The 72,089-nt window shown below is 40.3% G+C and overlaps 1 long non-coding RNA gene across 1 annotated transcript; it reads right to left on the bottom strand.

The window, feature by feature from the left end:
- Positions 1-49,341: 49,341 nt before the first annotated feature.
- On the bottom strand, positions 49,342-51,622 carry LOC137282783 (uncharacterized). Its single transcript, XR_010956846.1, has 4 exons — positions 51,265-51,622; positions 50,366-50,441; positions 50,097-50,198; positions 49,342-49,507 (listed from the first exon to the last, which is right to left on the bottom strand). It is a non-coding gene; the product is annotated as an uncharacterized lncRNA (long non-coding RNA).
- Positions 51,623-72,089: the final 20,467 nt, after the last annotated feature.

Here is a 72,089-nt window from a genome sequence, read left to right as displayed (position 1 = left end):
CTACGTTTTTATCTTGTGAATTCGTGCAATCGGCAGACCCTACTACACGCATGTTCAGACTATTGGTTTCCTATTAACATGTCTAGACGCTCTGCTCATAGAACAAGTCTGGTTAGGAGATTTGCCAAATCAATCTACTCTCATGTCTTATGAGGTAAATAAAGTCGCGCCTAACAGAAATCACAAACTCGCAACTATATTTTTCAAACACGCCCGTAGGGGATGAGAAGAGAATGAGAATGTTCAAAGCTTTTACGCTGGTTTGTGGAATATTCCAGAACTACTTGGACACGGCACACGGGCATTGGCTTCACACATTGTAACCATTTTGTCACTTGAACGAGGACTTCTGCAGTACCGTTGTTATGAAACTGTCTCGTTTCAACCAAGTACATATTCCCTTTGATTAAGAATCTATCACGTGTGTGCTGCTTTGTAGGATATAGTTTAAAACAAATCTAGCGTCGATTGCAAGATCTGTCTCATATATAAAAGACATTGAATGAATATGTGTTTGTGTGCGCGTTGTGTTTTGTTTTTTTGTGAATAATGGCATCTGACATTCTGCATTTAAAAACGAAGTTCTAAAATAAAATAAAAACAACAGCCTTATTTCATTTTCTACACACAATGGTACTAGGGTAGTCTTTCATTCGTTTCTTGACACCAAGGTATTTACCTGAGCAATTATTCTACTTAAATCAGGAACAGGGGTATTTCTCCGTACCAAGGTATTGGGTTCAGCACCTCTTGGATTTACACTTAGGAATAGGTTTTGTGTCTCTACACCAAAGTTTTGGGCTGGGTAATTCTTGGAACCCAATACTATTTTTTGCCCTACTCAAAAAGTAAAACGGTAGTTCACATTCTCATTAGTGTTACATTGGTGATCGGAGATGGCTTTATACAAGCCGATGCTCTGTATGTAACAAATTCGAAGATTTATTTAAAATATTGCATGCCTAACACTACAGAATGATTACCATACGTGCGTTGGTAATGCGGCATTTTCGTCCAGCCAGTGACCTATATGACGAATGGTTGACCGGTTGATTATTAGCACTGTCACAATCACTGATGTCGACGTGGCAACAATAATGGCTACCAGGTAAATTCTTGACAACAGTTTCACTTCAGACTTTACGTCAGATGTGAGCTGTATGATCCACAGGAAGATGAAAAGGTAGCGAGTAATACAATGATATGTATGACATGGGGATAATATTGTAAGTTGCGCCGCGAGAACGCAGTGTGCCAGGAGACGAACGCCGTAGAAGCAGACTGAAGTTGCTATTACCATTAATATTACTACATAGAGCTGAATTCTTGAATTATATAACGTTTTACGGATTCTTACGGAATTAAATTTGTATGTCTTCGGTTTTTTGTTTTTGTTTTTTATTCTGTTTTTTTTTCTTAATTTGTTACGTTTGTTATTTTTATTATCATTGTCGTACCATATCAGTAACAAAGCTGAAACAATACCTGCTCGGTACGCAAAAACGTCGTGTCTAATAAGCGAATCTATTCACGTCGATGGACTATAAAACCCCAACTGTCATTTTAATGAGATGTGGGTGAACGTGATATGGATTTCACGTTCGTGAGACATGTGATCCTATATGGTGTTATCAAGGTATTTACCCTGATATATACAGTTACGACAACCAACTTTGTCAGGTCGATACAAAAAGGTATATTTGTAGCTATTAGGGCCTTTGGGGTGTTCGACATAATCGGGAATTCGACACATCTAGTTCGGGACATCAGGGTAAAATAAATGATAAATATAAGGAAATCAGCAAGGGACGTGAGATGAGTTCGACACAATCGAGTTCGACACAATCGAGTTCGACACAATGGCCATCAGAGCTCGTGATATTGGGGTTTGACTAGACTAGTGTAATCAGTGAAAATCGAATACTAGTTAATCGAGTCTCATTAAATTATCTTATCAACAATCCTGTAATTCGACACACAGAAAACTGCATTTTGTTCAAACATCCCATATCTGATTCTCTAAATTTTGACTGTTTTTGAACGATTTTTAACTAAATGCTACTTGCACTCAGCCTTTTTATGAATGCAGATAAATCCTGTTCTCGATCTCGCAAGACATGTATCTTCTGCTAACTTCTCACTATTCATTACAACTAAACCTGACATATTTTAAAATAGATATGTCGTATTGTCAACAGTTTTCCAACCACAAACAAGCCTCAAACATTCCGCCCAGACCCAGGGACACAAGTACCCATTAAGATCACGTTCTCATAACACTATACTCATATATAACAGCATCGTATTTGTCTTGTGTTAGTATTTTCGGCCAGTCGTAAAATGACCTTGACCGTTACCATGTCGGGTGTGTCAGGTAAGACATCAACGTCAGTTGATGTGGTGTCACAGATGTAATTTTGTAAGCATCTTCTTCACTGCTTTTATGTCTTCTCGAAACTGAAGCCTTAATAATGTCATCAAGACCCGTCAATCTTCTTTGGACATCTGCCCTAATTCCAGAAACCCCGGCTTCCATAAGCTTATCATTTCGATGACATAAGACGGTTATCCTATGGACTCGGGACACAGCTTTTACGCGAAGCAAAGTCCTTATATTTAAACCAGTAGGCACAAGGGGAATGACATTTTTAGGCGACGATGTATCTAACCTCCTATCTTGATAACCACAAATGTATATAAATAGAAAGAACAAAATCTGTCTTTTTGTCAGATCATCAGTCTCATAATACCGCTCACCTATACACATATACACATCACCTATCTGTACATGTTGAATGCGTCAGTGTGTGCATGTTAAGAACATCAATGTGCGGCCCTCTAATATTAGCCGAATAAATGATAGATATGCTGGGGTATTAATCCATGCTTCGTTATTCAACCTTTTCTCTAAGATTACAACCTTAGATCTTTACTAAGGTTAGCCTCCCTTTGCACCAAACAACCTTAACTAACCTTAAGTTAAGGTTTAGAACTAAGGTTGTTCCAATGCAGCCTTAGCGTCTCTACGGTTGGGAAGGGAATACGGCGGCTGCTTTTATTTTATAGAGACTGAGAAAATGTTTTGGGAAGCAGAGAGTGTACTGACACAGAACGAGTCAACTGGACATGCTGAATTCACGTGGTAACTAGGGACGCTGTCATTACTCCTGCGCTGAAGAGTGCAGCCTTAGTTAAGGTTAAGGCTAAGGCTGAAATACGAGTGAAGGTTTCCCTAAGGTTGTTTTCTGCAACGGGCGTATGTTTTTCTTAAGGTGATCGTAACTCTAACCTTTGTGTTTAAGGCTTATCTTAGGTAAGGCCGTTTTGAACAACGCAACACTGGACAGGTTACGACAATAATCGTAGATAAACACGATTGTGAGATCCCGGAATCTCCACTAGTCATTGGAATCACGCCGACGATTGTGCCTCTCTGTAAGATGAAAACATCAATGAAACTGGCAGACGTGAGGCAGTCCACCACCATCAAAGCGTTGACGACCAGGCAAGAAGTGTTTTAGTGGCATTTTGTTATAAACACTGAAACCTGCAATTAAGAAAACATTCAGGTGAAAGGGATGAGTTAGATGTGTTTTACCTCGTATGTGTTTTATGAGTGTTCCAGTGACATGAAGACAAGTTAGGCTGTTCCACAGGAGATATCCCATCTGAGATATCAGATGATATCTCCTAGGAGATATCGTGTTGGCAGTAGATTTGGCACAATGACCTGACAATGCTATGACGTCATGAACTTGATGACGTCACAATGCTATTACATTGTTGTACTACAAATCTAATGCCAGTGCTGTGTCAATGAAGAATGCTTTAGGATGATAAATATAGAATCTCTAAATATAGAATCTCTTAACATTCGTTGATAAAGGCAAAAATATGTGTTACTTTATCATCTTATGTTGATATATTTGATATCAGTAGATATTTGGGTGAGATTCTCTCTGCATGCATCCACTATTCATGCATCATAATTCCTGTGTTGAACACGCTATATACCGCGTCGGTCGAAATATTGACTGACACCAATACACGCACATGAAGTCTTACACATACAATAATGAAATACGTTCTGTTCATGCATGCATGGCGCATGTAATATATCCTTTAGACACAACAGATATTTATATGCAAATTCATGAGCGTTGGAATGGATCTGCATGTAGCACTGTATGCATGATCCACGGTAGTAGAACATCTGTGATATTGATGTACCGACCAGCTGTGGGACATGCTAGCCGTGCACTGTTTCAATGTCACATCGCCCTACCACGATTTATATGTCTGGTATATCTGCATGGTTGCTTTTCAAGATGACCATCAATTGGTATTCCAAGCCATCTAGTACCATTTCCAAGCCATCTTTTGCTTCGTCCAAACTATCTATTGTTACCTTAAAGCCATTTAGTATTCTCAGTGTACTTCCAAGTTATTGTGTTTAGATCCCCAGACATCTAATATTCATTTTAATGTATCTAGCGTTAAGTCTAAGCCATCCAGTACAACCTCCATACCATCTAGTGCTACTTCATTTAGTGTTCTTAGTGTACTTCCAAGTTATTGTGTTTAGATCCCCAGACATCTAATATTCATTTTAATGTATCTAGCGTTAAGTCTAAGCCATCCAGTAAAACCACCATACCATCTAGTGCTACTTCATTTAGTGTTCTTAGTGTACTTCCAATTTATTGTGTTTAGATCCCCAGACATCCAATATTCATTTTAATGTATCTAGCGTTAAGTCTAAGCCATCCAGTACAACCTCCATACCATCTAGTGCTACTTCATTTAGTGTTCTTAGTGTACTTCCAATTTATTGTGTTTAGATCCCCAGACATCCAATATTCATTTTAATGTATCTAGCGTTAAGTCTAAGCCATCCAGTACAACCTCCATACCATCTAGTGCTACTTCATTTAGTGTTCTTAGTGTACTTCCAAGTTATTGTGTTTAGATCCCCAGACATCTAATATTCATTTTAATGTATCTAGCGTTAAGTCTAAGCCATCCAGTACAACCTCCATACCATCTAGTGCTACTTCATTTAGTGTTCTTAGTGTACTTCCAATTTATTGTGTTTAGATCCCCAGACATCTAATATTCATTTTAATGTATCTAGCGTTAAGTCTAAGCCATCCAGTACAACCTCCATACCATCTAGTGCTACTTCATTTAGTGTTCTTAGTGTACTTCCAAGTTATTGTGTTTAGATCCCCAGACATCCAATATTCATTTTAATGTATCTAGCGTTAAGTCTAAGCCATCCAGTACAACCTCCATACCATCTAGTGCTACTTCATTTAGTGTTCTTAGTGTACTTCCAAGTTATTGTGTTTAGATCCCCAGACATCCAATATTCATTTTAATGTATCTAGCGTTAAGTCTAAACCATCCAGTACAACCTCCATACCATCTAGTGCTACTTCATTTAGTATTCTCAGTGTACTTCCAATTTATTGTGTTTAGATCCCCAGACATCTAATATTCATTTTAATGTATCTAGCGTTAAGTCTAAGCCATCCAGTACAACCACCATACCATCTAGTGCTACTTCATTTAGTGTTCTTAGTGTACTTCCAAGTTATTGTGTTTAGATCCCCAGACATCCAATATTCATTTTAATGTATCTAGCGTTAAGTCTAAGCCATCCAGTACAACCTCCATACCATCTAGTGCTACTTCATTTAGTGTTCTTAGTGTACTTCCAAGTTATTGTGTTTAGATCCCCAGACATCTAATATTCATTTTAATGTATCTAGCGTTAAGTCTAAGCCATCCAGTAAAACCACCATACCATCTAGTGCTACTTCATTTAGTGTTCTTAGTGTACTTCCAATTTATTGTGTTTAGATCCCCAGACATCTAATATTCATTTTAATGTATCTAGCGTTAAGTCTAAACCATCCAGTAAAACCTCCATACCATCTAGTGCTACTTCATTTAGTGTTCTTAGTGTACTTCCAATTTATTGTGTTTAGATCCCCAGACATCTAATATTCATTTTAATGTATCTAGCGTTAAGTCTAAGCCATCCAGTACAACCTCCATACCATCTAGTGCTACTTCATTTAGTGTTCTTAGTGTACTTCCAATTTATTGTGTTTAGATCCCCAGACATCTAATATTCATTTTAATGTATCTAGCGTTAAGTCTAAGCCATCCAGTAAAACCACCATACCATCTAGTGCTACTTCATTTAGTGTTCTTAGTGTACTTCCAATTTATTGTGTTTAGATCCCCAGACATCTAATATTCATTTTAATGTATCTAGCGTTAAGTCTAAACCATCCAGTAAAACCTCCATACCATCTAGTGCTACTTCATTTAGTGTTCTTTGTGTACTTCCAAGTTATTGTGTTTTAATTTCAAGGCATCTAATATTAATGTCAACCGATGAAACGTTAAGTCCAAGCCATCTGATGTTGATTCCAAGCCATATTACTGCTACTTCCAAACCATGTAGTGTTAATCTCAAGCCATCTAGTGCTACCTCCAAGCCACCCAACCTTACTACCAAACCATTTAGTGTTACTTCAAAGGCATCTAGTGTTAACTCCGAGAATTTAGTGTTAATTTCAGTCTATCTAGTGTGAAGTCCAAGACATCTAGTATTGATTCCAATCTATCTGGCATTACGTCCAAGTTATATGGTGTTAATTACAATTTATCTAGCCTATACTCAAGTCAATAGTGTTAACTCCTAACGCACCCTAATCCCATAACGAGGCTTACGTTAGTGTATGAGTATCACCACCGTTACTCATAAATCATTGCTTTGATTGATGCATTAACGTAGTTTTAATGGCGGCAGAAATAACACTGGTGTCATGTGGAAAATGAAGTGGTGATGAATGCAGCCCATGTGTTACGTCATGTCTTCCAGTCTTTTTTTCATTGTTCGATGACTACCTTCAAAGGGAACTGAATAAGGTACAATCCAATATCACCATTATCCGACGGCACGGCCCTCGTCCCAGGAATAAATAAGTTGTTATTTGATCACCAACTGTTGTGAGGTGGGGATGAAGACAGCACCTCAATATGATTCGACATTATACGACTGTGTTATTTGGTAAGTAAAGGTTGAAACGTGTATAAAGGCAGTGAATGAGCAATTACTATTGTATCGCATGTAAATCGAATTGTATCGGTCTGATAAAGTTTGACATTTGTAAATTGTCTGAGCCAGACATACTGATATTGACCTTTACTCAGCAAGCAATGATGAATTATACGTGTCTGGAATGGATTTGATGGGTCAGTCAGCGCCATGCATCATTTTTGGGCACGGACCAGACTGTGGCCATTGGTAAGGCATCTATAAAAAAAACTTGACAGTTGACCGCTTACTTACAGTCAGGATATAAGTTAGGACGTGGCACGTCCTTGTAGATGCTAAGATGGTTTAGAGATTTGAATTACAAGTATACAACTAGATTCTAACCAAGATAATTGGAGCATAAATGATCGAAGAACATTTCGAAGTTGATGTTTTACTAGGAATGGGCACCCATGAAGAGCCACCTCCTCGTGGTGGGTGCTGGGCAACGCTAAATGCTCTTCTCCCGTGTGGACCCGGGACAGAATGTGTCCACAGCACCCCATTGCTTGTCGTAAGAGGCGACTAAATTGGGCAACCTGTTTGCCGTGGGTTGCGTCCCGTGTCGGTGGAGGACGGGAACCTGGTGGTTGAGGGCATTTGGGCTTTTAACTGCGTTCCATTTGCCCAACACACCACTTTGGCCCTTACTTCACCTACACGGGTGGTTGAATTGGCCCGATTCAACCAATCGGCTGGTCATGCCAAGCCCTGTGCATGGACTGTCTATCTGCCATTGCACAAATTTGATTTGGAATTGTTTTAAATTTCGGCCTTGTCAATACTGATGATTTGTAACTTGTTTGATTGTAAATTATGATAATATGAAATTTGCCTAGAGTCTTATGCCAGAAGGCGATGGCTCATGGGCCAATCTGGTAGATTAATTTCTTATAATTCTTCTACTGGAGTATATCATCCGGGTATCCTTGGTGCTGCAAGGTGGAGGCCCGCTTGCGTTAGCACTGTCCTTGTGATACTCCGTGGTGGGTGGGGAGCTCGGATGATGAACCATACTACACCAATCATGGCTTATGAAATACCAACCAAACAAAACAAAACGTCCACTTGAAATTGATCCTGTTGATGCTGATCATAGACCCTCTCTATCGATTGAGTATTGGCCACGTTTCCTCGTTATTGAGACTCCGGAAAAGACACCATTGAAGTTGAACCCTTTCGCAGTGTCAAAGGGTATTCAAGGTATTGCAGGAGATGTTAAGAACATTAGACGCGTCTAACGCTTACGTTCGGGTGCCTTACTAATTGAGTGCAGCAAGAAACAACAAGCGACCAACTTGATGAGTATTGAATCTTTTGTGGGTATTCCGGTCACGGTCTCTGCTCACAAGACCTTGAACACGAGTAAAGGTATCATCAGAGATCGGGATCCATTGTTTGCTGACATGACCGAACTTGATATAGCATGTGAAACGAAAGATCAAGGTGTGCTGTATGTGAAGCGCTTTACAACCCGAAAAAACAATGAAACATTCCAAACGAATGCCCATCTGTTTTCTTTTTCATCGCCAAATGCTCCAAAATCAGTGAAGGCAGGTTACTGCAATATCCAAGTTGAAACGTACATCCCCAACCCACTCAGATGTTTTAAATGCCAGAAATATGGACACGGTGTAAATACCTGCACATTGTCTGTTGTGTGTGCTCACTGTGGTGAGAAGACACACACAACGGAAGATTGTGACAGTGGTTTTAAAAAATGCACCAACTGCTCAGGCGACCATTCTTCTTCTTCGAAACAGTGTCCAATCTGGAAAGAGCAAATGGCAATCAATAGACTAAAGTTTACCCAAAACATCTCTTTTTCTGAGGCAAAAAAACTGGTGAAGCGATCTGACCTTACAGAAAGTTATGCTACAGTAGCAAACACATCATCTCTGCGCAGCAATAAAATAACAAAATCATCTACAAGCTGCCAAACTACCTTGACTTGGGTCAATTGTGACTCTCCACAACCTTTATACCCAGCTTTGTCATCACAGACTGAGGAATCACTTCCTGGAACATCAAAGTCTTCTTCTGATCATAAATTATCTTCACAGTCACGCATTGAGTCTCAATTGACAGCTGATAGACAACAAACTGCTAAAGGCAAACCTAAGCCTAAGCCTGATGCCTCAAAACAACAAAGTGGCAGAGCTCCTAAAGGGTCACAAAATAAAATTCAGTTGTACAATAAATATGGGTCTCTTGAAGATATGGATGTTTCTGAAAACGTCCATTCTAGGGCACATAGCTTGTCGCCCTCCAAAAGAGTGCGGGGTAGATCCCCAATAAATCCCCCTAAAAGATAGTTTATTCAAATAATATTGTACAGTGGAACTGCAGAGGATTGAGGACTAATTTACATGAATTACAGCTATTAGTCCAAGATTTTACACCTTCAGCAATATGTCTCCAAGAGACATATTTAAAACAAACAGATACATTTGACCTTCGTCATTTTAATGCATATCATTGTTTTTCACCTTCGGGTGATAGAGCCACTGGCGGGTCATCCATTCTAGTCAGACAAAACGTTATTCAAAGCCCTGTTTCACTTAATACTAATATGCAGGCTCTTGCTGTGAGAATTACGTTACATGTAGCGTTTACGCTATGCTCACTTTATATTTCACCATCTTCGACGTTTGCCAAAACTGATCTTCAAGCCCTGTATGACCAACTCCCGAAGCCATGTATTATAATGGGAGATTTAAATGGGCACAGCCCACTCTGGGGTAGTGTAACTACAAACACTAAAGGCAAATTGTTGTAGGACTTTTGTTCTGACAATGATTTATGTATTTATAATGATGGTTCCAACACATATTTACACCCTGGTACAGGGACCTATTCTGCTCTTGACTTGTCATTGACAAATTCAGAACTACTAAACGAATTTGAATGGTCAGTCCACGATGACCTCTGTGGAAGTGACCATTTCCTACTGTATTAAAATGTGTAACTCCATCCGATGTTCCTCCATCATCAAGACGAAATTTTAAAAAGGCTAACTGGGCTTTATATGAAACACTGTGTGCTGAAAAGCTTAAACCTGAACGTTTTATTGACGTTCCTGATGCTATCAAACGTTTTTCTGATGAACTGAATTCCATAGCGGATGAGTGTATACCAACATCCTCTGTCGTTCCACATATTCGAAAACCATGGTTCAACGATGAGTGCAAACAAGCTAGGAAGGCAAGGAAAAAAGCAGAACATTTTTTCCGTCGCCATCCTATGGTGCATAATTTAAATAAATTTAAAATTTTAAATGCTAAAGCGAGGCGTACATTTAAACAGAACAAACGCCAATCTTGGCAAAATTATGTATCCAAAATAAATTCTCGGACACCTATGTCCAAGGTATGGAACATGGTCCAGAAAATCAAAGGTAAAGGTACTAAATCTACTGTCCATCATCTTAAACATGGAGATCAATTACTTACTGATAAGTCAGATATTGCGAATAAACTGGTCGAAACTCTCGCTAAACATTCTTCCTCTTCGAATTATACACCTAAATTTCAGCAGTATCAAAAACAACAAGAAAAGAAAACTATTAATTTCAATTCTGATAATGGGGAAGATTATAATGAAACGTTTTCTATTCATGAACTCCATACTGCTCTTGATCAAACTCATGACACTGCTACAGGAGCTGATAACATCCATTATCAACTCCTGAAACATTTACCAGAATCCTGTCTGGATACTCTCCTAAGTATTTTTGATGATATTTGGACATCGGGTAACTTTCCTCCTTCATGGCGTGATGCCATAGTGGTACCAATACATAAACCTGGACGTGATCATACAGATGCTTCCAATTATCGTCCGATTTCATTAACAAGCTGTGTTTGCAAGACCATGGAACGCATGATAAATAATCGACTTGTTTGGTACTTGGAAACAAATAATCTCATAACAGATATACAGAGTGGTTTCCGTAAAAACAGAAGTACTGTCGACCACTTAGTGCGTTTAGAATCATTTGTGAAAAACGCACTAATTAATAAACAACATGCTGTGTCTATCTTTTTTGATCTTGAAAAGCATATGACACAACCTGGAAATATGGCATTTTGAGAGATTTATATGACTTTGGCTTGCGAGGTCGTTTGCCTGAATTTATAGCCAACTTTTTAAATAACAGACAATTCCAGGTCCGTGTGGGTTCTACCCTGTCTGATCATTACAATCAGGATCAGGGTGTTCCACAAGGCAGTATTCTGTCTGTCACTCTTTTTAACATCAAGATCAACAGTTTATCAAAAGTTATGAACGATTCAATTGATGGATCGTTATTTGTGGATGATTTTAATATTTCTTGTCGTGGTAAAAATATGCATACCATTGAACGGCAATTGCAGTTGTGTTTAAACAAGATTAATAAATGGTGTCTTGAAAACGGCTTTAAATTTTCTAAATCGAAAACTAACTGCATACATTTTTGTCGAAAATACAAACCACATAAAGACCCTGAACTATCTCTAGATGGGACGGCCATTAAAGTTGTGAAGGAAGCCAAGTTCTTGGGTCTAATCTTTGATTCACATTTAACGTTTTTACCACATATTAAATCACTTAAAACTAAATGCCTGAACGCACTTGACTTGTTGAAAGTGGTTTCAAATTCAAAATGGGGAGGGGATCAAGCTACCCTTCTCCATCTATATCGATCACTCGTTCGTTCTAAACTTGATTATGGCTCCATCGTATATGGTGGAGCCTGCAAAAGCAATCTTAAATTTCTTGATCCTATCCATCACATAGGTGTAAGACTTTGTCTTGGGTCCTTCGGAACCTCACCTATGGACAGTCTTTACGTTGAGGCCGATGAACCATCTCTTGCACAACGCCGTATCAAACTATCTCTACAATATATCACAAAACTATATTCTAACGAATCTAACCCTGCATATAACTGTGTCTTTAATCCTTTTTATGAGGATTTGTATAGCAAAAAGTCTTCTCTTGCTCCACCTCTTGGGCTCAGAATAAAGCCCTTTATTGCTGCTGCTGGTATTGAGCTGGACAATATAGCTCCCTCCCGTCTTCTTTCCTCTCCCCCTTGATTAAAAAATCAGAAACGAATGAATTACAGTATAAACAAGAATATAATCAATTGAAACATAAATATAACAATTATAAATCCTTATTTACAGATGGGTCCAAGGACGGTGGCGCAGTTGCTTGTGCTACTGTCATTGGATCCAGAACAATATCTTCTAGATTACCAGATAATAGTTCTATTTTTACAGCAGAAGCTAACGCCATATTAACAGCTCTTAAATATATTCAAAGACACCCGAAACGTAAACAGTATATAATATATTCCGACTCTCTTTCCTGCCTTCAGGCTATTAAAAATATTTCTTGTAAACATCCACTTTTAATTGAAATTATTGAACTGTATAATACTCTTACTACTGGCCAATACGACATCGTGTTTTGTTGGTTACCCAGTCACGTAGGTATTTCTGGGAATGTGATGGCTGATCTTGCTGCCAAGGCAGCACTCAACAAATTTGTGACACCACTTCTTCTTCCATATTCAGATTACAAAGCTTGCATTAGAACGTATATCCGTGATCTGATGCAGAAGAAGTGGGACACTCAAGTAGGTATCAATGAATTACATGAAATAAAACCGTATATTGGCTACACCTACTTGGGTTGTCACTCCAGATTTGAGGAGGTCATCATGCGACGATGTCGTATTGGCCACACAAGATATACACATAAATATTTGCTTAAAGGTGAGGATCCTCCGTTTTGTATCCCTTGTGATGGAAGGATCACAGTCACGCATATCCTGCTTGACTGTGTTGAGTATTCCATTACAAGGGATCAGTATCTTAATTCACGAACTCTGAAGCATCTTTTTAATAACACAAGCTCTCATTTAATCATTGCATTTTTAAAAGAATTAGATTTATTGACAGAATTGTAAATAGATAAATATTTTATTATTGGAAGTTTAAATTCGTAACTGTGCTTATTAGTGGCTGTATCCTCAAAGGGGGTTGAAGTACTGTAAAACTATTGTCCCCCTGAGAGGGTACGTAAGTCCACAAACATTCAAAGTAAATTAAAACTTTCCACGTTTTTAATCGTAGCATAAGTGTCGTTTTATTTGCATGGTTAGATTTCCCAAATTGCTGATGGCTGAGGGGATGATGTAAATCCAGCTAGGGTCCATGCAGGTAGCAAAGGTACTGTAAGTCCCCATGGTCCCTAGTATGGTGATCTACTTTCAGTTGTTAGCAATCTATAGCCCATTTTTATCTTGTATTGTCCTCTATAGATAAATTGTTTTAGACATAGTTACTAGTTTTATATTCTCGTCTGTGATATTCTAGTTGTTTTACTGTCCTTCGTTGACCGGTTTTATAATAGATATGTATATATTGCATTTCAGTATAAAATGTTCTCGTCACGATATGGCTGAGATATTGCCGATGTGACGTTAAATATTAACTCACTCACTCACTCACTAGGAATGTATGTATTATTTTAACTGTCTCGTATTTTGCCATTGTGGATTAGAATTGTTTGCTTAATCACTGTAATTGGTACACCAGCATTGTGCCCTGTATTATTTTCAACATAATCCAGTAATCCAGTTGGGAATTTACCCCCATCTCCAATCGCCGATGATAATACAGTCTGCGTGATATGGATCATTGTTTTGTGATATGACTGATTGTTCGTTGTGAATGCCTATTCAGCAATTCTCCTAGTAGTCGGTACTTCACCCAGGCTTACATTCGACAGAAGTCATATAGTAATATAGTCATATGTCTGGTAACCTAACCTAGTCTTACCCTTATCACGAGCCGTATCAATAGCAGTGCTTCTGGTAGTTGGTATGTATCCTGGTCATTCATCATTGGTCTTGAAAATTTAGCAATGCCTCTAGAGGTCGGTACATATCTTAGCCTCACCATCATCAAGAGCTTTACAAAATTTATCAATGTCTCTGGTAGTTAGTTTTAAGATTGATTTAAATCCGAGACAGTCCTTATGTATTTAAACGGTTACGCCTCACTGTACCCGCTTCTTTGCCCAGGTTACTAGTGCTGTCAGCCAATGTTTAACAGGCACAAGAGGGGTCAGTAATAGATTTAGAAAATTACACACAACCTCAAGATACCCAAACAGTGTCTTTCTGCCTGCATGTAGACCTTCCTTCTGCTGATGCAGTTTCTCCTCAAAGTGTTGATACTTCCTTTTCTTGAGTGGCAATCTTCCTCCTGAACTGATGTGCAGTGGACCATTCTGTGCTTGTTTCTCCTCCTTCAACATTTCAATCTATACATAAAACCTTGGTGTTATTCGGTATCATTACTTACACCGAAGTTCTTCTTGGTAACTGGCAGGCACAGCTGTGTGAACTGCCCTAGCCTTGGATTTCAGAGAAGCAAGTACTTCCTGAATCTTGATGTCCTGTTCATCACATGGATGAAAGTGGATATGTCAGTAAGTTGTAGTAAGGGTGTTGTGGATGCTAATGGTTGCTGCTAGAAAACCTTCTTGTCGCAGAGTGAATGAATTTTGTAATCTCCCTTGGCATCAAGTCGAACATTAACTAAACATCTTCCATTTCAATCGGTGTTGAATCTATGGGCTGCTTTTTCACCCTTGTGTGTATGTATATACGTGAACATCGTGACAGATCTCAATCATGGTTATATTCAGTTATAAACATTGATGAGAAAAGGGTTCATTGATCATTTATGATTCACAGCAGAGCTTGGTCCGTTTCTCATCTTTATTTTGGATAGACTATGACTGTCAACTACCTCATGGGCGACCGTTACTCCCTGGTTAACTCTTTACGACAACATCCAGGGAGCGGGCACAGTGAAGTTAAGCCATTGGTAAGTAACCTGGATTTACCTTCATCAAAGCTTGACCTAATTACAGTGGAAGCTGGTATCTGTTCAATCCGGTAAGTTGTCGGCACTGGCATAAATCAATCCATTTTGCACGTTTATGATCAGTTGTACGTCTCGGCACATTGCCTAAACCGGATTGATTCTTTAGTCCCAACGAGTGCCGGTTTAGATAGCTTCCACTGTAGCATCGTTCCGTGCTCAGGGGCGCCCACAATAAATTGCACTATTTGTGCATCCCTTTATGTTTGAGAGCATCCGTGGCATTGCGATGTTGTCGAAATCTATGTGGCGGAAAACTGAACATACATCGAGAAAACATAGGTGGTGTTTCATTCCGCAGCCATCAATAACGCAGACAATCGGAGTAACAGATGGTGTCGTGTGTGTATCTAGGTCTGGCACCATGAGCCATAAACTACTCTTTACTGCATTATTAATCTTTATCAACATCAACACCTGTTTGCCTCTACTCTTAAGACAAGAGTTGCGTGATGGGGGCTTTTTGGAACCATGATTCAGGAGAATGTTTATCGTTTTATCAACGTTGATGATTCCCACAGACATCTTAACGGCTTTTAAAGGCTTTGGTTAATTTCACCATAAATGCCACTTCGAAACATAAAATGACATGTAAGAGAAGCATAAAATAACATGGAAGCGAGATAACTACTCCATTCCCCATGCAGATGTGCCCATTAATGTTTTAATGTGCATGCCAACTGAACATCGCTAGCATGAATATATGGATCGATACCAATAAAAACGTATGTATATAACATGAATGTTATTGAACCGTAAATCCCTGACTAAACTTACACATGGCTATTCCATCTGAGTGCACACTACGTTTATCTTATTAGCTCCCTTTGGAATCGTAAGTTAACAGTCACAATCTCATCCTATCGGGTACCCGTTCACGGCAGTGTGAATACCTCTTGAGTGACGAGACAATTTATGTTTGCCGATCTTCCACTTTTCCAACTCTTTTTAACATCACCGGATATAATTATTGTCATTTAGGCTCGCGTAACCTGATAACGGGCATGCGGTGGAATTGATATTTTAAATGCATGATTTCACTGTAATCGTTCATGCAGCAAATTGAAAATACCAAATATTCCACTCGTGAATGAAGCGTTTGTTTACGGAAGCTATTGGAGTCATCACCCATTCCTGTGCCGACAAAATGTGACGTCACCTTGTTTCGTGGATTACGTAGCTGGTTATTTTATTTCACTATGCACGAAAGCCCACTGCAGGAAGCAAGGAAAGCAGACGACGAGAATCTCTTTTACTTGACATGTTGTCAAAATAATATTGGGCAGTGGTAGTATTGGTGATCTGGGCCTATCAACCTCGGTGTTGGAATATTATATTCAGTGTTCTTTAGAGCAATGCAAAGATTCGGAACGTGGCATTGTATGTACATGTATATCAAAAGTACGTCAATGACGTCAGTCGTGACGTCAGTCAAAACTTAATTTACGAGTTGGCATAATAATTTCCGCGATCCACAAATCAAAGTTATCCATGAATTTTGGTCGAATATATGGTCGTTGATGCTGCTGTCGGAATGTCTGCCCTATGTGTTATGTACGTGACATTTCAGCAATATACCCATCAAATCTGCTATACATTTGTCATTTCCACTATTCATCATCCATATTTCTAAACGTATCACGTCTCCTACACAAGTCACAGTTGCTGATTCAGTATTTCGGTCATGTATCTGCCATAGTTGACATACATATTCCATATTTCTTGAACTTTAGGAGAAACAAATACATGCCATACACAATCCTCTATTACGACAAGAAAACCACATTTAACGCAAACAAACACAGATGCATGACAGAAAACGTGCCAACTAAGATATGCGTTGTGTCTGATTTATCGCTTCATTCCTGTTTCAGGGAACTTGTACCAAGGTTGTCCCGAGTTGAACATAATCCATCAACATCACAGTATGCGTGTAGAGGCCATAGTAGCATGCACTAGGCCATTCTACTGAAAAAAGCCCAAGCTGCTTGACCTACATATTGTCACTTTGTTAAGAAACAAGCACATCCTGCTGTGTGTCCGGGGAACTATGCATGTTTTGCCAAATTATAAAGTCTGATACCCTATAACCCTCATTTGAAGTCAAACGGAATTTTTCAAATTACCATTTTCATTAAATGCATATTTTATTGCAAATGTTTTGAGGTGATCAATGCCAAATCAGTAATCAGAAACAAAACAAAAGGCTGATCAACAGACAACAAAATGCTTCACCAGAAAAAGTAGAAACCCGTTGATCCGAAATCTTCCAAAGTGATATATATTCAATAAACGAACAATGGCAGATTTGCCCCAGGGTTGTACAGACTGCTAAGACCACAGATATATAGTCAAGTCCAGGGAGGACCACGGTCTGTGACCTCAGTCTGTTATGTAAACTATTATTTTTTTAGAGATTATCATTTAACTATCCATTTTTTTACCTCAGAGGTATGAGCAGGAATAGATTCATTTTCTGTCACATTATGCACATATTATTACTCGAATGAGTGGTCTCTATCATTCATTTACGAGAGGAAAAAACTTAAAGTGTGAGAGCGGTGTTTTACGGCTTAATCATAAATGGAACAACCGACATGTCAATCGTAGAAAACAAACGGTTACCACCACGCCAGATCTTTACGGATGCTGTTCCACAATCAGTTATACCACGAAAAGCCACCCGATCCCCAGTTAAGTCGTCTCAAGAAGACTTGACCTGTTTTGTTCATGGCAAAGCCATCAGTGATTGTATCACAGATAAAAGTAAAAAACTCGTTTTGCAGGTGTGATTAACTTATGCTATTGTATCTATACACGGCACAAATATCTTGCCTCAGCGACAAACAAATAAACCAGGGGTCAGGATTCGGTCAAAGGTGTTATGGGGCATGTCCTGCAGGTCCATAGCTTAACCTCCATAAACTAGATGTGTCTAGGCGGGAACCGCAACGGTCGTCGCATTGTCTCAACAACCGTCCCTTGCATATCTGTTATACAGTTCTAGAGTTGTAGCAAAAGTCATTCAACACCACCATCCATCTTCCCGTACCTTCCAGCATCCGACCAAAGACGCAGAAAGCAACAGGGAGGTAACTCCCTAACTTACTATTAGCAGGCGAAACTATTTTGCCTAAGTGCAAGGTGGGAGTTCAAATCAGCATGACCTGCACCTTTGCCTCATTGAGGCCGTTAACATCGATCAAACCCTTGGGAAAGATCATAATCAAGGAAATTCTTCTTTATATTATTAAAATGTCATTCTAGGGCCGATCTTTTGCAAGAACAATTACCATCTCGCCTCCATACCTCACAGGACCCGGGAAGGTCCCGGGGTAGAATAGGCCTTCAAAGCAACCCATTCTTGCCTACTTGAGGCGACTAACGGGATGGAGTGGTCAGGCTCGCTGACTTGGTTGACACATGTCATCGGTTCCCAATTGTGCAGATCGATGCTTATGTTGTTGATCACTGGATTGTCTGGTCCAGACTCGATTATTTACAGATCGCCGACATATATCTGGAACATTGCTGAGTGCGGCGTAAAACTTAACTCACTCACGCCCATACTCACAGCAATATTGTTCTCCTCAGTCATAATCATTTGTGTTGTTTCTGCGACTGTTATCCCACCTCAGATCATACCGGCACCCTATCACAACACGTGGCTCGGTCTAACAAGTGTAGGCAAGAATCGCACCGTCATCAAGGTGAAGAAAGAAACATGATTCATCTTCTACTGAAGTTCTCGTTATCGAATGTTTCGCTGTAGACGTCTATGTCGACATCACATGCACGATTGTCGTAGACGTGGCATAATACAAGCTGTAAATGGTTCTGGCTGTGCGGGGTAGAATCCGTGACATGGGCGGGTGAAACATGTTCGGTCCATAAATGTCAAACCGTGTTTCCATGAACGATGAATGAACGAGAAGCGACATCTGATGAGTTACCAGACGGTAGCATGTGCCTACAGCTATACGTCGTCTTCAAGTACGGTTCTTATGATGTCATGCTAAATAATGTCATAACTCCTACATTATTCGCTTTAGTTCTTCATGAACTGTAAATATTTTCATATTTTCAAAGTTCAAACTGCGCCAGAGCGTTATTAGTGATTCAACGCATTGACATCCATGGTTCCAAGCAAGTCTCAGAGGAGTGTCCGGTAAAGCCTCTTGGCATGTTGTCAGTTTCTTTTCTCATGATGCCAAACAACAATTGCAAATATTATCACGTAACTGACATCATGTCAGTTTCATCATGTGTCACAATAAATTCATCGACTCACGTTTGTTTTCAACCAACACCGTGACGATGCATCAACTTGTGCATGACATGTAGAACAGCGTAAGTTCACCTGCACAGATAAATGAAGCACCACGAAGACCTAACTTACACTGCGGGATTTTAAAAAAAAATCATTCTGCACAATACCAGGGTCACAGTTTCACAAATATCTATCGCAACACAGTTTTGTCAAAACAATGCCTTCAAAAACATTATGTTATATATAGTGTATGTCCATTTTCATGTAATGTTGGAAAAATGAGAAACTCTTGTGTTGTGTTTTTCTTTAACACGTATATAAGTTCATGCAAAATATGTATTTACGATACTTTGAGCCAGTGCGCTTTTATTGAATAGACATGTAGACGGAATCGCTGAAAAACACATCATACACAAATCATTCTTTCGAGGACATTCTTAACTTCCCTTTGCTCCTGATGTCAATTCCGTATGTCTACAGAAACTGTTACATTGATATATATATATATATCAACTTATTCCTATCAGAGGTTGCAATGACGTTGTTGGTGGCAAGAGAGTATAGGGTTACTGTCTCTGTAGATACTAACAGGGCAGACTTGATCAGTAGAAAAATATTCGGATGGTTGGATCCGCTTCGTGTGTTTTCTGCTTTCCGAGTGAGTGAGTGAGTTCACATGCACTAGTGAGTTTTACGCCGCATTCAGCAATATTCCAGCTATGAGGTGGCTGTCTGTAAACAATCGAGTCTGGGCCAGACAATCCAGTGGTCAACAACATGATCATCGAACTGCGCAATTGGGAACCGATGACGTGTCAAGATGTCAGCGAGTCTGACCACCCGATTCCGTTAGTCGCCTCTTACGGCGAGCACTGTCGTCCTTCTGTTTGGAATTCTTATCGATCTACAAGCGACAGTGAAAATGTGCATATGGACATAGCTTTGTGTGTGCATGCTCGTGAGTGATATACTTCGGTGGAAAGTAGGGTACTGAAGGTTGAATTAGTAAACAGAAATACACATTAATACACACTAACCAACCCACAAACGGGTAAATGTGACAGCCCAGTATACACTGGTTATGCTGCCACGCTTTGTGTCCAGGCGAAAATATGGCATTATATCCAGGGTGGCATCTATTGTTTGGAGTCGAGGTCCACCAGGCCATGACAAATTACTTAGCAGAGGGGGGTTACGGTATAGTCTGTTGCAGGAAACAAGGTAACGATTGGTTAGACATTTAATAATATAAATATGTATGTACAGTTCGGTAGTAATAAAAGTTGGCGCAGATGACATTCGTAGTACACAACATACGGTAAGACAAATCAAAGTCCAACAAAATGTATACGGTGTAGATGTATCGGGTGGGTGTCTGGGCAGCAGAGAGCAACAATTTCTTCCCTTCTATGAGTTTCTCATCAAGGTGACACTACTTTCTCCTCTTGAGAGCAAGTCTGCTCCACAGATTCGAGTTGTCTGATGGTGAGTTCAATGTCTTTGTGTTCGATCTTGATCAAGTCGAGGAACGTGTGTATGTTTGGATGGCAGGGGCCAGACTTTTTCACTTGGCAGTGCCAGCCTTCCAGATAATTCCTTGTTCTTGGTCCCACAGTTGCAAAATGGTTCCTGATCACCAATGATCTATTGCTCTGTCACACAGACTGCACACTGGTTGATTCTGACTCTGTTCTATGGCACAAAAACAGTTAACATCTGTGTCACATAGTCTAACCAGGGCAAGGACACGGGATAAGCTATGATTGAATATCGGTAGTCTATTGATGTTATTTCAAATTAATTATTGGTTCAAGACCCATCCATACAGATCACAATGAACAGATTTCACCAACAGGCCTTTGCTCCGGTCCCTTCTGTTGAAAAGTGTTCACTCGTGATACTAATTAGAACAGACCAAAGTCCCACATATACAGTCAAGTCACCTCCTAATCCCTTACCCAAACATTCAGATGTGGGAAAAGTGAGGTCAAACCGGCACTATAACCAGGTCGGACATTTAGAGGAACAGTGCAAACAATGAAATGATTGAGCTGATGTCTCCTGTAATGAACGTTGAATGATTGGATAATACCAGCGTCTGGGGGCTGCAGACAACTTGTTGTCTGTGACAGACAACTTGTTGTATGCAGCAGGAAGTGTAATTTCACATCTGTTATCTCATCACGGATTGCAAGGCTACTTAAAGCATTAATGAGTTTGGTCAGTTTATTCCAGTCATGTGAAGTAAGGTGTGTATACTACATGCAGCCAGTGAATATAACATTATAACAAGGGAAAATGAACTTAGAATTTAGAACGTGGTCAAATGCAACATATGTCATATTTGGGTTTTCACTTTCTTAGTAAAGTACAAATTCTAGTATTTGTTTGGTCGAGCCCCATTCGAGCCCCAGCACTAGACTACCAGTTTTTGGTGTGCTGGCTCTGACGGTGCGGGTTCGAATCCCGAATGGGACTCAACCAAAAAAATACTCGAATTTGCACTTTACTAACAATGTGAATTCCCAAATATGACACATGTTGCATTTGACCACGTTCTAAATGACATTGTGTAATCAACCTCATTTTCCCCATGACGTATGTTGAAAATGGCGTTTGGTCCCAAACCTTAGGCAAATGGCATTATCCAGGGTCTCATTTTATCCGGGGTGGCATTATAGCCAAGGGCATTATAACCTGGTTGTACAACACACTCTGTCCTCTGGTACGTTGCCATCATTCATGCCGGTCATGATGACACAAAAGCAGTTCATGGTCTAAATGTTGAATGTCACAAAAATCAATAGCGACAAATTACCAGCCTTCGGTCCAATCATTTATGTTAGGTAGCTTTTTATGTAAAGAACAGTCAGTGTGATGTCGATTTCAGGTGCCAAGTGCAGGTGTGAGAGCAGGTATGACGGATCGTGCCCCTAAGGCATTCTGTCACTTAACGCAGTCACATCTGTCAAAGCAGATCGCTCCGTGATTGTACCTGTTGTGGAACAGCAATCACTGATCGGGCATGTCAGACAAGTTGTGTTTCTCGTGTGTCAGCTTGTCTCCAGACCATCTTATGCATGACATTTGGAACCATGTGATACTGCACTTCTTTATATCCGTCTATATTCTAACACGCCCGAGAAGGTCCCGGGGTAAAATAGGCCTTCAGCAACCCATGCTTGCCATAAAAGGCGACAGTGCTTGTCGTAAGAAGCGACTAACGGGATCGGGTGGTCAGGCTTGCTGACTTGGTTGACACATGTCATCTGTTCCTAATTGCGCACATCGATGCTCTGCATTGTCTGGTCCAGACTCGATTATTTACAGACCGCCGCCATATAGCTGTATTATTGCTGAGTGCAGCGTAAAACTAAACTCACTCACTCAGTCACTATGTACTAAAAGATACTTGTTGTGGGTGCTATCCATGACGATCAGGTCTAGAATTGATGTTCCGTAACCCATGCTTGTCGTAAGAGGCGACTAACGGGATCAGGTGGCCTGGATCCCGGACTTATTGGCACATGTCATCGTATCCCAATTGCGCAGATCGATGCTCATGCTATCGATCGCTGGATTGTCTGGTCATGACGCGATTATTTACAGACCGCGGCCATATAGTGTGAGTTTTGTTCTTCGGCGTAGAACATAAGTCACTCACTTACGTGTTTCAGCGGCATTAAGTGCCCTCGTGTATTTTTACCAGTACAATCCACAGTACAATCCACTTTGCGAGAACTGCGGTATTTCCGCTCTACCCTACCTGCATACTACCATCCGCAGAACCCATAACATATTAATACGGGCTTGTGTCTTTGAAGTCACTTGAAAGGACTTGGATATATATCAGACACACTCAAGCATCAACTCAAGGCAAGAACGTTTAGATAATCTGGGAAATTTGAAAGACACCAATCGATTGCATTGCTTCAAAGCGACACTGTCCTTAGATATGTCTTTGAACGTAGCGTCTGTGATGTTCAATTTAAGTCATTCAACAATTAGTTTCTGCATGGGAACATAACATTGTGATTTGCTCGCAGTACTTGAGTCACTGTGACAATGCAGCTGACTTCAGTCATGTCCTTCACTATACGATAATGTGGGGTTTTCTAGACTACTCGCCATCCATAGCCAAAGAAAGATGTGTTTAATGAGAAAGAGAGAAATGTGAGAGAGAGAGACAGACAGAGATAGAGATAGACAGAGAGATAGAGAGAGATAGAGAGAGAGACAGAGAGAGATAGACAGAGGGAGATAGACACCGAGATAGAGAGACAGAGAGAGATGGAGAGAGACAGAGAGATAGAGAGAGAGACAGAGAGATAGAGAGAGATATAGATAGATAGCGAAAAAGAGGGGCGGGGAGAGAGAGAGAGAGACTGAATGAATACCCCTGAAAGTTTAGTGTTTCTAATCAAGACAATTTATGAGCAATCATAGTTTTATGTCTCTCGCTGTCAACTTGCAATTGAGAGCTCGCGGTTAGGTTCATGGTACATAAAGAAGAAAATGGAATAGAACCAAGCTATTGTACACCGGTACACTAGCTACAAGATCACGTGCAAGCTATCTGTTACTACACTAGCCACAAGGTTACGCGCATGGTAACTGTTACCTACACTAGCTACAAGGTTACGTGCATGCTAAATGTTACCTACACTAGCTACAAAGTTACGTGCATGCTAACTGTTACCTACACTAGCTACAAAGTTACGTGCATGCTAAATGTTACCTACAGTAGCTACAAAGTTACGTGCATCCTAAATGTTACCTACACTAGCTACAAGGTTACGTGCATGCTAACTATTACCTACACTAGCTACAAGGTCACGTGCATGCTAAATGTTACCTACAGTAGCTACAAAGTTACGTGCAAGCTAAATGTTACCTACACTAGCTACAAGGTTACGTGCATGCTAACTGTTACCTACACTAGCTACAAGGTTACGTGCAAGCTAAATGTTACCTACACTAGCTACAAGGTCACGTGCATGCTAGCTGTTACCTACACTAGCTACAAGGTTACGTGCAAGCTAAATGTTACCTACACTAGCTACAAGGTTACGTGCATGCTAACTATTACCTACACTAGCTACAAGGTCACGTGCAAGCTAAATGTTACCTACACTAGCTACAAGGTTACGTGCATGCTAAATGTTACCTACAGTAGCTACAAAGTTACGTGCAAGCTAAATGTTACCTACACTAGCTACAAGGTTACGTGCATGCTAACTGTTACCTACACTAGCTACAAAGTTACGTGCATGCTAACTGTTACCTACACTAGCTACAAGGTTACGTGCAAGCTAAATGTTACCTTCACTAGCTACAAGGTTACGTGCATGCTAACTGTTACCTACAGTAGCTACAATGTCACGTGCAAGCTAAATGCTACCTACACTAGCTACAAGGTTACGTGCATGCTAAATGTTACCTACAGTAGCTACAAAGTTACGTGCAAGCTAAATGTTACCTACACTAGCTACAAGGTTACGTGCATGCTAATTGTTACCTACACTAGCTACAAGGTCACGTGCAAGCTAAATGTTACCTACACTAGCTACAAGGTTACGTGCATGCTAAATGTTACCTACAGTAGCTACAAGGCTACGTGCAAGCTAAATGTTACCTACACTAGCTACAAGGTCACGTGCATGCTAACTGTTACCTACACTAGCTACAATGTCACGTGCAAGCTAATGTTACCTACACTAGCTACAAGGTTACGTGCATGCTAAATGTTACCTACAGTAGCTACAAAGTTGCGTGCAAGCTAAATGTTACCTACACTAGCTACAAGGTTACGTGCATGCTAACTGTTACCTACACTAGCTACAAAGTTACGTGCATGCTACCTGTTACCTACAGTAGCTACAAAGTTACGTGCAAGCTAAATGTTACCTACACTAGCTACACGATTGCGTACATTAATTACAAGGTTACGTACTGGAAAGCCACAAGGTTACATACCCAAATTTGCATGGACAAACTACAAAGGTTACATGCACAAACTGTATGGCTACGTACTCTGACTACAATAATTGTACGAACAACGCGTACAAATCTACGTAATCTGGCTGCAAAGTTACGCACGGCAAACTAAATAGGCACATGGAAGCCTCAAAGGAACAAGGCCAGGTACACTAGTACAAGATTCTGTACAATACAAACTACTTTAGGAACTCTAAGTTATGTACACTTCATGGTACAGAGGAAGAGGACTCAGGACTGACGCAGAATAGGTTTTCTCAGGGGTAACAATTCGCAATATCAACATATGACTGGCAATATTTCCCTTCAGCCCCATTTCACGAAATGTCATTCACTGTGAACGATCGTCTTTTATGATCCACAACCGTGTTCCACAGGAGATATCGCTTGTGTGAGATCAGACGATATCTCCTAGGAGATATCGTTTTGACAGTAGATTTTGTACAATGCCCTGACAATGCTGTGACGTCATGAACTTCATAACGTAACAATGCTATGACATCGGTGCATTGCAAATCTAATAACAGTTATGTTTTCAGAGATGTACGTTTTCACTGAAAACTAATGAGTAAAAAAAGAAACGTCACAAAATGTAATTTAAAAAAAACATCTATGCATCCGAAATGGGATCTTTCGACTCTTTCGTCGTGCTAATGACGTTAGTGCCAAATCAGGTTTTGCACGTGCAGTCGATCACGTGATCTTCGCATCGAAGTTTTCTTCATTTGCACGTGTTTGCATTGGCCTCAAGAATTGAAAAAATGGTTTTAAATCACAGTTGTCAAATGTGAAAAGTGAACATGTTGTTGGCATGTTGCAAGCCGGAAGATCAGTTATTGACGTCGCAAGAGCAATGGGATGCAGCCGCCTTGCTGTGTATGACTTGCGAGGTCGTCTACAACAAAATGGCACCGCTTCTGATCGCTCCAAGGTCGGGTCTTCCACGTGCGACGTCAGGAGCAGAAGACCGTCAAATCGTCCTACGTCACCTTCGTGACAGATTTCTGCCGGCTACACGAACTAGGGCAGAGATATTTAGATCATTCGAAATCGGTTGCAGGCTGCCAGTCTCCATTCTCGACGTCAACGTTTGCCGTGGGCCTAAAGTCACCTCCGATGGACCCAGAGAGACTGGAATAGAGTCGTCTTTAGCAACGAATCTAGGTTTACCCTCAGATTCACGGACGGCATAGAGGCACAGAGGCTGGAGACGACGTCGTGAACGGTATGTCTAATGTTGTGTACAGGAAGTCGCAAGATTCGGGGGAGGAAGTTGCATGGTGTAGGGAAATTTTTAAGGGAACAACCGTCCCCGACTTCTGGTCATCCGTGGAAACCCCACAGCTGCTACTTACCGCGAATTCACCCCTGAATTCGTTCCTTTCATGGCGGCTCATGGCCCAGGTCTACAGTTCTAGCATGATAATGCTCGGCCGCATACCGCGATGTTGACACGAAATTTCCTATAAAACGCTTGAATCCACCTCATGGACTGGCCATCGAGGTCCCCTGACCTTAACCCAATTGAGCACGTTTGGGATGCACTTGGGAGAAGGCTTCGTGGTCTTAGGGACCAACCTCAGAATTCGCAGGAACTTGGCGCTGCCTTGCAAGAGCAATGGCGCAGAATCCCACACCACGTGTTCACAAGCATCAGGCAGTCGATGAGGAGACCGTGTTCGCGGTGAATGGTGAATTCGCGGGGAGGCAATATTGAACTGAGAAATTCCTAATTTATATTCTTGTGACTTGACATTCTGTATACCCATGTTTGGAATGGCGGTGTAGCCTAATGGAACTGATTGTGGCACTGTCAGTGTATCGAGTACATCACACAGATCTAAGCAATGATATAGTAACAATTTAACTATCTTACCATCTGTTGCTCTTTTATAGAGCCCTGAGGAAAGAGTATGAAGTTTCATTTTGACTTTGATATATTTGATATCAGTAGACACTTGGGTGAGATTCTCTATATCCCAAATCAGAAGATTCAAGGCCCAAACCAGTGTGAATTGTTTCAGATGACCGGAAGAGGGGTGCCCTCAACTTACCGCTCAAGTAAATACCTTCATTTGCTTCAAGGTCAAGGAACTTAGGACATCCTTTCCATGACATTAACATATTAACATAGACTTGTATAAGTTCAGGGTAAAAAGAAGAGAACTACCTAGATATGATGGAGATGTGAAAAAAACTACTTTTTACATTTATGAGTGAGTGAGTTTAGTTTTGAGTGCACTCAGCAATATTCCCGCTATGTGGTGGCGGTCTGTAAATAATCGAGTCTGGACCAGACAGTCCAGTGATTAACAACATGTACATCGATCTGCGCAATTGGGAACCGAAGACATGTGTCAACTAAGTAAGAGAGCTTGACTACCCGATCCCGACAGTCGCCTCTTACAAGCGTCGCGTTTTATGGCAAACATGTTGAAGGACTATTCTACACTGGACCTTCACGAGTGTTTTACATTTATGAACTTACCCAATTTCTGTTATGAGTGATTCGTAGTGAGTCGTCATAACTAAACGCATAGTCTAAATAACCGTTCTTTTCTGATTAGCACCAGTCTTAAATCTAATTACGTGCTCTTGTTCCCGACCTCATGAAAAATGCAAGCCTAATAAATAATGAAAGGAGTATTCACAGGATGACCTCATATCTGTATTCCGTATGAATCAAAACGTAAGGACGGTAGGGTAGCCAAGAGGTGAACGTGTTTGCTCGTTAAAGCCGGAGACCGTGTTCGACTCTCCACCTTGGTTGAATGCATGAAGATGAGTTTTGGTGTCCCCCGCCGTGATATTGTTAATAACTAAACACACCCACTCATTAACCACACCAGTATCTGAAAAATAATTAAAAAATAAGCACAATGATAAGGTACAACACGCTGCTGTTTCAGTGTGTATGCCTGGAGCAAAGTCACAAGTTTACCATTTCAGGAATAATTGTTAGATGACATTACAATCGATGGAAGAAGACAACACGTTTGGAAACTATTCAAAGGGGTCCATAATAAACCAAACAGACATGGACTGCATCATTTAGTGAACCAACCGTTGCCAAAATATATTGTCAGCCATTGTTCATAATGGTTAGTACAGAATACTTTTAATAATGTCTCAGTATAATTGACCATCTTCTGATACATGCTAAAAGGTGTTCCTTTTAATCCTATACATCTAAATGTCGCTAAGGTCAAGAAAGCTTTTATATTTCTTTCTTAAATCAGAAAAGTAAAGTCAGAGCCTACGATGAAATGGGTTTGTTTTATAAGATAAATCTGCAAAGCAGTTGGATTTGACGACACAATTGGATATCTTACGTATGGCCGTCTGTGTTACTGACACCTTCTTGGAGGGCATTGTCAGTCACGACATTTGCCGCGTGAGCAGCCAGCATGTGATGAAATTACCCTGGACCACGATCCATTAATCATCGTCTAAGGACGTCCAGATTTTATGACAATGGTGCACGTGGACTTATAACTAATGTTATGTTCGCAGAAAATCGCCAAGGAAGATCAATAGGTGTATCAGTCTGCAGACATGTCATTTGTCGTTCTCTGAGTATACCTGTATTTGTCATTGCAGTAATCGTGATGGTTTGATTTAGATAGATTTTGTCACCTTTTTCGGTCGCTGTTTGCCAGAAATTGATATACTGTTCAGTCGATATTCTTGTTTCACTATATGCCCTAAATATTCTGTATAGAAGGCAGTGTACGTGGTGCCAGTGAAGAATTTTGTGAGTGAGGTGGTGATTGTGGTTTTACAGTATTGAAGCTGAGGCAACAGAACTGGTGTTTAAGGGAGTCGAAGCGGTGATTTTGACGTTAAAAGCGTCGAGTGAGTGAGTTTAGGTTTTTGTCCCCACCCAGCAACATTCCAGCTTTCCAGTGGCAGTCTGTAAATAATCGAGTCTTGACCAGACAATTCAGTGATCAACATGATCATCGATGGCCGCAGTTGGGAACCGATGACATGTGAACCATGTCAGCGAGCTTGACCACTCGATCCCGTTTGTCCCCTCTTACGAAAGGCATGGGTACTGAAGGCCAATCTTCTAAAAAGGACTTTCAAGGGTCTTCATGGACACATCTGCACCACGGTAGAGTGTGTCCTCGAACACACGGACTAAATCTAAAACATGTTATCGTTATCGATGCGTATCTCTGGCTGGATAATCGTAATTAACAAACCCATTCATGTTGGTGACATGAGAGAATGCGTGTCCACTACAGTCATATTTTGGGGCACGTATAACGATTTCGACCATCCTGTTCCTCACACTATAGGTCTTCATATATCCACACTTCAGATTAACGGCGAGAGTCAGGGTTAGAATAAAAAACGGGTGGGCAGGCCTCCTTACACATATCATCTTATTTCCATCGTCCATCAGCATTTTATCAACTGTTTCCAAAGTGATGTCCTATCTTTACGAAGGTCTTCATCATCTTGTGTCTTCGTCAAATCTCTCTGTTTCCGTGATGATCAGGGTTAGAATTGATCTTCAGTAAACCATGCTTGCCGTAAGAGCCGACTGACGGAATCGAGTGGTCAGGCTCCCTTGGTTGCCAGATGTCGTTTGCGCAGGTTATGTTGTTGATCTCTGTTGTCTGATTCCGACTCAGTTATTTACAGAAAGACACCATATAGGTGGTACATTGAACAATAAACAAACAAACAAAACGCACTACATATCTATTAGCTTACGAAACAAATTTATTTCACAAATAACACTGCTAAAGTCCTTTCCGTTCCCATCGTTCAGAAGCAAGAAAAAGGAGCATGTATCAGTGGAGCTCGTTTGTTTGATGTTCCAGGAGCAAAGCCTTTGGCGACGTGAGTCTTTAAGGAAGAAGGAAGAACTCATTTGTCGGCAGCAGCCTTCGTTCTGTGTTGCTAATCACGCGACATCGTGATCTGATACTCTCCATTAATCAAGTAATATAGACTGGTATCGATTTCACAACCTTGATGCCGAAATGAAGAAAGGGTACCTTTTTATGACGCTGTGCGTCATTACCTATTGCACCTTCCGAAATGAGACGTCAGCTGAATCAGTTGATGAAAACTAGTATTTTAAGATTATTATGAATCATATGGATTGTTTGTGCTTTCAAAAACGTCACTGGATTACGTACACGTGATATGTAACGACGACTTATTCGACTCATACTGTTAATTATTATAACCGTAAAATGAAATGAGTGGTTAGGATGGAGGTATGGTGGGTGATGGGTGTTTGGGTATCTCAATGGTCAGATCGTGCACTCTTACAATTATTTATCCATTAGGTTACTTTGTAAGTGAGTGAGTGCGTCATTTGGAGTTTACTTTTGTCACTATCATATTAGGCGACTCACGGCATCGGGTTATCAGGCTCGTTGACTTGGTGGACACGTCATAGTATCCCTATTGCGTAGATCGATGCTCGTGAGGTTGACCACTCGATCGCCTTGTCCAGATTCGAATATTTACTGACAGCCGCAATATAGCTGGAATATTGTACTCCCGAGTCGGCGCAAAACAGCAAAGCAACCAACCAGTATTGTCAGGGTACACCAGGAATGTGGTCACTCTTGTGTCAGGGGTAGGCGATGTATGAGGAGGAGGTACGGGTGGTCAGTCGATGCCCTCAACTGTCCAGCTCCAAGGTAGCGAGGCGTGATAATTCAGTGCTCCAATCGACACACTTGAACTGACACATTCAATCTGTCCCTCCAGCGAGTGTGTCATGTTTAATCTACAGTGATTGTTGGCTGATAGTTTATAGTTCATTCTCTATATGTCAAACTACATCGGTGCATCTTTTTAAGTGGCATTTTAGAAGTTGGTATGATGAGGATAAAGAGTTTTATGGATAATCAACTTCTTTCGTTGCATCCACCTCATTAACAACATATTAACAACATTAATATTAACAACAGCGTTTTCTATCCATAAAAGCCTTCATTCTTATGTCGGTGCATGGCATATTGCAGAGACATATTTTGAGATACGGAGTGTATCATTACAAGGCTAAACACTTATTTACTGGAATACATTACGTTCTCACAATGCAAAGGAGAAAGCTTTACTACGACAGACTGTAGGTCGCCAACAACTATGGATTATTGGGACTTACAGTGCTTTTCCAACCTGCATGGATCCTAGTTTGTTATAAACCATCCCTTCAGGTGCTGGACGTTTGGATTGTAGGATTGTAGGAAAACGTAACCGAAATTTAAAATAACAGATATACTACATGTGAAAAATTTGGTACGTTTGAATTATACTTTGAAAGTTTGGGGACCTTCTCAGGAGGACAATGATTTTACAATACTTTCGCAGCTGCTAATTAATAGTTTACACTCATTTCAAAAATACCATTGATGATTGTTTTTACAAGGTATATTGTTCACATTTGTCTAACGATTGAATTTCCTTTACAAACCAATTATCCAATGATATTATTGTTTTCACATTGAGGTATGCAAAAATCAATTCAGTCAAGCAGGACGTTCGTGATTGTATTCTCCCATCACAATGGAAGCAAAATGGACGATCTTCACATTTCAATAAATTCCCATCAAGGTCACAAGAAAACTCCAATAATAAACATCACATTGATGCCATATTATCATTTACCTATCCTCTCAGTGCATGTCAGCTGCCAGAGGTTCTCATAACACGCTGCGTACTTCGTAGCCTCTCAGCAAAAGGGCACAACATGATTACTCCGGTTTATCAAAGTAGTACATCTAATGTTGGTCTGTGTCTGTGGCACTCGCCGGAAGTCCCTGTCACAACGCATCCGCACATGGCCGGAAATTATTGTCTGGACCTAGACTGACGTATTGGATGCTCTTATGTCTTGTGTAAGGCCTATCAGGTTATGAATGCGACATATACAGTGAGTAAAGTGTAACAATACAGTAATGGGAAACGACACAGTAGATCCATTTATATGTGCATTTCATTTCACTGCTGTAAAACACGTGAATAGCGATAGCATCTGTTTCCGAACCAGTCAACAGATACTGTCTACGAAATCAGCCAATAGAAACTGTTCACAAGGCACTGAATAGAAACTGTTTACGAACCAGTCAGCAGAATCTGCTCACGAAACAGGCAACAGGAACCGTTCACATAGCAGTCCAGAAAAACTTTTCATTAATCAGTCAACAGAAACTGTTCATGAACCAGTCAAAAGAGTCTGTTCAATAACCACCAAAAATGAAGCTGTTCACAAAGCAGTCAACAGAAATTCTTCACCAATTAGACAACAGAATCTATTCACAAAAGAGTGAACGAACCAGTCCTCAAAGTCTGTTCACTGTCCAGTCTAAACTGTACAGGGATCAGTCAACAGAACCAGGCTGACTGTAAACCACTGACGACACACAGATATACAATCTGGCAACACATATGCCATGTAAAGAGCCCAGTATCACTCTCTGAGAGACTCCTTCTGGATTTCACTGTTATAAGAATAATGCTTCACAAGGATGCATGACAATAGGGATGACCAATAGTCAGTTTTCCCTGTATTTCAAACAATATTCCAGCAAAATCAATAATTAGTGTCGACATTTCACCGCATTTGGGGTACACCGATTTCAAAAACACATACTCGGAAGTTGTTAAACCAATGCTAGGACATCCAAGACTTAGCAATCCAAATGATTTTACCATGGGAAACGTTTCCAAATTTGAACGATACGATTTTATCTTTTTATTGCCACATTTTCTTATGAATATGGAAAGGTAGTTTTATAAGCAGCGTCACAAATATGTCACCCTTCATTGTGGTGTCCAGAACGAAATAAATCCTGAAACATTGCCAGGCGTCACAAACATCATCGGTAATGATTGAAGAAACTGAATCACTATGGAAACTTGAAGGCGACATAAATACATTATAGTTATATATAGTTAAATGTGTTATCAGCTCTTTGTTGTTCTTCTAACATATATTGCTGTATGATATAGATATACGTCCACAGGGTATTTATGAAGATCAGTTTAAGGCATTCATTTTATCTCTAGTTGTTCTTTACCCTCATTGCCAGCAATTTTGATTATTATTACCCCGGGTAACCCAAACTGCCTGTTAGGCGCTAGAATTACAGTCCCATAACTTTATCCAACCGGGTACAGAGGCAATTTTCAACATGCTCGCCTAAGGTGAGACCACAAGTGCTCTTTTGTGGGGTACGTAGGACTGAAGTCATAGAAACTCTAAGACATCAAGGTATCAAACTCGGTCACCCGGTCAACAAAAATATAAACGTTATTAAAGGCATAGCAATCTATTTGAAGAGAAACCTACCTGACTACAATATTGATGTACTATATTAATGCACATATATTGAATGCGTACGAACAACTGTGTGTGTTTTATACTCTGGGCAATGAGGCCACTATACGAATATAAGCTCTCTCTCTCTCGCTCTCTCTCTCTCTCTCTCTCTCTCTGTCTCTGTCTGTCTCTCTCTCTCTCTCTCTCTCTCGCTCGCTCGCTCGCTCGTTCGCACACACACTAAACAACTTACCATGATAACTATATCAGCAGGTCTGTGTTTCATATGGTTATATTTCATTGGAAATTATTCGAATCTATGAATGAAAGAGGGTATAGCGCAATGGCGGAAAAGTTATATGGCTAAAGAGTAGAACATCGAGAATGGCGTCTGGCAGCCGGTGCTGGAAAAACATTTCTCAAACGGTCATCTGTCATGAAATCTACTTGCGTGACTTCTAATTCATTTTGATGTGACAATAACATCCTTTGCCTACAAAGGCAGGAAGGCTTGTACTGGAAAATCGATAGAAAAACATGACATTTATCACAAGCATCTCCCGAAGATTCAAATTGGTAGAAATGTTAACTTACGACCTTCACGTGACACGACTCAGTTGAACCGGTATCGTGGAAGATTGGTATTAAAAGTGCAGTAAAACCTATTAGGTCTGTACAATATTCGCCGGTGGCGTATATGAGTTTTCTGTATTTTTTTCTTGTTTTATTTTGTTTCTGTTAAAACATATCTTCAAGCAAACGGGGCAGTTAAAAAAATATCAGTATGCGCATAATTTATTTCTTCTCTTTTTCAGTCTGCTTCCACGTGCAAACTCCAATAGGCATACGTTTCGAGTCAGTGTCGTTGTTTATCATTCTTATGCTTAACAGCAAGTAGGTGTCAACATAAAACAGAATGACAGATTACGAACACTTTTTCCCTCTGTTTATGCATGAGAACATGCAATTCTACTTTAACGATCCCATAGATACATAGCAACGAGCTCTCAGGCGTTATATAACTCGCGGTTAGGAATCTGAAAAGTAACACATTTGTTTAAACGCTCAGCGTAGAAATATTTACAGCACGCTTTGAGACTTGTTAATGAAAACGGAAGCTTCAAAATAGATTTTTTTCCGGTTTTAGCTTAAAGGCGACATGTTCCGTTATTTCTGTAAAGCTTGTTGTCACGTAGTTAGATACATAAAAATGATATTTAAGAAGGCATAATAACAGCTGTCATGTACGTGACAACTTAGATACTCCTTGTTAGCTGTCAGTAGAACATAAACAGTGTATATATCATACAAAGTTGTATCGTTCATTAACAAACGTAATTTCATTTTCAGGATCAGTTTAATTGCAATAGCCTGCTCTGTAGTCTTGCTATTGGGGTGTAAATACTTTCTGATCCTCATACACGTGCATTCTTAAACAATAGCTGCTCAGAATATTATGGCTAAGATAAAACATAAAAGACCCATTGTTGTATGACCTTTATGATCACCAAAGGCATGCATACAGTTATATGCAAGATACAAATTAAGGGGAAAGATCATGCTGTACTTTATGAATGGTCTCAGGGGCAGGAATAAGAACATAATATGTTAAAATATGTCCTGGTGTCCTGACCGAAAAGAACAATCAGGAATTAATGTATTCTGTTGCCCTGCAATATATGTCTGCAGCAGTGAAAACAAGAAGAGGGAAGTGAACATTTATAGCAGGAGAATGACGAACCCATCAGGAAAGTGGCCAGTGCGAAATACCTCAAAGCATTTGATGGCATGGACTTTTTTCGCATTCAAAGGAACGCCGTGGTTGTTTTCCCAAGGTTTAAAGCCAATTTCAGTTTTAATCAATATAATACACGTCTATTTGTGGGACTGTTTACAAAGAAAATGCTCCATTAGTGGGCACGCGAAGCTGACGTGTCAAAGCCATGACGTTGACGCATGAAACAAAATTGATATGGAACAAAACATCTCTTTCTAGCTATTGCGTCTTACATCCGGCTGCTGTCTCGTAAATAGACATATTTTCATCCCTGAGACCTGCGCACAAAGGAAATGTGACATCACAGGAAGATGAATAACATGCAGGGCTGTCACAGTCTTGACAACTCTGCAATGTGAAGCCTTTAGGTCATCTGGAACATGTCATATGGAAATGTACAACAAATATGAAGGACATTTGTGGGATTCTATTCATAATGCAAGCGCATCATGCCAATATCTACTCCACCCTGTAACCGCGTGTTTAGTGACATCGTTAAGAAGTAAATACATTCTAGGACGTGCATATGTAAGGGTAAATTGTATTGTCTATACATACAGAACAAGCGATTGTGATAATTTTGTTTTTGACATTACATGTCTTGAAACTGTTCAAGCTCAGTGGCCATTTCAAACACTACGAAGGAGTATTTTTTATTTACAATAAAATATAACGTCAAACATGGTGACATGTTTCATTGGCATTTCAGAAGGTGAATAGTAAGAACGGTACGAAACTTTATCGATAAGAACTTCTTATATTATGGCGAAAAATAAAGGTGTTATTGATGAAGAATCGTACCGTTCTTGTTATAATTTGTGACAATATTATTCATAATATTACATCAGACGAGTAAAGGCTTCACTGCAGTCAACCGTTTTCATTTGTTTCGTAAATCGGCACCGATCACTACCAAAACGTGCTCGACACGTACCGTTCTTGTTATAATTTGTGACAATATTATTCATAATATTACGACAGACGGCTAAAGGGTTCACTTCAGTCAAATGTTTGGTTTGTTTCTTAAATCGGTACAGAGCACAAGCAAAACGTGATCCACACTCGAATTACGGATAAGCCATCTCTCTCGAATGAGAGACTTTCCGTCACTTTTTAACCAATATCAACGCTGAATGCGTGTTACCATTGTCCGGAAGTGCTGGTTGCTACCTGTTTAATCTAGGTTACAAAACCAATGGCTTCGGTAATCTTTCCAAATGCTTTGACGTGCAACACTTCCTGCCTTGACGCATGCATCCGCAATTGACATCTGACCAATCTGATATTTTAAAACCAGTTTGTGCCAGTTCATTCCATTTCGAACATAGCTTGAACATCGGCCACAATGTTTCGGATTTTTAACATGCCACTGCGTTATTAATGGTAGTGGCTGTTGACTGTTATGCTATTACTCAAACTCAATTTACTCTTACGCAGAGTCTGAACAGCATCTATCTACGGACTTGGGACACATTAATTTCGAGTGTGACCTCCTGATCCCGTAAGTCGCTTCTTCCGACAGGCATGGCTTGCTGAAGACCCTGATCATCACGGGTCTTGGAAGTGAGGTTAAAGACGGTAGCAGTGAGCATTGAAGAGGACAAAAGATGATGAAGACCTTCCTGATGAGGGGACATTAAGTTGGTCACGAGAAAGACAAATTCCATTAACCCACACTCTGATGCTGCCCCAGGGAAATGAGTTGCATCACTCAACAAAATACACTTTATAATAAATACTAATTTTAATGTGCTTTCTAATATCATGTCGTATTTTAAAAATGGTTTGAACATTAACGTCTATAGTCCCTGGAACATAGTCCTGTTTCCTCACACGATGTGAGTATTTCAGGTAAGGATATGGTGCTATACACCATGCGCCATGAGACAGACATAGGGCTGTGTTGCAGAAGAAAACCATGAAAAGCAAAAGAGGATATTTACCTCTTTTTTCCTTTGCTTACACAAAAGGTTGACTTTGCATGTTTCACAGGGAAGACATCGTGGTTTAGTTTAGATATGCCAATACTTGCTGTTTCCTTACAACTCGGGATTTCAAACGGTTAGTATTGTTTTTTTATATGATTGCGTCGAAGGTTTTTAATATGTTAGTGTGAAGATGTGCTCTATTGCTATGTATGCGATAGTACCACAATCTTCTTGTAAATACCATCACCCAGTGGCTCAGATGCACCTGATTGGGAGAGAGAGGTGAGGGAGTGGTAAGAAAGGGATAGATTGAAGAGGGATGAACACCTACGTAAAGACAGGACACCACTACTTGATAGTTGTAGATGTTGGACATTATATCACAGATATTACAGTAAATACTTTTTAATCATCTGTCAGCAGAATTGCTTCTTCCATGTAAGGAGGAAAACGGCCATGAGAACACGGGACATCTCTTTCATCATCTTTAGTTGCATATATTTCGTCCTTTAAGAGCAGATTGTTGAAAGAGTTAAACCTGATGGTATGCCATCACATGTACCTAGCTGGGAACTAATCAGCCGTAAAACCAATGAAACAGATTTAATCCTCTGAAACTTCCATCAGCTGACTAGGTCTTGGGCTTGGCTTTCTTGGATTCCAGTGGACGCCTACAGGTGGACGCCTACAGGTGGACGCCTACTGGTCAAACCTTTAATGGCCAATATTATAAGAAGAGAAAAAACAATCAAAGCTAATATATTTATAAAAATCCGCAAATTGTATTCTTCCACAAGGACGCTGCACACATCTGACTAGGTTTGAATTCATCCGTTGCCATCAGATGGGGCATGGGACGATGTCCATCTCGTTCCAGGCGTGGCGAAAAAAGGTATGGCATTCATTATGTGAGGTGAAGTGAAATAGGTTTCATAGTCGTACTTTAGAATATTCGGCTTATATGATGGCGTACATGCGTGTGTATGTGTGACTGCTTGTACTGGCACAGACTTAAAGTGGTTTTAGAGCACTCACAGATACCATGCCACAGTTAAGCATGAATTCCCCACTAAGACACGTTCTACCGACTCTGAGCCGACCAGTCCTTGTATTACCTATTAAATCAGAGCCAGTCAGGGACCAATAAGGATCATATCTTAACGTCTTTTACACGTCCGGGGATCCAAACGGCGACCTTCCGTTCTTCTGGAACTTACGCTCTTACCAGTACCGTGGTGGTGAGGCATTGTGTCGTAACTGATGACCTCATTTCATCAAGAAAGAAGCAACAGGAGACAGACTCCATACGAACCCGATACTGTGATGGTTGATGAGCTAAGCACGTTGCGCAAGTAAAGGTCACACACATATCCTACATCGTCGTTGTATCGACAAGTATGATTACCTGCACGTGTGAGAAGGATCGACATCCACTAGTCATAAAGAATGTAATTGCAAAACAATTGATTTCAGGATTGAGTTTAAGATGAAAACAATCTGCTATGCGGGATATCGATTCTGAGCGCCATTATTGATGTTGCATACATGACGTAAATTAAAGCTACATGTCGTGAAATGCAATAGCTTTATTGTGTTTGTTCTTCTTCTTATTTTTTACAGATTAACATGCAGCAGAGAGGGTTCGGGTGATCCTGGCACAGTCAGGCTGGTAAAGCTCGTCATGAGCTCAGGGCCTTCGCCCAAACTACACGCAGCCGAGACAGCGAATGAGACTTCTCCCAGGAAACAGTGCCTAGTTGAAACCCACTAAGAACCTTTCAGAGAATCTGAAGGCTCCCCAACAATGCAGTCTTCTGCATTACCCAGATTGCCAGAATGGATGTGCTCCCAGTGAAGAACCCGGGCATTCTCCTGATCTGCGACAAGAGATCAGAAGGTAGCAAACCCAGGGCACTCAGAACAATGGGGAACATGACGACGGTGTACTGGGGAAGCAAGCGAGACATTTCAAAGGCGAGGTCGGCATATTTATCCTGCTTTTCCTGAATCTTGTCGATCCCATTGCTGTCAAAAGAGACAGAAACTTCCATGATATAGATGAATTCACTGGATCCAAAATGACACGATCAGGTTTGTCAGCAGGAATTTTTCCGAGGATGTATATGGGCCTATTCCAGAGAAGTTTAAAAGCATCATTTTCCATGACGCCCTGGACATGGTTCGTACCTTGGACGGACCATGGTCAAAGCCACAGGCATGGCCTGGACGATCGTAAATGCAGAGAGCCATTCCATCATGTCTTTTCATTATAAGATATGCTGTTTGTGCCAAGGAAGGGCATCCACTGACAAGGTGTTGGACAGTCTCTGTAAATTAGTTCACTTCATAATCGACATTTCATGGAAATATATTCTTTTAGAATCACATTCTGGCGATTGCGAGTGGGAAGTGACTAGTCCTGTGCAGCAAAAAGGAAACCCTCCGTTTCACATTTGCGAACAGCCGACTTGATCCAGGCAATGGAGTCGATTGGATTGTTGTTCTGCTCCACACACTGCATGTACACACAATGCAATGGCTTCTCAGAAAGCTTCTCCATAAAGGACCGACTCTGGGCAGATTTGGTGAACAACTTCACTTGGTTTACTCCCATCGGTGTACCGTCCAACAGTACATCACCATCAACAAAATCAACCTTAAATTTCAGATTGTGTCCAGCAACCCTGGCTGTGGTATTCCTTGCTTTGATCATGAGTCTTGAATATACATCGCCTGAGGATCATCCGATAAATAAATATGTGCAAAAGTACACAATAAGATTCTATCATGAAGAACCTCCACATTAATTAATCCCCAACCTCCTGAACTGACTGACGATATAAACAATTAAAAAAGGAACGAGGGTGATGGGCTCTAATATTAGTTATGTTCCTTCTGGTCAGGGGGTTAAGACTGTAGATGCCTTGCTTTGTCCAATCAACTACGCCAAAGCAATAGGAAAGCACTGGCACAGCAAAGGTATTGGTGGTTGTGACTTTGTTTCAACCATGTAAGCTTTGAACTCTTTGAGCCTTTTCTTTACACGAGATTTATACGAAGAGTGTCTCTTGAATCTGGGCATTGTCCCGAACTTGCATGCAAAAATAGGTGTAGGCCGGATCTTCTACAAGATCTTCAATAAATCCTTCCCCTTTTACCTTGACCAATCCATCATTAGTTACCTTTTCATGTTTGAAATGAGTATTACATTTGTCGATTTCAAATGTCATGTCAATATCATTAGAAAAGGACTCGACAAAGAGAAGATGTTCTTTCAAATAGGTATCTCCCTTGGCAAGGACCTCGATGTCGTCCGTGCAGAGGAGATGAGTAAGAGGTGTTGGGGATCTGTACTGAGGAGGTTCGGGATGATAACCCTTCTCCCTATTGAGAAGAAATCTCAAAGGATTTAGAGAAAGACAAAAACTGCAAAGGACTGAAGACGTCCCTTTTGAAATATTCGCCTTCTGATTGGAACAGATTCCGAAGTCAGCATCTGCCCTTGCGTGTAAATCTCAAGTTGAGTTGACCTGCAACTCATTAAAGATTTGAGTAAATCAATTAGTCGCCCAGGGAGGTCAATACACTGAAGAGACTCCAGACTCCATTCGTGAGGGACAGAGTCATGTGCTTACTTGTAGTCAATCCAGGAAACGTTGTGGTGATAAGTTCTTGCCTCTTGCAACATCATTCCCTGTACAAGAAGTTGATCCTTGCACCCCCAACATCCCTTTCTCGCCCCCTTCTGCTCTCTGTAAATTATCTCACTGGAAGAGCAGAACGATGTCACGAGGTTTGAATAATTTGCATTAAGTATTCAAACATGTGATAGGGCGGAATTTTGGTGATCAGTCAAGTCTCCTTCTTTGGGAAGAAGTATTGTGCGACCTTTGCAGAACCACGGAGGAACGTCACCTGTGTCCACATGAGAACTGAAACAGTGAAGTAAAGGTGTTTGGACAGAGGAGAACAGCTTCCAGTACCGGTTTCGAATGCCAAAAGGCCCTGGAGCTGTATTAGGTTTTGACTTTTTGATAACATTCTTTAGGCAACATGGTGAGATGTAACAGACAAACGACACAGCAATTAACGTCATGTAATTAATAGACCGCTTCATACAAATAATGTTATTAATAAATCAATTCATTTTGGGGAAATACAGATAAATGTTGTTGGATTGGCCTCCGTTACCTTAAGGGGTAGCAGATTTATTTTTATCAAAAATAGAGTGAAACAAAAAACATACAGAAGTTTCGGAAAGATCAGCAACTGAAGAAGAGGATAGCGTCAGCCCTAACTGGGTGATGTACGTTTGACTTAGAGAATGGTTGTCTGCCTGTCGATGCAGGAGCTCATGGGCGTGAGTTACGTGCCCTCGTTGAAGCAGGATCACATTATCGCGTAGCACAGAACTGTACTCATCATAACCATTTATCTTGCTTTGATCAAGGCAGTAGACCAGAATCTCATGCCACTTCAGCTGAAGCGGTTTCAGTTGTGTAGTTCAGGTAACTGTGTAGCTGCTTATCGTCTCACGATAAACCTCACACGGTTGTTTGCTGCTTTGAAATACCGTATCCAATTATAGGTTACATTTGGCATTGCACTTTCTTTTCAGATTAATCTGTGAAGTGCAGGTACTTAAAGTGCAGACTCAATCAAAAATAGAATGTGAAAATATTCTAGAAAAAAATATTTGCATGTGTCCGTTACTGAGGCAGCATAATTCCCAGAGTAGCATATATTATATTTGGCCGCTTCCTAAATGGGACGGTCCATTCATTTTCAGACTGTTTCTTGCCTTTTCATCTTTCCTCGAGCTGTGTAAATATTGAAACCCGTATAATCACCGTCCACCTCTGCCACTCTCTACCTCATCAGACGCTACAGTTAAAAGCACAAAAACAAGTTCTTCATCCATGGAGAAAAATATGTGAATACAATTGCTCCATATGAAACTGATACTTTGAAATTGAACCACGTTTGCTTCAATATTCACTTAACTGCTACGAAAATAACAACTTACTGCGCGCAGACTCCATTTGAGATCGTTTCATCTTACAGTCCCCTTGCGCGCCAAGTTACAACTAATATTGACTGGAATAGAATTGTTGAGGAATCTCCCTCTATGAATGCCAGTTCAACCCAACCAAAAAGAGTTCCGTCAATTTAACAAACTGGTCGATATTCTGATAAAACAGTTGCAATCTGAAACGCAGCGATATCGTATTCCTCTTGAAAGGAGGAAACCAATAACTTCTTCAAATATCGCTTTCTGCTGTTACGAGATAGCACCGACGAACCGACCCTATGACCACCGCAGTCTCTTTATTTGCAATTCTTTTTTACAGCGTAAACGAGATTGGCAAGGCGCCGTTCTTCGCCCATTTTATATTACGTGAATCCTCAGAAATAACCAGATAGAGTGATCTAGGTCAAAGCTGGCACTCCATAGAGACATTTTATGGTATAAAGCTTCGCCGTTATTGATGGGAACAGAGAGCATGAAAATTGTTATGTCCGCACTGTTCATCATTGCTGGGAACTGCGGCGATGAGGTGTAACCTTGTGATGAATTTTATTAGGTCTGATTTCCATGTGTGTTTAGGAGTTAGTGCTTCGACGTGGAATCTGAATGCTTTATATAACGTTGTGTGGCGTATGTATCACAGTAGGCTTCTGCGTGTGTTTTGTACAGAAACATTTGGCACATGTATGTGTCTGGTAGTTAGTCATAGCTGGAATTCCACGTCCGCCCGTGCCGCCGAATGAGTATTGCCACATCACGTGGTCTGTAGTGCAATACTAGACAATCTCGATGTACCACGCGGCCTGTGTTGTAACAGGGCTGGGGAAGGTACACTCCTCTCATCATATGCAATTACTTCATGATAAACATGTAGAGACTGTAAACAAAGCATAAAGGATTTCGCTTCTTGAAGATATAATTGACACATATAAAATACCGGGCAAAAGAAAGCATATGGAAAGTTACCATTTCTCAAATATTTTTGTAGGTACATTTTACACTGAAAAATGTCGCCCCAGCGTACCTTCAGTACGTGTACGTAATAAAACGTCGAAGTTGTCAGTTGCATAAACCCTGCTTTAGTTGCACATGCAATAAAGATATAATGCGGATATAAAGTTAGAATGCGGAGAGGTCACACATGCAGATTGGAAAAGATCACGACAAACGTGCTACGAATACTAGCAGTTGAGAGGGCCATATGTTCCAGATGGGGTCGACACAGGGCACCCTTTGGCTGCACCCGTGTGGTGGTCTGTAGAATGTTGCAACGTTACGGACAGGCGGACACAATACCAGACAGGCCAATAAGTGGGAAACCGCGAGTAACAGCACCAGCTGAAGACCGCCATTTTAGGACGTTACAAGCGATAAGCCATCTTCTGAGGATAATGCCATCAGTGGCGAATTCCCTCGATCACCGTGTCAATTGATACACGGTGGCTAGACGTCTTCGGGCAGCAGGTATCAGAGCCTACAGACCCTTCAAAGGACAGGTTTTGACTCCTGAACAAAGACATCACAGATTGCGTTGGGTCCGAGTTGTTCGTCTTTGCAGCGACGTTGGAGGTACAATGTTAACGTTCTACAGTGGCCAGCACGTTCTCCAGACATGTTCCCGGCCGAATACATGTGGGATGTAGACAGAGGCGAGCGGAACCGCCCTAACCCAACACAGAATAGGCAACAACTTGCACAAGTCCACCAGGACCAATGGCGTCGCATACCACGTGACCTTGTCCGACGTCTGAGGTCTTTGGCGAGAACGAGGCTGAAATTCATGTTTATTGGTGACTGCACGTGCAACCCATACAGGCCCTGATGCCTGCTGCAATGCAACTGTCTCATGAAGGTGTTCCTGTGAATGTGGTGTCCGAGTATCGTTGCTGCTTGTGTCGTCATAGGCGTCGTCATATAGTTGTTGTGACCCCTATGCAGGTCGTATCGATGGATCTCTCTTGTTGTTCTGCTGTTAGCCTTGGCATTCCTGTTGTGTACTTTTCGTTGCAATAATGTCAGTTTATACCGTGGATCACCGATAAACATGAATTTCGAGACGCGTTCATCAAAAGCAAAAACCACTGAAGTTGGTGTGTTTGGGCTAATGATACACATGCTGTGTACCTGGAATATCACACTGACCACAGATTTCAAGATTACTTTATCGGGTTACTTTATTTTCAAATTCCTTTCGAAATTACGGGTGTAAAAATATGTGTACGTCAGTTTACTAAAATTGCGGAAGCATTAGACACATCTTATAGACAATTAGTACATCAATGTAGAAACATGTCGAACTAATGAAATCAGTACGCACCGACTTGGGGTGACGTGTTAAAGTCGTCAAAAATACCTTGTGTTATCTGAGCCACATTTAAATAATGGAAATAGAACACGTGGTGGTTAACACGATAGCCTTGTCACGTTGCTGACGTGGACTTTATCCTTGATTGTGGAACTACCAATTGCAAGCGGTTTATGTACCGTACGAAGCCAAAGTGTACAACCTGCGTCATCTCTAAATGTTTCCCTCGCCGGTTTTCTATATAATGTGATATAACCTGATTCGGTTTCTTGTTTCAGGACCACACAGAGATAGTAAGGCTTCCTGCCCTCAAGGACAAGCTTCCTAGCTGAGGTTACTGAAACCCAAGACTATGGAACCTTATTCCTGGAAACGTCAGTCTAATTGTTAATTCCATATATTAGGATATAGTAATCCATGACCAATTACCTTAGGTGTTTTGTCAAAGCATTATGTAAAAACTGTCAGTGAAAAAGTGTCCATTGGCTTGAAGTCCATTGTGACCACGAAAATAATTTGTGTCGTTGTTAGTACTCAATGCGAATGTACGCGAACATTGCCCGAGGAGAGACAGTGTTCTGGTGTTGTGTTCTTATATTCTATACTTAAGTCAAGATACCTCTTGACTCAAATGTCATCATTCGTTTACCAGTTTATGTTAGGGAATCTTTGAGACTTGAAAATACCAGTTTGATAACAATTTGCCTTTAACCGCAAGCATGGATTGATCAATAACTGACCCGGATCTTCACGGGTGAGATAAATAGAATTTATCTGAGACTAAACCATCTATACATGTAGCATAACAACATTAATTTTGGGATGGCAGCTTTCATTGTTTTATTTGAATTTTAATTGAGAAAGAATTTCAGTATGTATCAATATTTCGTTTTATCGCAAATTTCGTTTTATATCACTGCGATGGCCAAACCGCCATTACAAATCGTGCTCTTCCGGAACCATGCTTGACAGTAATGTAATTCCTTGTTTTCGAAGAATATTACCTCTGCCGGCAATCCGTAAACCAGTAAATCGATAGCTCACAAGGCCGATGTCGCAAGTGCAAGTGCGAACAAGGAACAAGGAAGTATATTTCGTGCACAACACTGTCCATGAAAACATGTTATGGACGACAATACAATAACAATACAGGGTCCTTTCGGAAGTCCTGACAGACAATGTTATTGGCTTTTGTTATCCCCAACGGTTATATCTAGTGATACACAGTTTCGACAGTGTTGGTAAGCGCCATAGATAGTTACTTGAGGTGTGGGGACAGCTATCGATTTCACTAAAAGTCTCTTGCGTTATGGAAGTTGTATAAGGTTTGTCATTGACGGCGTGTTTGTTTCAGAAAGGGCCTGTAGAGGAAAAAGGGCGATTTTCACCGTGGGCAAGATTTGAAGATCGATGGATTCATGAGTTTGGTATTAATCCCGATTTTGTACATCATTTCACTGGTGTCATGATGAGTCAGTTTAGTTTGTGAGGAACTTCAAATGTGAACCAGAGTGAGTGAGTGAGTGAGTTAAAATGTAGTCACTAGAATATCACAGAGAGAAATTTGAAATAAATGACTTAAACGTACATACTATTTAGGATACTACAATATAGACACAGGCTACGAATGACCAACAACTGATCGTGAAGGCAAATCAACTTACTAGGCACCACGGGTGCTTACACTGCTTTTATTACCTGAATGGTCCATAGCTGGACCCGTTTGGAACCTAGCCATTGTAGTGGAATTTAGCCACTATTTAAAGCAAACAATATTCTACGATTAAAGTATAGTAGGTCCCAGATGACTGACGTATCCTTTCAAGACAATATTTTTGCAATCACTACGAAAATGACCTGGTTTCCAGAAACCAGGAAACCATCCGTAATGTGGGTAATTGTGGAATGCAGTTGGTTTCACTTCACTAAAATTCCCTGAGTTTCCAGCTAGATTCCATTTTGGATTCCGTGATGCATTGCTAACCTAAAATAGTATATGAATTTCTTGACCTGGATTATTTTCATCAATCATATTCAACACTTTGCAAATTGATATTTATTCTTTTTATTTCACGCTTTATTGTTATCATGAGTGCAATATGACAAGTTCCTGACTTTTTTAATCGATTCATTTCTACATTTCCACAGCATAATGGGGGGCAGTGTTGGACAAACTGAAGAAGGCAGTCAAGACCAACTCATTTTGACATACAAAATGTATGTATAACCTAAGCCGTCCAGTACATAATGTACATACAAAATAACCAAATAATCATTATGTAAATCTTAGGAGTCGGTAAAAATGCACGCCACAATCACTATTCTTGTAACCTGCAACTGGAAACATGTTCCACTTATAGTTATGCATCATGCACAGGTCTCCTTTCAGAAGCTTTTTGACGGGTTTGGATGAACAAGATGGATCACTTATGAAGTTGTGGGGAAAGCAGCGGCCCAATGCTTGTACACTTATTACAACAGATTATGAATTTAAAGGAAACTTTTTAAAAGTTGTCAGAATGTCTGCCACAATGACTCCACGTTGTTGGTTAAGAAAACATTTCTTTTAACAATAACGGATAATTCGTAGTTCTATACACGTAATATATACGCATATTGTAAGTAATATTCAGAAAATAAACTATAGCTTTCAAAGGAGAATTCTTCGTGTCTCTGCCCTCAATCAAATGTCAATAAGGTGTTCTGCGATTGAACCTTTTGTCACTTTGGAGGTCAAACGCTCAGTTTATACTCTCTGAACTCCTCGCTTAGTAGACAGGGGTTCAGTTTATTTCACCTCAAGTAATACTGGACAGTTTTCTTTTCTCTAGCCATGGATATTATTGACGAATGCGTGTTCGAATTGATACTTTGTTTTCTAAATTTCAGAAGCTGGAAAGCGGGAAGGCTGTGAAACGATTGACTGGCCGGAGGAGAAGCAGAAAGTTCTTCCTCTCTTGGGGAAAGAGCTAACATTTCTCAAACTAGGAAGCCAAGTGATATCGGTTGATCTACATCGATGTGTTTAAGAAAACATTCTATACTCATTGCTATATTATTCCTTTGTTTTCATTTCATTTACTAATTTGAATATTCCAAATATTATTTGTTTACAAACAGATTGTTGAATATAAAGAAACGTTTAATGAATTTCTGTTTAATTCTATTATTTGTCATCCTGAAGCTTTTTACCTTAATGCAACTGTATAAAATACTTGATTTGCTCCATGTGAAATTACCTCTTCTCCGGAGGAGCAGGTAAGGGACCGGCATGAGCAAGTTTCAGTTCATGGAAACTAGATTATAAACTAGATTGTAAACTAGATTGGAAACTAGGTTGGAGACTAGGTTGGAAACAAGATTGGAAACTAGGTTAGAAACTAGGTTGGAAACTACAGCATGGAAACCGGGTTGAAACCTACAATAAACTGATGCATGGAAACCAGGTTGAAACTTTCAATAAACTCATACATGGAAACCAGCTGGATCCTCCATGGATTAGTGGGTAGAGAATCGCACTGGAAACCAACTGGAAATGGTGCAAAATTCAGTTTCAGGTTTCATGGAAACCAACAGTAAATTACAAACACAGAAACCTTGGAGGATTGGGTAATGAAACGAACTGGAAACCATCCTGAAATGGTGCAGTTGCAAGGAAACCACAATGAAACTTTAGGAAATTCCTTGGATACCAACTGGAAATGTTGGTTTCCGTGACGTTTCTTCTCAGTTTCAGTGTTCCGGAAACCAGCTTATTTTTGTAGTGAATACTTTAACCACCTTCGTGGATACAGCCCCTGATCAGAAACTGCAGCTTTAACTCTGGCAGTATTAAAATCATCTATCTATGCATATCACAATTTATCAGCTAACGCAATGTCTTATTAAAAACATGGATTAAATGAGGTGTGAGATAATTTTAAAAAATCCTTCGTTAGTTTTACATTGAAATAGTTACTTGTGATGAAAAACTCAAAACAGTCAGGCAGGACATGCTTGACCATGGGTAAATCAAATATTGGCGTGCTGTCAAACCTGGATGTCTGATACTCCTGAATAATCTGTGTTATGATGTTGGTGTTCAACGTCGGACTCAGCAATATTCCATCTACAATCGGTGATCAACTTCATTAACAATGCTCTACACAACTGGGATCACAGCAAAAATAAGCTGGTTTCCGGAACACTGAAACCGAGAAGAAACGTCATGGAAACCAACATTTCCAGTTGGTTTCCAGGGAATTTCCTATAGTTTCATTGTGGTTTCCATGCAACTGAAACTGCACCATTTCAGGATGGTTTCCAGTTCGTTTCATTACCCACTCCTCCAAGCGGGATCCAGTTGGTTTCCATGTACGAGTTTATTGTAGGTTTCAACCTGGTTTCCATGTATGAGTTTATTGTAGGTTTCAACCTGGTTTCCATGTATGAGTTTATTGCAGGTTTCAACCTGGTTTCCATGTAGGAGTTTATTGCAGGTTTCAACCTGGTTTCCGTGTTGTAGTTTCCAACCTAGTTTAATACCTAGTTTCCATGAACTGAAACTTGCTCGTGTCGGCCCTTTACCCGGTCCTCCGGAAAAGATGTTGTTTCATATCTCACATGTAGCAAATCAGGTATTTTATACAATTGCATAATGGTAAAAGGCTTCAGGATGACAAACAACAGAATAAAACACAAATTCATTAAAAGTTTATTTATATTCAACAATATGTTTGTAAACAAATAATATTCGGAATATTCCTAGTTTGAAAAATGTTAGCTCTTTCCCCAAGAGAGGAAGAACTGTGTGCTTCTTCTCCTCCGGCCAGTCAATCGTTTCACAGCCTTCCTGCTTTCCAGCTTCTGAAATTTAGAAAACAAACTATCAGTACAAACAAGCATTAGTCTTCGATATCCATGGCTAGAGAAAAGAAAACTGTCAAACATTGCTTGAGGTGAAATACACTGAACCCCCATGTCCGATAAGCGAAGAGATCAAAAAGTATAAACTGAGCATTTGACATCAAAAGTTTCAATCGCAGAACATCTTATTGATATATGATAGAGTGCGGAGACATGAAGAAATTCGTCTTTGAAAGCCATAATTTATTTTCTGAATGTTACTTACAATGCACAATTTGAGTATAGAACTACGATTTATCCGTGATTGTGAAAAGACATGTTTTCTTTACCAATAATGTGGAGTCATTCAGGCAGACAAGCTATGAATATGGGGTCACAACCATACGCTGCAGCATAATGTGCTGCATAATATTTAAAACTTTTTAAGCTGTATTTTTCAAAGGATAAATTGCACATTTTAAACAGTGTTCATTTTGAAATTCCTTGAATGTACATAGAAAGAATCCAAATTAACTTGATATTTTAAAGGTTTCCTTAAATTTTTTTTAATCTCTGCAAGATGTCAAATGACTAGAATACGTTTACTTACTCTGAACTTTTTGCCGTTCTTTGCATGCAAGCCTTGGGCCTCTGTTTTCCCCACACCTTCATAAGTGATCCATCTTGTTCATCCAAACCAACCAAAAAGCTTCTGAAAGGAGACATGTGCATGATGCATAACTATAAGTGAAACATGTTTCCAGTTGGAGGTTACAAGAATAGTGACATGCGCTATGCGTTTTTACTGATTCCTAGGATTTACATTATTTGGTTATGTTGTATGTGCATTATGTACTGGATGGTTCAGGTTATATATACCTTTTGTATGTCAAAATTAGTTGGTCCAGACTGGTCCAGACAGTCTTCAGTTTTTCCAACACTGCCCTCCTTTATCCTGGAAACGTAGAAATGCATCGATTAAAAAAAGTCAGGAACTTGTCATATTGCACTCTTGAAAACAATAAAGTGTCGAATAAAAAGAATAAATATCAATTTGCAAAGCGTAGAATATGCTAGATGAAAAGAATCCAGGTCAGCAAATTCATATAATATTTTGGGTTGGCAATCCATCATTGTATACCCATATGTTCTTTATATACTCTTCATAACCTTTTCTGTGGGACTAACACAATCCACATTTCTTCATTCAGAGTTCGTTAAATCTTGATATGATAAGCATGACACTACTTACATCAGATGGCAAATCTAAATTAAATCATAAATCAATAATATAAAACTCTTCAATATTAGTTTGAAAACATTGTGAAATTTCAATTTTGAAATTTCCTCAAACAATGCACCAAATCTGGTCAGAGAATGCCTAACCTAAAAATGCAAAATGACACACTATTCCCGACTACATTGTTTTCAAACGTGCAAATATCAAAAGCAATATGAAAAGTCGTAACAAGCACATTAGCAATAATATACCAGAGATGTTTTTGATTTATTTTTTTCTTGCAAAGATAATTCATTAACACATTGAACCATTTTAATCGTGTGTGAGCTGATCCAAATCACAGTAATATTGAGTTCTTGAATTAACCGAGTGCTGAGTGAAGGAAGCCATACATCCCTCTTGCTAAGAATTCGACACGCATTTGTTTACCGAGGTCCATCAAGTCTAAAATTTCATATGTATTGTAGTAGTTACTTATTTACGTTAAACATTACGAATAACATGTGCTATTGCTTATTTCAAGAAAATAACACTGTACCTGACCAGATCGTGGAATGTTCCTTTTCTCCCGCGGCGATCGACGACTGCTGCTGTTCTCAATTTTTCACGTATCCGAATCTCAGAAGCTTCCATTGTAAATGTCATTGCCAGTCTCTTGAATCAGATAACACGGGCAAACGTAGGAATACTGCACTGTGTTGACTTCCTTGTCGTCGTTACTGGACATACCGGGTGAGAACTGCTTTCAAAATAGTCGTCTCAAAACAACTTGGGATCAAGTGACAAAATGGCGGCAACTGTGCGTAGGGGCATTGTGGGTAATAAGAAATACCTGATCCTTTTTCGATTGGCAGGCACGAAATCCTTCTCTGACCCAATTTGGATGTGATTTTAAGACAAAGACTGAAAACGACCACTTCAGTACATAAAACTGTTGCTTTCATAAAATGTCACGAGTTAGCGTGCCCATGGATTACCGGTTCATAACTTCCGGGTTTGTCTGTCAACACCTGACTCAGGTAAGTTCTATTGTTTTTACAGGTAGCTAATTTTGATAATAGGAGCCTGTTAAGTGGGGACTGCCCCAGTGAAGCCGACACACGAACCCCGACACACTAATGACCTGACACTGATTAGTTGTCAAGTATTTGAACTCAGTGTCACAGTATGCCAACTATAAATGCTTTTAACGCTAAACTTTACCGCACTGCCTCAGTTTATTCAGGGATACTCTATAACAGGGATTGATCACTCGCTAGCTTTCCTTACCATTTGTACTAATTAACGTGTGCCTCGTCATGCTCCACTGCACAAGTCGACTTGGTTTGTTCTCAGCGCAAATCGGCTGCGCTTAACAGTATTTCAACCAGTTTACTGTCGGAAACTATCGGCATCTCCCGGAGTAATACTCGGTAAATTGGAGTAGGCTCCCCTGAATGTTGTCACAACAAGCTGGTTACACTTCCTGTCGCCGAATGATGCATGTGTGGATTAATGAGAGGACTTGAGAATGTGTTTACACATTGCCTTGTTCAAAGACTCTCTGTTTATGTGACAATTTTGATACAGCGTTCGAAACGATCGCCAGCCCAGAGGCCCAGCGTCGGTTGTTAATGTATCAGGCCAACAGTTTCAGTTATCTGCAGGCCCATGTGGTCTTCTGTCAATTAGATCTCATTTCTTTTCAACTAGCATCGTGCCCATAATTTGTATTAATGTTCAGGAATTATCCTTGATCCCTCATGTTAGGATAACTTCCAGTTTCACTTCATAGTATTATATATTCAGTGCCGCATAGGAATGTCAGCAGTCTATAACTAATGTAAACTTCTCTGTGCTCCATACACTTCACTAATGGATTTTGTAGGGACTGTGAAACTCTCTACAATGAAGACTATTTTGTTTTTATTGGTTTGATTTCAACAAAATGGGTATGCAGACTTTAAAGACTGCAAGTGGCAGCAAGCCCTGATGGCCAAATGGCAAACCAAAGGTTATTATGTTATTATATGTATTTGAAATGACCTGTTACACAATTAAAATGTCTCATGTTTCAGTGGTTTTCTGTTTGTGTGGAATGCTTGGGCTGCATAAAAATATGTTTCTCAGGCACATTCTTTTCAAAAGTGACGAGTAAGACTTTGATTTTTAATTTTTGATAGAAAAAATGTGACGAGGGAGGAACACATTTTTATTTCTTTCTCCTTCAGGAATACAGTTTGGAAAGTTAAGCACATGTTAATGAGTTGTAGATTCAGTCAGTCTCATTCTTACAGACACTCAGTCTATAATGGACAAATGGACGGTCGTGGCAAAGTCGAAATTATTTTTTTTAAGAGGGCAGTTAATGAAGATGACCAGATGTCTTCCTGCATGTGCGCAATTGCATGGATACTGACAGAATGTCAACTGACACAGTCACTCCCCCCCTAAAAAAACAGAAAGTTTAAAACCATCACAAAGCGTTAAAAAGTCCTTTGCAGTTTTGTCAAATATCAACAATAGTTTCAGAACTAAAACATTCAAGCATCAAAGGCATCCATGGCAGATTAGAACAGATCAGATATGTCATACCTCACACTTTCACCAGATAGAATATTCCCCTCAATACTTATAGGTGTATTTGAAAGAAATGAATTTTAGGACGACTAAACACATTCAAACATTGGCTTGTAATGAGTGATCAGATCAGATCAACGATATGTCATATTTTTCACACACATGAAATACTTGTGAATGTATACACCCTACCAATTATTTTTTTAATTCATAAAATCATCACTATTACTTCCAAACACCTCTCACCAGATGGAACTTTTTTCCCTAACAGAAATTAAAGGTGTGTGTGAAAGAAGTTTTTTGAGCAATAACTAGAAACACTCAAAAAATGCTGTGTAGTATTTCAATGGCGGATCAGAACAGATCAGCGAGATTACACGTTTTTCACACACCTCAAATAAATCCTAACAATATGTTTAGATTATCAAATTATAAATATTACCTGCAAACACCTTTCGGGTCATTGTATATTCCCCTCATAAATATTTAAGGTGCATGTGAAAGAGGTTTTGGAGCAATAACTAGAAACACTCAAAGTTATACTATTTCAATGGCGGATCAGAACAGATCCGCGAGATGGCACATTTTTCAACACCTCAAAAACACCCTACCGATTTTTTTTAAATTATAAAATTAGCACTATTACTTCCAAACACCTTTCACTAGATGGTATGTTCCCCTAATGGAAATTAAAGGTGTATGTGAATGAAGTTTTTGAAGCTGAAACAAAAGCACTCAAACAACGCCGTGCAATATTTCAATGGCGGATCGGATCAGGTCGGCGAGATGGCACATATTTCACACACCTCAAGTACGTCCTAACAATTTATTTTAGATTATGAAACTATCACTATTACCAGCAAACACCTTTCGCCTGATGGTAAATTCCCCTCATAAAAATTAAAGGTGTATGTGAAAGACGGTGTTGAGGTGTAGTAGTTCAATGGCGCATCAGATCAGATCGGCGATCTGCCACATTTTTCACACACCCCAATTAAACCCCAACATGTTTTTAAGTCACAAAACTATCACTATTGCTTGCAGATACCTTTCAACTAAAGGTATAATTTCCTGCTAAAACATAAAGGAATGTGTGAAAGAAGCTTTTATTGACGAAACTCAGTCTATCTTCGCTGTGTACCGATAACTGAAGCCAGAGAGTTACAAGATGCCGACTTGAAACTTTAGTACAAACATACTTTCTTATACTGACACTAATTACAAATACGTGACTAGAACTGAAGTAACAGAACAGGTGACTTATGTTCTACGTGTAGGATCCGAGTTGTCACAACACTCAGCGAATGTAATCAGCTGTTGAAAATGAACCGAGCTCAATCTTTAATTCTAAGCTGCCGCCATATTGTCTCCACTGGTCACGTGACAAAGCGAGACATACGTTCAGCGGTTTTTCGAGGAGTTTCCACTCCCCTCTCTATATAGGCTCCCTGGTTTATTGTATAATTCACGTATATTCTGCATAAATATCATCATGTAAGTACCGAACTGACAATTGTTTTAATGACTTATACTAATCTCCCTAAATGCTTATACTCTTTCACATTCTCAGGAGTTGGCAGTCTATAGCCTGTTTTTTTATATATATTGCATCATTTACCTTTTAATTATTAATATATATCTGAACTATTGCTAAAGTGGCTTTAATTTTATTTATTTTTATACAATATATTTACTGAAAGGAATACAAGCCCGTACACCAATAATCCAATAAGTTATATTTAATATATAATAAAAGTTTGAGCAATGTTTCTATGCAGAGTCAACTCACCTTTTATTCTTGTATATAGATATCACTGTTTTATTATTTCTTTTCAGATAAAGAAAGCGTCTGATCCTCAATTTGACAAAGCAGACAACCGAAACCTGGACTTGCCCCATTCATCCCAATCTAGAGAAACGGAACTAAGTGTGCCTAGCACCATTTGCATGTTTAGTGCGGTTATTGTGAAGTTTGTGTGCATGGTAGTTGGAATATGATGCTTCATTACATTACGAATAAACAAGAATGTGAAGGAAAAAGGTGTATAGTTTGTTCTTGTATCATCAGTTTGAAGCCACATTTAATATTGTGATATCCACAGAATGATGCGTCAACAATTTACTTTTGTTGTCTTGTTCATCTAAGCAAAGAACCGAATCTACTATTCCTTCCCCAGGCACATTCAGATGGATACTGAATGGACACCAACTGGATGTCAGGATGGTAAACAATTACACATTTTATGTTACTTAGTTCAAAACCGCGCAATGGAAACCAACATGAAACTACATTTTCTACTTTTATGTTGGTTTCCATTTAGTGAGATCTGAGAGTTGCAAATTCCAGGTATGGAAACCAACAAGAAACCCCCGAACTTAGTTTCATTTTGGTTTCCATTTACAGAAATACCAAAATCACATTTCCAAAATGGAATCTACTTGGAAACTCAGTTAGTGAGTTTCAGAGAATGGAAACCAACTGGATTCCGCAATTACCCACATTACGGATGGTTTCCAGGTTTCTGGAAACCAAGTCATTTTTGCAGTGGATATTGTGACGTGTAAGCCACGTCAGCGATCTTTGGTCCCGATGCACAAAGAGTTCACAACATTACGTTATTCGTAAGTATACGGAAAATGTAGAACTACGACAAGTCGTAACGTCACGAAGCGTTTTGGATCCGAACCCTGAACCCGGTCAGCGTAATCAATTTCAAACACGATTTTGCTTCGAGAAGCAGTTGTGAGCAACAACGTGTTTGACAGCCGGGAGTAGCAATAGTAGTCCCTTTTGACGCCATCTTGGTGGGATGAGGATGCCCGGATGATAGGCCCAATGTCCTGATCACGCAAGCCAACTGGCATGAATGTCAACATATGCATAATATAAGATGTGGCATGGCTGCTTGTGGGTCAACGACAAACGTCCTTCAGTTTGGTTGATTTACACTCGAGTGTTTGCAGGTTTTTCGGTTATAAGTACTCTCACTTGTTTTCAGCGTAATAAATGGCGGGAGCTTAACGGGTACAGCGCGCTATAGTCACGCCATATATCCAGGTTCAATGCCACAAGTTGCCAAGTGGTTAAAGCGTTCGTTCAAGACGAATACGCCGGTTCGATTCTCCACATCGCTACAGTGTGTGAAGAAAATGTCTTGTGTCACCTGCGTAAAACTAAACTCAGTCCCGCACTCGCGTTAGTACAAATTGTTTGTTAACCCAGCTGTTTCCAGTGCCTCCTCTGGCATATAGCTGAAAGCAGTGCAAAGCCGTACTATCTTAGTCAAATAGATACAGGCAAACGGGTATTATGACGTCAGGACTGCAGGTCGGTTTAACAGCATCTTAAGATCTGAAGTAATGAAAACTTATAACTATAATTTTACGCCGCGATTAAACTTTATTCCTGCCACATTCCTTTAGTGACCAGCACGTTTAACAAATTCAGGAGTGAATGGTACCAATGTCTGCGACATGGTGAAATATGACCTTTTCAGTACTGTGAGTGGGTTTAGTTTTACGCCGCACTCAGCAATATTCCAGCTATGAGATGGCAATTTCTAAATAATCAAGTCTGGATCAGACAATCTAGTGATCAACAGAATGAGCATAGACCTACGAAAAGAGGAACCGGTGTCATGTGTCATCTTAGTCAGAGAGCCTAACTTCTTAATGCAAAATCGATATCGCCACGTTACCCATTACGACGTTCGAGGTTGGCTCAACAACATTGCTTATCTTAACAATGCCTCACCATCATAAAATTGCCAAAAAAATTATACTGCATAGCTCGATCCATTAAACAGGATGATAGATTACAGAATAGATAATGTATGTCCACATAGATGAAAAATTTAGCGGCAATGGAATATACTGTCATCGGTCCCCAATTACGCAGATCGATGGTCATGTTGTTAATCACTGGAGTGTCTGGTCCAGACTCGATTATTTACAGACCGCCGCCATATAGCTGAAATATTGCTGAGTGCGGTGTAAAACTTATCTCACTCACTCACTCACTCTGCCTCCTCCCTGGCTTCATCATTAACTTTTAACCAATCATGTAAATCCAATACCGTCTTCGATGTTTTTGAAAGGTTTATAAAATCAACACATCACATTCCGTACGCATGTTGTCTTAACAACAACCCTTTGTAAGATTTTGACTGACATAACGATCTGGGTATATTTTTTAAAATTACGTCACCATGAAATGATGATAAATGATGTTCACGAAAGGCTGGCCGTATTCTGCCAACCGGTACCACATCCCCCTTCTACAGTGTTCCCCCTCACTGATGCAAGTCAACATTCCACTGATGACGTCAAGAAACAAGGTTAACAGTCAGGCCATGCTAAAAATAACTTGACGGCTGTACTTATATTCACGTTCAGCAATATGGCTCAGTCTTAAATGAGAAGGAAACAGTTTTACGGAGCCATCTATCGCCGTTTGTCTGACTTTGATATTTCTCATTTTCCTTCTCGATTGAACTATTCTGCAACGATGATTTAGTTTTAGTTTTAGATCAAAGTGTCGTTGGATCCAGATTCACCATTTCACGCACACAATCTTAAATAACAAAAATAAAACAAATAAAAAAATCAGTCTTTAAAATGTAATGTAACCAAATATATAAATAGAGCAAGAAAGTCAATGAATGTGGCTAGAATTCCATAGCTTCAGAAACTGAAAATGTAGAAGGCCTCAGGGCTTCCTTTCATTATATTTTATTTTGTTTTACTATGAGCCCTTTTTTTTAAATACGTTCATTTCAGAAACTAGTTGTAAAATTACCAATACACAATAATCCACAGCGAACAAATATACAAACCGAATGTTTGATGAGGAGACGAGTGAGTGAGTGAGTGAGTGAGTGAGTGAGTGAGTGAGTGTTAAGCCGCTTTTATTAATTATTATCACGGCAGGGGACACCAGAAATGGGCTTCACATTTTACCCATGTGGGAATCGAACCTTGTTTTTAGACGAGATACACAGACGCTTTAAGCACTTGGCTACCTCGCCGCCCTGAGACGAAACGACGCGGTATAGTACTAGCCATGCTATATAACAGTTACTATTGTCATCAATCAGATGAATTCGTATTCTGCCGTCTGCATCCGGCCGTCTCCTTCTGTACCCAGTGACGGCGCATCCCGTACTGCTCTTGATTGATGTTTACCATTGACAGAAGTCATTAATCGAGCAGAGAATGATTTTCTTAAATCAAGCAGGATGTAGTCTGATCACATTCATCAAGAAGTCCGCAACGTTCACTGAGAGCATCCTGGATCTGACAGTGCGCATGTTCTAATAACAGCGAGAGAACCTTACCGCGGACGTATCAGTCTTACGGTTTTCGATCTTACTTCTTAGGAGGTCATCACACAAGGGTTCGCTATGAATCTAATTGCCTAATTGGGAGAGGGAAAATTGGAAGACTGGGCGAAGGAAAGGACGGAGCAGAGACAGAGGCAAGGGAGAGACCGCAAAGAGAGGGGCGAGGTGAGAGGGGGGCGTCATTGGTACCGTCTATTAAGAAGGGACCACTTATGGTCACCGAGGCCTTAAAGAATGATACCAGAAACCTTGTATTGTCGGAAGAGGCGGCCAAAATAGATGGCAGTGTCAGGTCCGCGTCCTCACTGAATGCGAGTTCTTGTTGTCCTTGCTATGCTCTTCCAAATAAGAAACGCATAAGTGATATTGTTGTATGAAATTTCCAAAATTAGCGTTTGCTTGTTGTAATTTCGCCTCTGTAATGACGGATCCCCGTGTGTATGGAACGTATGCACAGCTCATAAACACACCTTAATGGACATTTACATTGGGGAGTGCCATGTAAAAGTGAGAGAAAGTGCCTTGCAATATTGCGGTTATGAGGAATCGTGAACGGGGACCTGGCCTGTACAAGACCGTTTTGGTTTCTAGGCTGTCATCAGCATCTGTTACAAACTGGAAGAATGTCCTAATGCCACGACTCTTTGCTGTAAGTGGAAGCATGACCATTGGGTGTCTGGCGGCTGGGGAGTCTCAAATCTTTCAAGAATCTCTCAGTCTGCCGTTGCACGTTACCTCAATTGACACCAGTATACCAACACCAGTCGTTTATAAATGGTACCGATATCAACAAAATAATTCAATGCAAGATGGGTTTCGAACCACACGTCTGCATACCACAGCATCCCTAAGTATGCGGGAGGATCTTACGATTAAACAACTAGGCTAACAAACCACCCTGCATTATTGTTTTGAGAGTAACTGTTAACTGGGAGAATTGACGTGGGTTAGGTATATATATAAACGTGATATTTGAGATTACAGATCATGGGTTGCAAATGGAGCCCCATATTGGGTTTCAACCCACATTCTCAGACTGAGGCACGAAATATACCCAACACAAAGTGAGTGAGTTTAGTTTTACTCCGCACTCAGCAATATTTCAGCTATATGGCAACGGTCTGTAAATAATCGAGTCTGGAGCAGAGAGTCCAGTGACCAACAGTGTGATCATCGATCTGCGCAAATGGGAACCAGTGACATGTATCAACCAAGTAAGAGAGCCTGACTACCCGATCCCGATAGTCGCCTCTTACAAGCGTCGCGTTTTATGGCAAGCACGGGTTACTGAAGGCCTATTCTACCCCGGACTTCCACGGGTCCCTTCACTAACAATGGAGGTATGAACTGGCAGATTTCACACTAATGTTACACCCGCCTCATAAACTATACATCCAGGTGCGTCTAATCCCCGGAGGGACATGAGTTATATTTGACATGTGTATTCATACGCGAATATAAAAAAATGTTAAGAGTCGATCGGTGAGAATACTCAAATTTCCAACATGCCATATGTAACCCCCCATCGATCGACATCAGGCTCGCAAAAATAGCGCAATCAATACATATTACATTAACGCTGAAACTGGTATTTCTTTGAAGTTATCGAGTGATAAAAGATTAGGCTAATACTTGAGGCTACAGAAAAGACTTCATGGAAAATTATCTATCTGTGAAATATATATAAAATAAATAGCGACGATGAGCAATTTAAGTAATAGTAGATGAAGAAGATTTGGGTAATCTCGACTTGAATCTTTGACAGTGTGTTTGATGTGCCAGCAATATAGCATACGAGCGAAAGCACTTAACCGTTTCTATTACGATCATTCACGTTTCAAATAGTGTTCAAAGGCTTAATTCTATTCTGATACCTAAAAACTGATAAATTGCAACATCTGTTTCCGATCTTGAAATGTTATTCATATTTTTAACCTGCACTTTAATCTCGAATGTCATTCAGTATGCACTAAGGTGAACCTCGGGGGGCATTTATGCTTCCATGTGTGTACCGTAAAACCGTAACTGTAAATCATAAATCAAACTGAAGGAAAGACGTATCATGAAGTGCAACGATTAACCTTGCTCCGTGCAAAACATGACAAAGATGATGTAGAATACACTGACTGTAAACATTTATAGACAAAATGCCATTTTAATATCAATTTGAAATGTATATCCGTTAACACATTTGACATTTACGCGTCACGAGAACCTATACAACCCGTTTACAATTTCACTTTCTATTTTACATCTTTGTAGATTTAAAAGTCAATGTGTTTACGTTTTATAAATGTGTTTTGTGGAACAGGGACAAAATGTATCTTGTTGCAGCAAAAGAGAATGCAATTAAACCAGTCTTTGACATTTGGCATATCAGTTACGCTCTCATCCGTAATACACAACGAATTTAAAAACGCATCAATGATTCTGAAATTTGCCAAGCAATCCAGAAATAAGTTTTATGAATATGTATCCTCCATAGAAAACGGTTCACTTAAGAAAACCATTGATTTATATTTTATGCATGAAACATACAGGCCAGAATATATTCACATATGCACAAACAGCTATCACATTAAACCTTTACAGTAATGAGAAAGCTGGCGGCTGTGAACATCTGGTGGCTTGTGCGTCACATGATAATACGTGCCATGACAGTTAGTTTATGCAATATATGCCTACAGTTTATTAATGTATGTGTGTGTGTTAAAATGTGAATGTACGAGCGAATGAAACTGGCGGGGGAGTTTGTTAAGACAATAAAAGCGATGGGGTAGCCTAGTGGTTAAAGCGTTCGTTCGTCACGTCGAAGGCCCGAGTTCGATTCCGCACATGGATATTGCTGGAACATTGCTGGAATGTTGCTGAAAACGACGTAAAACCATACTGACTCACTATTAAAGAACACATTACATAACCTACCAAATGAAGCAACGGTGTCCAGCAAGGACACTCCAACACACATCTCTTCTTCCTCAACCAGTTAGGCTGGGTTATTGGAAAATCGCCACACAGATAACTGGAGACAACTGAACCGCCCGCTTCACAAAATTACACAAATTTGCAATAACCTAGTCGATGACGATAAATTGTCGGAATAATTTGGCCCTAATTGCAAATCTCAGGTGCTAAACAGACTAATGTAACATTACCTCTTGGGAGACGAGAAATGCACTTACTCATCCGATAAGTGCTTAAGAATTAAGGGACACTGAATATCACTCGTTGAGCGAGAAAATGATGTAGGTAAAACTACGTCGGGCACACATGCTGTTGGATAGAATTACCGCTTGGTAAATAAATGAAGGCAGGTCTACATAAACCTACTTTCCAAAGACAAAATGCAAGTATCGACATATCCAGCTGATCCTTGTAAACGACCGAATGGCATTACGTATGTCCAACATGAAGAGTAGACCAAGACGTCTCATCTGTGTACAAGTAAGGTCAGCTTTCTGTTTAAGTGACACAAGAGAAAAAAATATTCCCCTGTTCTATCTGTTCTATTTGTTTTGTCTGATCTATTTGTTCTATCTGATCTATTTGTTCTATCTGTTCTATCTGTTCTATCTGATCTATTTGTTCTATTTGTTCTATTTGTTCTATTTGTTCTGTCTGATCTATTTGTTCTATCTGATCTATTTGTTCTATCTGATCTATTTGTTCTATCTGTTCTATCTGTTCTATCTGATCTATTTGTTCCATCTGATCTATTTGTTCTATCTGATCTATTTGTTCTATCTGATCTATTTGTTCTATCTGTTCTATCTGTTCTATCTGATCTATTTGTTCCATTTGTTCTATCTGTTCTATCTGTTCTAATTGTCATTTTCCTCTAGCAAATTGATATATAGCTCCGGGTCTTTCTCGCAGCGCATCGTCTATCGCACCATAACCTTTACAGAAATACGCATACCGTGTGAAGAAACGGGACCTTATTCCTGGTATAAAAGTCAATGTCCAAATTATTACATAAATACAAGATGATGTTAGGAAGCACAGCTACATTAATATTTATTTATTACGTGTATTTTATGTTGAGGGGTGCTATTCATTTCTCCGGGGCTTCGTCAGCGTGCGGGTTAATGGAATTTGTCTTTCTCGTGACCGAGGGAATGGTCTTGGCGAATGGATAAAAAGAAAATTGTCAATTTAAACCGTATAACGAGGCCGTCTCAGGAACTGCAGCAATAAATCACGCTTACCGTAGCTCCTGTTTTGCATACAGTCCGATACTTAGAGGAGGGAAGTGTCAAGCTGCGTAAACATAAGGCTCGTGCGCCATTCGGAAATGAATGCCGAGGGTTTAATGATGGTCCTAAAATCACGATTGAAGGGTTATTTGGATGTACCAATATGGGGAGTTTTCTATACTCTGGTTATGTATTCTTGAATTTATTGACGTTCAACATTCACTACTTGTAGTAATTACACTACATCAAGCGACTGTTTCTGATATCACGAAAAAGAAAGGAGTCATCTCGTATTGCACTCACTCTGAACAAGGTTGACAAAGCACTGTCTTACGGCCGGAACAGCAATGAAGCTCTGCTCTGCTCTGCTCTGCTCTGCTCTGCTCTGCTCTGGTCTGCTCTGCTCTCCTATGCTCTGTTCCCACATGACTATAGTGTGTGAAGTTCAGTTTCTGGTTTTCACCTCTGTGGTATATACTCGAATGTTGCTGAAAGCGGCTTAGATCTGACTCACGCACTCCGGTAGTGGTCGCATATCTGTATTGAACACTACCTGATAAGAAACAAGCATCCATCAATGTAATGTCAAAGTAGCCCTGTGACGATGCTGGTTACTGAAACCTTTAGTCGAGACAGGACAGAGCGGTGAAGAGATAAAAGTGAAGGATTGTGCAAAATGTTTTGGTTTAGATGACTGGAAACTGAGCGTCGGTTGCCCATCGGTTGCGGGTGTCACATATCGGTTATCATAGCGATGTCTGAAGGCATATAGTACTAGCTGAAAACCTATGTGTGTCTATCATCTATCCTACATCTTCAGAATGCCTAGTATCCGCCTCCAAGATGCTCAATCGCGCTGACGACATTTGTAGCAAGCTGCACATTTCCAAACCTGCATTTCCAAACCTGCATGATCCAGATCGTAGGGAAAACCACGAATACACTCAAAAAACCCATAATGGAAACACAACAAAGTGAAATATATAATTTCGTACCATAGGCCAACATAAAGTTAAAGAAATGATTGGCTGATTTTTCCATGACACATGTTTTCATTAGGCAAAAACGTGATTTTTTAAAATTTAAAACAGCTACGCCGCATTGCAAACCCAATCCAATCGGATCACCGCGTCATAATGTCAGTTGTTTATTTGGGACATGTTGTCACGCACGACATGTCACGATATCCTTTGTCATGATGGTCACGCGTTTAATTATCCTGCAAACGTGTTTTAAAAGGCTCGAATCATTCACGTTGGATAGACGTAGAGTTAAAGTGAGGCTGGGCTTGATACCCCAGAAACTCGACCCATGTCATTGCAGACACAAATAACCCGTCTGCTAACTCACGTTTTAGCGACAAGTCAAAGCTAGGAATAAGTGATTACTGTAATCAAGTAGACACCTTTCCACAATATCACACAGACCGTTAATAACAGCGTCTAGACGTTGAGTAGGCCATCACGGTGCACGGTGCGTCTGGAATGGCTAAAACAATGAAACTTTCTGACGAACAGCAATACTAGCTGGCACAAAAACGGATGTGGTGGAGTGAAGGTTTCGTAATTATTTTGGTAAAAAAAAACAAATATTGTTTATGACAGTGAGAATCTAACACCTTTAGCATCAGTTCCACACCTCTGAGCCAAACCGCTGCCCATCCCACAAAAAATAACATACAAGAACACGTTATCTGGATGTCGGCGTTTATATCAATTTTGAAAATATGAAAATTTATCAATGCGTGGCAGGTTTTATAGATAACAAGTTGGGGTTTTATATTTGTTTTTTCATCACGACGATTCGTAGCAAATTGTTGCTCTTTCGTCTGGTGACGTGAGTGAATTTAGTTACACGCCGTTTCTACCAATATTACAGCAATTCCACATCGGAGGATATCGGAAAAGGGCACAACCATTGTACCCACGTGGAGAATCGAACTCGCGTCTTAGGCGTGAAAAGCGTTGCTGGAACTAACGTTGCGACGTCTCTGTGGACTGTTTGCATTAACACACAATTTGACAATATTTCAATGAAGGTCACCCCCATTCTCTATAGCCACTTCTGTCGGCCCTTGGAAATCGCCTTATGGACTGTTACGCTTAATCTGTGAATATATCTAATTTTTTTAGTAAAAAATGTACCCCATGAGACTGATCAGGAGCCACAATGATATCAGATATTCGGAAAATGCGACTGGACTTCCCTCATTTAAGGCTTCAGCATGCCAGGGAGGCTGGTCAGTAGGGATATGATTTGGTTCAGGGAATGTGAGACAGGCTAATGACCGTAAGGCCAAAAGACAATCTTTGTTTACACAACCCCAAAACTTGGACATCTTCGCTGGCCACGTGTCAGACGAGTCCTCATTCATTCTGAAATTCCTTGATAGACGTCTAAAAGAAGGTCAAGCCAATGTCAATCTGAGATATCACGCTACAGACTAGGCGGTGGATGAGATATTGTGTGACGTCGTATCCTCGTGATTGATCGCGCCTTATTCTGTTCGGACAGTACGATACTAACATCTTTAATTGTCCTTCAAGAAGACAACGTCCAAAGCAATACAACAACCCACCAGCGAGTTCCGAATAAGGAGTGATTTTCAACAACCATGAGAGGCGACTAACAAGTTCGAATGTCGGGTCCGCTGATTTGGTTGACAAATGACATCATATTCCAAAAGCGTACATCGACGCTCATCTGGCTGATCACTTGGTTATTTGATACAGGCTTATTTAAAGGCTTATTTACAGGCTTATTTACGGGCCATAAAGTTGGAATATATCTGAGTGCGGCGTAAAACAACACACAAAAACAACACAGTACGACATCCTCAAAATGCAATGTTCATGACTTTCCCCTGTTCCACATACCTTGGGATGACAAGGGGGCATTAAGGTCATGCTGTCGACCACCCTCCTTAGTAGCGCGTGACGGTGGGACAGCGTCGTAGTTACAACGTCCGCTCGTCACGCCTAAGGTCGGGGTTCGATTATTCATATGTGTGATATATGTGAAACCCATTTCTGGTGTCGCGGTTAGATTGCTGGAATATTGACAACATTTACTTAATCCCCAGACTCCTTTCAGACACCTTTGGGGTATAAAGACTCTTTGGTTACATGAATGATTGTCAAATCTTCACGAAATTCCGTACTACTATCGTTGATTCGTTGATATCAGACCCGTGATGGTCCCGGGGTAGAATAGGCCTTCAGCAACCCACTGATTGCCATAAAAGGCGACTATGCTTGTGGGTGATCAGACTCTCGCTGCCTTGGTTGACACATGTCATTGGTTCCCAATTGCACTGATCGATGCTCATGTTTTGGTCACTGGATTGTCTGGTCCATACTCGATTAGTTACAGACCGCCAACATATAGCTGGAATATAGCTGGGTGCGGAGTAAAAGAAAACTCACTCACTCACTCACTCACTCACTCGTTGATAACATCTAATTCCCTTCTTAGCTAAATGCTACACTGTGTTCCACATGTGCTCATTACATCATACATCTAACACTGAGGTTCCTAATATTTCAGGAATTTTAAGCTAGCTCCGTTTAACCTAATGAAGTAATATATCATTCGCAAATATAGCAGCGACATTGTTGGAATGGTCAGAAACGAGTGCGCCCCGCTGTCTTAAAGAGCATTATAAAGGCGTGAAGATCTGACCCACGTCTCGAGGTAAGGGCCGTTCTCTCATGATTCGATACTAATGAGGCCTGCAAGGACAGTCGGTACATTGTCCATCCACATTGTGCGGCCACGCCGTAGAAATAAGTCAGACTAACGAACATCATACAGACCCCTCGTCCTGAGATAAATTGCATTGATTTATTATTGGAGGTATTTATCTAAGACATACTGAACCAAAAACGTTTAGCACCCCTGGTGTAAATGAGTCTTTGAAATGATAATCCTGCTCAACATGTCTGAAATTCAAAAGTTTACAATGTCAAATCTCTTGGCATAGATGCATAACGAAAACTCGAAATGCACGTGTATTTTTTCAGATGTTGATGGTAATCATCGGAAACGCATTTTTCCTGTTTCACACAGAACAAAACCATCCAGTTTTCGAAGCTTTAATGCACACACATTAAGACATTCACGTCAAAAACGTTTAAATTTTTCAAGCATTAGCATACTGACATTTCAGACCCCCATCTCGAGTTTGGGAGTGTGGAGACGTTGTTGGGAACACTGAACACGGCCTTTAGTGATTTTCTAGCCGATAAATGAAATGCGACAATAGCATGATTTGCAAATACAGATTATTTTTGGTATAATATGATTTATGTCATTTTGTATACCAGCCTGCTAAACCTTTTTGGTTGAGTATATAATCAAAGGTAACTTTCCGTGCCATCAGTTATATTTTTTCCAGTACATGTGTGAGTTTTGTTTTATGCCGTTGCAGCATTATACAAATATGGAGTTGCACGTCAACAACGCGAGCAATACTTTACAGAATGGCGCGGAATCTAATAAATTAGTCCCCATACCAGACAGCAAAGTACATAGATAATGGCCATTGTGTCCTCACGATCCTCTCCATTGCATGTTGATCGGCCATGAATATCGACACATCGATGCAGCCAAGCATATTTGATATATTAATAATAATGGCACATATCTTCCTCTGTCCCTCCGCTATGAAGGTATGCTCATAGCGTATCACATATTATTACCCCGGATATCCCAAGCTGTCTGTAAGGCGCAATACATTTACATGATTTATATCCTACCGGGTACCCGTTTTCTTCTGGGTGAACAGGTGCAAATTTTGAATAAACTCACATGCCAAAGATAAGTCCACATAAGGCACGATTAAACTCTCAGAGGTCAAGCTGTTACACACTGTCACGAATCCAACGTGTCTGCGCGCCTAACCACAGACTAACTTCACCTGACTGTGATCTGAGCTCTATGCACAGGAACACACGCCACTACATTTTGGCTAAGAAACAGTGTTCCCTGGGAAACTGTTTCACTCTTTGTGTTATTCATCACTCAAATGATCTCCAATGTCCTGTGGTACATGTGGACTCATCTTAGGCATGTAAGTATATTCAAAATTTGCACCTGTTCACCCAGAAGAAAATGGGTACCCGGTAGGATACTGTTACTTACATATGCCATCCTCAAAACGTGGTAAAGGTATATGAGCCAGAATATTCATAGAAGATGTTTTCAAAGTAGTCGACATTGCAAAACAGCCGAAAAAGGTATGACGTTTCAGCTGAAGACGTTCAACAATCAAACGAAAAAACAATATTCAAGTCACTATCAGTTGGTAGCATTGTGAACAAGCTTAATATCCCTATGAACCGTTGAATAGTATATGTCACGCAGCCCCCGATAAGGTTGGCCCGTTGAACTAACGTCGTAAGCAGAGCGTGGGACAGTGTCATGTGTATGAGGCCTAGCCCATGACGAGTATGCTGTGAAAGTATGTCACAATGAACACAACGTGGGTATAGAGTGTTAACTGCGGTGGGGCAGAACACAGCAAAATGTCTAACACACGTGACTGGGCAATGACACGTGTAGCTACACAGGTACTACTTGATTACACAGCTTGATTTCAATTCACTGGTGGGACCTGGTGATACGATTGGCTGGTTTCTTGTTTTACGCCGCACTCAGCAGTAATCCAGCAGGCCGTCTGTAATCGAGTCTTTACCAGATACAGATACTCAATGAACAATATGAACATCGCCCTGCACAACTGGGATACAATGACATGTGTCAATCAAGTCGGCAAATCTTAACACCTCTGTGTATTCCAAGCATTGGACTCTGAAGACGAATTCTGATATGGATCTTCGAGGTACGGAGCGGATTGGTAAAAAAAATAATTCCTTACAATAAACACACAATATTCTTTTCAGGCTGTGATCTTGTACACCGTGTGTCGTTATGCTTGTGTTGTGCTTTAAGCCGCACTGAACAGTCGGTGGTGTAATGGCGGCCCAGTGTATAGACTTCAGGTCACAAATCAGTAGACGTTAAGCAATGTTTGTGGCGGAGAGTCATTGGATGGGTGACCATTTTGGGGTGGGATCCTGACTCCTCAGAGTTTCTTGGACTTCAGTCCTGCCCCACTACGAATAACATACGATACACGTGATCTGACCACAGGCAAGTGAGTCTGTTCAAAACTGTCACTGTTCAACCAGCAGAAAAAGGGTATCCGTTGGGATATGAGTCACGTGAACACCCTCTCGCGCCAAACAGGCAACAAACGATTATTCTATGTATTGATGTGGTAATCGCGCTTTGGGTATGAGGGTAGCCTAGTGGTTAAAGCGTTGGCTCGTCATGCAGATGATCCGGGTTCGATTCTCCACATGACTACAATCTGTGATGCCCATTTCTGGTGTCCCCCGCTGTGATAACCGGCGTAAAACCATACTCACTCAGTCACTCACCAACAAACAATCCAATATGCTCATCTCCTGCTTGGAATGTTTTTGAGCTTGGCAGTACTGACCGTGTACTACTTCACGAACTGACCTAAAGAAAACAACACTCATCACTTGATGTGACTAAAGACAATTTATTCAGCAATTATACTTATCTCCCACACCCACAGGCAAGTGTATCAACATAAAAATGACAAAGTCGACCTCTATCTCATATTACTTACAGCGAAATCAGTGATGGATGAAGTACATAAACATTGAACTGTTTGGTTTCAGTATGTTTAATGACATTTGTCCTTGTAAAGATAAAATACCACCGATCACGTGGGTTGCAATCATCTACAAGTGTTATGTGTGCGTCACAGGTACAAGTAAACGAATCTGTGTTATAACCATTAGGGCAATTCAATACTCATTTCCCCCAGAGAACAAATTAGGAGGATTTTATTAAATCAGCTACGTTCCCTCGGGGAGTTATTTAACCATCCGTCCAAACATTGTCTATATTTGTAACGCTCCGCCGCTCTGGTTAAACAGTTAGAGTAACGCAGTTCACAACCCACTACATATGTTGTACACGCAGTGGAGTGTACAGGTTCAGAAAGCACATTGTACGAAAGTACGTCGTGTTTCGTTGTGTCCTAATTAGAAATGTAAATGACTGCCATAGGCAAATAATTCACTAAATAATTCATGCATGTAATAATATCTACCGAGACGTTGCCGTGTATTTCATGCCGTCACGGGCAACGTCACATAGACGTATTTACTCTCACGGAGATAGTTATTTGATTTTGATCGGACTGTGTACCCAGGGAATGTACGTTTCAAATTATCAGTGATCAGCTAGTGGGAATTTGAATTTTATCAGCAAACACAACATTTCCCTGCCTTTGGCAACCGTGTCAGTACATAACATGCAGCCCTAGTTATGCTTATCTCCTACAGAAGAACCCATGATTTGGAATGTAGATTCACTTGCACCTGGTTTTCAAATATCTGATCATTTAATGTCAAGGATGTGTCACTTGTATTGCTATAATGGATAGACTCTGTGTGCGTCATTGTGACATGTGAAAGGGGAAACACTCCCATGTGCACTAAAACCAATACAACCACAACTATGTGCACTAACACCAACATGGCGACTATGTTCAGTGTACATTCTAAAGCCAATCCATCCACTCCAAGCACACTAAAACCATTCCAGTGTCTGTCACATATAAGAACAAGGCTCCAATCAGTATCAGGCATGCCAACGCCAACAGAAATCACTACCACGCACAGTAACACCAGTCAACTAGTTCCACGCACACTAACAACACCCCAACCACTACCACGCACAGTAACAACACCCCAACCACTACCACGCACACTAACCACAACCCAACCATTACCACGCACACTAACACCAGCCCAACCTTTACCACGCACACTAACACCATCCCAACCACTACCACGCGCACTAACACAAACCCAAATACTCCAGCTTCTATCATTCTCACCACCTCACACAATTCCACACCTTCTACCACCAGCACAACATAGGCTTTACCGCAGCAGCTATCATCACGCTATATTAATATTGTAAACAAGCATCTGCGCCCAAACATCCCCTCCCCGCACCCATCTCTCTCTTGTGTATTTCTTTCTTTCTCTCTTTCTCTCATTCTCTCTTTCTCTCCCTGTCCACCCCCACCCCCCTTTCACCCCCACACACCCTCCGCCCGCCCTGCAAAGTTACTTAAGTCAAAAGGAGTGGACCAGGAAGTTTTAGGTTAAAGTTAATAGTATCTGAATAGATAGTTTTTGTTGTAACATATTAACCCATTTAAATTGAAATGGAGCCCAGAGATTCAGAACCTGGGGGAATGTACACTTGCTTCATTAGGGGAACTAATGTGGTTCAGGGACTTTGAGACGGACTACGGAAAGGTTAGACTTCTGATTTTTTAATATACTCTCTGTAACAAGTGGTGAACTTGCTTTTGTCTTCAATGTTTAAGCAGAACTGAAACAGTCTCCACAAATGTACATTATCTGCCAATCACATTTACCTGTAACTGTAGTCATGCATAGACAAGGCACACGCAAACAGCTACACATCCACAAACTGTCACTGTCAAACTGTAAACATCTATCAATGTCGCCCTGAACATGTCGACCATGTCATAATCGTAAGCAATGTACATTACGTGTATGCCATTTGCTAGTGAATCTCTTTATGTTGCTTTTCGTAACTAGGCAGGTTGGCGTCGATTCAAAAGGCGTTTTTAATAAACCTTTCACAAAATAGATTATTTCATTTTACCTTTCTGATGCAACTTGTCATGACAAACCAGGTTGGCGTCGACTCAATTAACCTTTTTGATAAACTTTTCATAAAATGGAGATAGCTGTCAATTCAAGATACGATTTTAATATACTTTTCATGACACAGGGCATGGGTGATTCTACATTGTAGCTTTTAATACGTTTTCTAACAAATGATATTGTCTTCTTCACATGGTACCTTTAAATAGACCTTTTCATCACAAATTATAACAGCCTCATTTACATACTGCACATTTTAAATACGTGCGACTTTTCAAGTATATGAGCTTCATCACATTGCTTTATATAACATTTCATGAAGCAGCATAAAGGTTTCTTTACATTGTTCTTTTCCATTCAACATTTCATACCAGATAACATTGGCTTCATCACATTGTATTGTTTAATGCAACCTTACATGACAGAGTATACTGACTTCATGACATTGTATTGTTTAATGCGACTTTACATGACAAAGTATACTGACTTCATCACATTATATTGTTTAATGCAACC

Source organism: Haliotis asinina, chromosome 4, assembly GCF_037392515.1.
Source record: "Haliotis asinina isolate JCU_RB_2024 chromosome 4, JCU_Hal_asi_v2, whole genome shotgun sequence".
Lineage (NCBI taxonomy): Eukaryota > Metazoa > Mollusca > Gastropoda > Lepetellida > Haliotidae > Haliotis > Haliotis asinina.
Note: the sequence above shows the minus strand (reverse complement) of the source record. Positions and strands in the feature narration are given on the sequence as shown.